Source organism: Papaver somniferum, chromosome 5 (genome assembly GCF_003573695.1).
Source record: "Papaver somniferum cultivar HN1 chromosome 5, ASM357369v1, whole genome shotgun sequence".
NCBI lineage: Eukaryota > Viridiplantae > Streptophyta > Magnoliopsida > Ranunculales > Papaveraceae > Papaver > Papaver somniferum.
The window spans coordinates 78,568,942-78,641,030 of record NC_039362.1 but is presented as its reverse complement, the minus strand read 5'-3'; the positions used below and the strand labels follow the sequence as shown (position 1 = coordinate 78,641,030).

Below are 72,089 nucleotides of genomic sequence, written 5' to 3'. Positions count from 1 at the left end.
ACCTACGGACATGGCATGTGGTTTAGAAAGGTTACAGATCGTTTTGCAAGAACTCCGTCAGAAACGTTTTTACACTGGCCTCCGGAAGAATTGAAACTCGTGCTAATTGGTGAAGAATCTGGGAGTGATACATATACCAAACGATTCGTATAGAAGTCTTCTACAACATACTAAAAGGGCACATCAATCCTGTGAATGAGCTATAAATAGAAGCCGAAACTCTCGACTGCGTGACAACTAAAAACCTACATAATTCTTCCTGGAAAGTTATGAATTCTCGGTGTCAGGTACTTTTCACCCACCAAATGGACTCCGAATGAATACATTCTTTTTGCAAAAGTTATATTTTCCTCTTAGCAAAAGAATGAGGGGTAAATCACCTCATTCTGATATCGGACGAAGATTTTGCGGCCGTTTTGGAAAGAAGACATGAATCCGAAATTTTCATCAAGTCAATACACCAAGGTCGCAGGCAAGCAACAACAGACAAGCTACCGCACGCAGAGAATCATGGAAGAGCTACTTCGCCGAAATAAGAAAAGAGAAGGATAAGAACAAATAACCTCACGGACACGAGTTATATTAAAAGGAGGAATCCTTCTTTTGGGCCATAATGTCCGAGCAAATACTTGCGTGTTACCAGAGTCCGCGGCCACCACGCCACTCCTTCCTGCCAAGGATCATATCGTTCCATAGCCACCACTCCTTTCTGCCAAGGTTCGTTCCCTCCACGCCACTCCTTCCTGCCAAGGTTCGTGCCCGTATCCGCCACTCCTTCCTGCCAAGGATCGTGTCGTAGCCGCCACTCCTTCCTACCAAGGATCGTGCCATAGCCGCCACTCCATCATGCCAAGGATCGTGTCGTAGCCGCCATTCCTTCCTGCCAAGGATCGTGCCATAGCCGCCACTCCTTCCTGCCTAGGTTCGTGCTCATAGCCGCCACTCCTCCCTGTCAAGGATTGTAATCGCAGCCAGCCAAGCTGCTGCCAAGAACCTTTGGTGCTCGTTTGTTGATACCAGCCAGAGCTTTACCACAACAACAACCACTACAAAGGTAATCCGTACTTCTCCATATTTTAGTTTCACATGAAAGAAGTAATAGAGTCACCAGTACGGATGCAAGATGGTGATATCTTTATCATGGTCAACCCACCGACCATAAAATAGAAACATCCAAACCACTCTTGGGGACTGAGGCTCTACATGGAATCCCTTCACTGTCAAAGCTCAGAAGACACAATCAACCAAAAAGTCATAGCCACGACAAGGTCATCTACTCTTCAAAGGTGTAGCATAAGGATATCATCACCTCTCTGTCTATAAGGCGCCTGCAACACTTTACGAGGCTGCGACGGATCCCAAGCCTACTCAGAGAAAACAACTTCAATAACTAAAGAGAAGTGCTACTGGGGGCTGCTCATCGCAGTCCATCCCCGACAACAATCAAAGATTCTTGAGATAACTCCATAGACGCGACATAAAAAATTTTCTTGAAGAAACATGGGGAGCCACGATTAACAACACAATTCTCTCACTTCCACCTCTTCGTTATCCAGAATATTTCGTCCATGTAATGTTCCAAGCATCCCAGCATCACATCCAGGAGAGTACAATAAGCTTGTATCAAATCCCATAGGCGTGGATTCAAGATGATACAATCAAAGTAGGCTACACTTGGGGACTGAAGCCTCCTTCAGGTAAATTTTAAACGCAGTTACCACCTTACTAGTGAATGCAGTAGAAGCACATCTTCCACGAGAAAATAGACTCAAGATAATTACACATGGGAACTACCAGCATGGAGTGCCTTCACTTCCCTCAACCAGGTTATTTCTGATGTCAACCTCGTCACTGTCGAAGCTTTACGATCCGCGGGAATTTCTCAACATGAAGCTGTACACGTGCATCAAAGACTCCAAAAACACGTTGCAGAGATGTTCACATATCCAACCACGCCATCGGATCTATGACTAGACATAAGCGTAACCAGGGACTGCTCATCGCATCCCATTTGATATAATAGTCCAAGATTCATAAGATGGTTCAAAGGATGTCGCTTGGAATGAAGTCCTTGAAGACTTGATAGCAGCACGTCGGCAACGGAATTCCTTTCAGCTCGTCTACTTCACCCAGCGTTTCCGGAAGATTTCGACCATACAAGCATCCACAACATATCATCACCGCAATCAGAAAAGAAAGAATAAGCCTTCCAGACACCGGCTCGGCAGTCCAGACACCAAATAACTTAAAGTCAAGGACGGATCAACAACGCATCTACACTCTCCAAGATTATCCTTGACATAATCATTACGAGCATATATTCCATCCATCCATCCATCCCAGGAGTGCAATTGAGTTTGGTAAATTTTGAAATCCATTGGAGAGGTTAGATGCTCATTCTTCTGGAGTCAGAACCTTATTACACATTTTGGAGAAGATCGATGGTATTGTTGGGTGGCTACATGCACAAAATAGAAAAGAGCACCTACCTTGAGTTCTCCTGGCTCGCCTTGCTGTTGATTATAACTATTGGAGATTGCTTTGTTTCCGTTTACGCCGCTAACAAAGAAAGTCATTCACACCGAGATAAATGTCCAGATAGATCAACTACTCATAGATATTACACTCACAGCTAAAATACGAAGACAAGATGAACTTACCTTGCTGCTAACGATTGGCACGCCTATGATCGAGCTGCTGCAAACGAACACAAGAAGCAGACGAGCGAATAATAAAAGGGGAGGAAGTTAAAACACCCTTTTATATGCAGAGAGCTTTTGGAATTCGAGTAGAGGAGGGTTTTCCTTTTGGACCATGCACGAAAGAAGGCAGCTGGGCCCGCAACGCCAACGCTCCATAGCACCAACCTCCATGACCGAACCAGCAGCGTGTCAGCACGAGGAACACCAACCGCTTAACATGCAATACTTCGTGGCCAGGCCAGCCGCTCAACCTGCAACGCTTCGTAGCCAAGCCATCCGCTCAACCTGCAGTACTTCGTGGATGGGCCAGCCGCTTAACCTGCAACGCTCCATAGCCAAGCCAATCGCTCAACCTGCAACGCTCCGTGGCCAAGCTAGCAGCGCGCCAGTACAAAGATCACCGGCCGCTCGTACTTGCTGCCGAAGGTCAGTCGAACTTTTCCTAGTAACCTCTACATGTCTTACCTTTTCGATTTTTAGCTTTGTCTGTCACCATCTAGTGCTTACCCCGCAACAATGTCACTGTTATGTACTAAGCAGGGGACTTAATGTTGATGGTGGTTTTTAGTTCAGGGCTAAAAATGTAAAACCCTATATTTAATGCGTCGTCTGCAAAAGGACTGAGCCATTTAAAAGTAATGAGTGCCCCGGCCTCTCTACTCACACATGTATTGAGCAACTCAGTATATTTATTCAGAATGGTGCATGTACCAACAATCCTAAACATTCTGTAAACTCTCGCCTGCATTACTCATTAGTGTATGGTTTATTGAGTATTTTACTATGTTATGTTCCCTAGCTGAACCCTTCGTATTGGTACGACATGACAATTAGTGTTTACTCGCAGCTGAGTATCACGAATTTCCCTAAATATCAAAATTAAGGTCTGCATGAAAATGCTCAATCAGAAGACGCGCTAACTGCTCTCTGAGAATAAAATAATTTTGTGTCAACACACAGAATTTGTTAAATTTGTTCAATTTTGTGATAACTCATAATATTCAAGTTTTCAGCCTAATTAATTTGCAAACATTAGATCTTTTAAGCCTTGTGCAAATATCTCGAACCCTATTGGTCGAGGCCAAACCTAGGTAAGCTAGGAAACCGATCTGCCATGGAGCCAGTAGGATCAAAGTCATACCAGAAAACAAGAAACAAAAGAGGAACTGTGGCAAATAGGAACAATGACAAAGGAGGCGCGACCACGCCTCATATCCGGCCAAGTCGCTCCAATGGGCGGCGCCTGTGGCCGTTGGCCACGCTCCAGCTTTCTCTTGTCATCCCCCTCTCCCATTAACCAATTAGATCGCTCAAAACCCGCCACACACACTTTTAATAAAGTTAGAAGTTGGTGGGTCGATGCGCTTAATTCCGTTAGGAATCTAATCTAGACGGCCCAAGCCAGTCTCCGAAAACAATCACGGTCGTACGATTTGGCCACTTGATTTATTAAGTTTAGCCGCTTCCCAACGTGACCAAACATGCATCACCATGCCACCACAAGCAATGTGCCAACACCGCTGCTGCAATTCGCGCCAAAGTGCTGGGATTGCCTACAAGCCATCCCAAAACTGCGCCTGGTAATCATCACAGGCGCCATGCCAATTGGCTAGCCAACCTGCCAAACCGCACCAGTGTGACAATTGGCAGGCCATGCCATTCCGCGGCAGCAACATGCCAATTGGCTAGCCAACCTGTCAAACCGCACAAGTATGACAATTGGCAGGCTATGCCATTCCGCGGCAGCAACATGCCAATTGGCTAGCCAACCTGCCAAACCGCACCAGTATGACAATTGGCAGGCCATGCCATTCCGCGGAAGCAACATGCCAATTGGGTAGCCAACCTTCCAAACCGCGCCAGTATACCAATCGACAGGCCATACCATTCCGCGGCAGCAACATGACAATTGGCTAGCCAACCTGCCAAACCGCGCCAGTATGCCAATTGGCAGGCCATACCATTTCGTGACAGCAATGTGCCAATGGCTTTGGTCAAACCAAAGGGAAACCCTATTTTTCTAGTCGTGGCCCAATTATGCCACTCTGGGACCACAACATGCCACTTAGGGTTTTGATATGCCAAACCATAATTTAGCCAGGGCCATTACACAGCCTCATGCCAAATAGCGTCACCTAAACCTTAAGTTCGATGTGGCAACTAGAGCTAATATCATTAATCCATATTTGGATCTAACATCAATATGCTAAGATGTAGCAGGTGCCACTTTGACCACTACGCCATTGGCAGGCGCCACCTTGCCATTACGCCATTGGCAGGCGCCACTTTGACCACTATGCCATTGGCAGGCGCTACCTTGCCATTACGCCATTGGCAGGCGCCACTTTGACCACTACGCCATTGGAAGGCGCCAACTTGCCATTACGCCATTGGCACGCGCCACCTTGCCATTACGCTATTGGCAGACATCACCTCGCCACTTAGCCACTAACAGGCGCCACATTTCCATTGTGCCACTAACGGGCGCCATATTGCCATTGTGCCACTAACAGGCGCCACACTACCATTGTGCCACTAGAAGGCGCCACTTTTCGTTGTGCCATTATGCAGGCGCCACTATGCCATTATGCCTCCTAGCTTGCGTGTGATTGGTCAGAATAACTATGTCTTTCACATTAGACCCACTCAACAACTTGTTGCACATTTTTCCACGAAACACTCAAAACATCAAACATATCACAAACTGGGGGATACTCATCAGGGTATTGGTCTGGCGGTTTACAGCGTGCGGCGTGCAATGCGCCCATTACAAGAAAGTGTCAGGAAAGAGTGGACGGTTAGATAGCAGTAAGAGAATAGTGGGTGTAAGACTGGCCAGTTTCCCCTCACAATGGGAACGTGATGGTAAACCGCTTCTACACAACCCCACTTCTCCATTACGTAACTGTCTCCACTTCCTACGAGATCAAGGGTGCTCAATGACTTGTATAAATAGGTTTTCAACCTATTTTCGACAACAGAACACAAGTGTTATCAACACAATATCCACAAAAACAAAAGAACTGATAGTTTACATTCCGCAAGCCTGTTCCATATTCTGATACAAGTCATAAAACAACTACACCTTCAAAATTAAATATTTTGATCTCAACACCTTCTTCGCTTCCCTCCCTAAGATCAACCCTTCTCATTCACTTTGTGACCGAAGCAAGTCTGGAACTGCCATTTCTTGGTTTATGCCAGAATTGTATAGATTGATCTCTCGAATCTAAATTACTCATGTGCAGTGCATTTGTTTAGGGTTTAGATTCGTTTCTCGACGGCACACCCAAATTTACCATTTCCAGCAGAATCAGTTTTACCCCAAAATAATAACGTATTAAAACCAAATTACTTGTAGTTTCGGTTTTGATACTGGTTATTTAAAATGGTATGTGGAACCCTCGTGCTTAACTCTTATAGGTTGTACAATTCTTTTAAGATTTGTAAGATCCTTTCGGTTTGACCTTTATTTGCCCGAACCTTTGTCATTTTGTGACAAAAAGGGGGAGAAATATATGGAGTAAACAAGTGATTTGTAATTACTAAGGAAAGGACAATTGTGCTTAAATGTTTTATCTAACGAAAGAGTAAAGCATAGACTAAGGGGGAGTAACATATCATATTGGTACTTGTAGTTATCTTGACTACCAAAGAGGAATAAAAAAGATGTGCGGATTAAAAATCTACCTATCTTACCTTTAGGAGGAGTATTAGCTTTGTTATTCAAATGTCAACAACGGCATTTAAGGATTGAATGTATACAGGTTATTGTGCTGTTGAAACTTGGAATCAAGCGTATGTATAATGAATTCTTGTAATTTGTTTATCCATATGTATCAAGAGTTTTGTCACTAAAATTGACAAAAGGGGAGATTGTTAGAGCATAGCTCGGTTGAACCCACCAAGCGTTGATATGTCAAGTTTGGTTGTCATATTTTAGTGAATCAAAACTCATTTAAAGAGTCGCTTGATTATGTACTAGAGACAACTTCGTATAGGTTAGACTAGAAAGTCTAGGACTATGAGACATACAAGTATTACTCGAATACTTGAAGAATGTGAAGAAGTAAGCAGCTACATCGACAACATCATCCTTCCTCTTGAGGTTAAAATTTTTTTGACTTGAACTGTTTCATTCCTAACGTATCTTTCAAGTCGTGCTATATTGAAAACATAACTGCGAAGCTGTGAATGATTATACTTTAGTAGTAGGACATGATCACATGATTATAGTTTTAGGGAATAGGATACGAAGTATAACACTTATCTTTTGAACTTCGTATATAAGACATCGACATAATCGTATGAATGCTATTGTGATTATGTGTATGGGTAAAGGTGAAGATTTCATCCTAGGAAACAATGTTTACATTTGTTTAAAGGAAGTACATTCATGAATTTATTTTATGAATAGAAAGGGAAATCGCTAGGCTTATTGGTAATGTTATTCATTGCATATCTTTGGATTACCAATATGTGTGATTTAGTAGAACCCATCATAACTTGTTATGTATCTTGGTAAAACTAGTCACAGTGCCTGACTTATGTATTGGTATGACTTTTATTAGTGTAACTGATCCTAAGTAATCACCTAAGATGGTATGATCGATATTTGTAATTGGTGTGACCGATCCTAGTAACTGGTGTGACCGATCACAAAAGAGTTATGTAATTGATCCTTGTAATTGGCGTAACCGGTCCTAGTAATTGGTGTAACCGATCCTAGTGACTTGTGTAACCGAGCACAAGTAATATCGTGAGAATATGGTAACCGGTCCTGGTAATTGACGTAACCGATCCTGGTAACTAATGTAACCGGTCCCAGTAACCATATGGAGGTAAAACCGATCCTTTTGTTTGGTAAAACCGTAAACCCATGATTAGTGAATTGATATTTGATCAATCACATAGTTGTCTTGGAATACAGATGAACCAATTCTAACTTGTTTGGAAGTGTGGTATAATCGGTTCCATGATTGTAAATATGAAAGAGGATTTACATAAGAAAATATGTCGACATACTTTGAACATGCTCAGTAGTTCTTATCTTTTATTGTTCAAAGACATTCCTTAATTACTCAAGGAGATCCCGGACCGAAAACAAACTAAAGAATATTTTAAATAAGGTTATTAGTTTTTGTAAATCTCTGGAGAATAAAAATCGGTATTGTGCATTTACTGGTTGGAGATTTTCTAGTAAGATTTCTGTTATATTGGACAAAGCATTTCCAGGATTTATGAAAACCGATTTGGAAATATATTGCAGATCTTGAGAATATTCGGTTTTGGAAATTCCTTGGTGTCCAAACTTCCTTGGTCTATAAATACCCAAGTTTACATTTCGGCAAACTATCCTAAGAGCCAGAAAAACTACCAAGTTGTGTTGTTACTGGTGGAGCCGTCTATCCGGAGAGGAAAGTACCCTAATTAGGCGAAATCTCTTACGACCGCTCGTTTAAAGACTTCTGTGGGATCAAGAAGCTCTACGAGTACCGTTGGTGGGAAACTAGATAATTGCAGTTTATTATTAGTTTTCGATTGATTCGATTGACTAACGGTTGTTGAACTTTGATTGCACCTAGTTTGTTTATTCTTGAGAATCTTCTCTTCTGATATAAGATTCACTCAAACTAGATCGAAGTATCGACGGGATCTTTAGAACTGTTTGTAGATCTAAAGACGTCTTGTGATAATCCGTTGTTAACAGACTCCGTTATGTATGTGATTGATCACAAGAGATTCAAGTTGTGTTGTGTAGGTGTTTATTGAAGATATAAGAATATTTGAAGATAAAGAAGATTTCTGATTTGGTTTCTATATCTTTGGTGGACAAAATTTGATCGGCTGGGATCCAACTAATATCAGATTTATTCGATTGATTAGTTGCGTGAGATCGGTAGCAATAATAGATCTCTTGAATTCTATTAGATTGTTACAAATCCGGATCTTATTACTTCGGTAATTGAAGATTGGATTGATCTAACCAGGCAAAGGAGTTTATTGGTTAAACGGAAGAGCCTTTGTATATGAATTGAGATACCTTCATTGGAAAGAATCAATAGAGTTGTTACCAAACAGATTTGTTGTTCCTTTACTGTTTGGAATATGATCCAAAGGAATTGTTCCAGTGCGAGCACTTATTGAATGTCATAAGCGCAGGGATACTGAAGAAACTAGGTAAACTATAGGTTTAATTGCTTGGACTCAACTATACGAAGTTAGTGTTGATTTTCTATAGTGGTTTAGTTCTAAGAGTATTCAATTATGGACTAGGTACCGGGGTTTTTCTGCATTTGCGGTTTCCTCGTTAACAAAATCTTTCCGTGTCTTTTACTTTTCTATTTCCGAAATTATAATTGTTTTATTATAATTAGAAGTAAAATACACAAACGTTAATTACGAATATACTTGATAGTAATCCTATAGAGTTTGGTTAAGTCCGAACCTATTATCAAGTATCATACTTCGTTGTTGCATTGTCTCGATCTTGTATCCATAGTCAATCACACAAGTTATCTTATTGTCGTATTGTCTCGATCTCGTATCCATAAACGATCACACGAAGTGTGAACCGATTCGTTGTATTGTCTCGACTCTGTCCATAGACAATCACTTTCGGTAAAGGACTTATAGGTGGATAAATAAAAGATTGTGGTGTATTTGGGTACCCTTATCTTTTCAGATTCTCCTTTAACTTAGGTTTTTCCTAAAACCATTATAGGTTAACGACTTAAAGACTTCATTGGGATTCTGAAGCTAGATCCAACTATTTTCTTTATAGTTGTGTATTCAGATCTTACTTGTTCTATCATATTGAGTATTATCTTCTCTAAGATTTGCTCAAGATTTATCTCCGATAGGTAAGATATAAAAAGTAATCACAAATATCTTCGTTTCATTCTTCGTGATTCCACAACAACTTGTTCTACTACCATATAATTAAGTTAATGTGAGGTGATTGACATTTCTAGGATGTTCTTCAGGAATATAAGAATGGATTATCAATTGGTTCCTGCGCACCTTGATTTATCATAAGACGAAACAAAACTTCATAGGTATTTATATGGTAGACAGATTTATCTATCAGAATAGAAATTTTTGTGGGAGATAGATTTGTTTATAAGTCTTCGACTTTGGGTCGTAGCAACTATTAGTTGTGGGTGAGATCAGCAAAGGGAATCAAGTGCATAGAGTCCTGCTGGGATTCAGAGGCATAAGGAACACGATTCTGCCTTGATCAGCGTGAGATTAGTTAGGGCCAAACTACATTCCAGTCTGAAGTTAATTTGTAGTAGGCTAGTGTCTGTAACGGCTTAAAACAGTGTGGTGTTCAAACTGGACTAGGTCCCGGGGTTTTTCTGCATTTGCGGTTTCCTCGTTAACAAACCTTCTGGTGTCTGTGTTATTTATTTTCCGCATTATATTTTCTATATAATTGAAATATCACAGGTTGTGTATTGTTCAATCAATTGGTGAATCCAACCTTTGGTTGTGTTAGAGCATTGCTCGATCGAACTCGCATGCGTTGCTATTGATCGTGCCTAATAATGCATATTTCTATATCATTTTGTTATCTTTTATCACATCTCAAGTGCTTTAGTGTCACATTTTAAGTGAAATTATGTATTTTCCGTCTTGAAACATCAACTATCTTTTTTGTTGTTGTAAATAGTGATATTTTGTGTTTGTTTTGTATTTGTAGGATTGATAAACATGGGGAGATACCTAAAGTGAGCAGGTGGATGAAGACTAGAGTGGCGGAGGCGTTATGGAAAGTGGAAACATTTGCACTAAATGGTGGGTGGCAGAGAAATGGAAGGATAATCAACGGTCCAAAATGTTCAAGTCATATTTGAAGTCAAGGAAGTCAACGAATCTCACCCTTGAGCATCTAAACAAGCTACACATGCCTAACACACAAGTAACCCCCCTTTACACTTTCCCTTCTCTTTTCCAAAATCAAAAGAAAGAAAAGAAACCCATCTTCTCCACTCTCCCTCACCGACTCTGATGAAATCCATACCTCCATCTCTACCTTGCGGTGTTCTTATTCCCCATTTTTACACTCCAAAACTATCAAAACCCTGTTCTCTACTGTCACACACAATTCCATCACTACACATACCAATTATCATCTTACAGTAACCTATTTATAGGTTGAAGATAGTCTTGGAGCTAGGAATATTGTGGCTTGCATGTATTATTCTCTACAACCCCACTCATGGCATCCCATACCCCATCTACAATAGGCGTCGGTGAAGAAACCTCAACAAAAAATCAACGTCTGAGTGATGATAATTTTAATATTGATTTTTATTGTGGTTTGGTAATGGTAATTGATTGGTTGGATTGGAGAAAGTTTCTATAAATTGGGGGGAGTCTGTATTGTAAAACTCATGCCCGGAGTAGCCGGTGCACCAAGCTCTAGTAGTAATTTAGGTTTTCTATCTTCAACACTTTTAATGTTTTAATTTTCTCTTTGGGTGTAGATGAAACCCCTAAATAAATAGATTATCTTTGTTTGATTTTACTTGTTCTCCATGGATTTTTATTGAAAAGTATGATTAATCTATGATTGCATATCAAATTACTTTCACCTTGTATGTCTTGCATCCTTGGTAGTTTGATCAATTCTTTGTTATATTTTCATGCTCTATGTAAATTGATTTAGTTCAATTTGTGATTACCTATGCCTTAAACAGATAGGTAATTCTAGGAATTGACATCTTTTGCTGAGATTAAATCATCATATTTGTTAGTGATTATATCACATCTTCAAGGTAGTTTGAGGCTAGAACTTCTATAGATCCTTGATTGAAGGGAGAGCTAGTATATCAAATTAGGGATTTCTATGCGTATAGGAGGTGGATTTGAAGCCCTAGTTTACCATTTATTGCTCTGTAATCTTATTTCTTTTGTATAATCATCCATCACTTTGTCGTATCGACGCAAACAAAACCCCTTTTTGTCACTGTTTGGATTGAATCAGTTGTAGTAAGGCCATAGTTTCAACTCTACACCCACCTTGTCCCTGTGGATCGACCTGTATTTGCACTATACACAATAAGGCACTGTGCACTTGCAGTTTATTGTAGGCTTGTTTTAAGTCCTACCAAGTTTTTGGCGCCGCTGCCGGGGACTCGGTAGCGGTATAGCGGAAGTTTTCTATCTTTACTTTGCTGATTGTTATATAATCCTGTATATAAGAGTCTAGAGTTGTTTGTTTTCATTTAATCATATAACTTAGTGTATTTTGTTTAATATCTTTGTTAGGGTCCTGTTGTTCTTTTTTTAGTTGTAGTTTACTATTATCTGTAACCTTACTGTTGTATTGTAGTTTAAGTTAATCCATTTGTTTATATATCTTGCATCCTGGTATTAGCTTTTGATTTTCAGTTTCATACCATCACTGCATCTAGTTAAGTTTCTGTCACTATAGTATAGCCCTGTAAATACTAGTTAGTTGCATTTCATATAAACTGCATTCTGTAGCTTAGTTTGTAAACTTCATCCATTTTTGCATCATCTTTGCAGACTACTTCCATTCTGTTTTGCTGCAATTTCATCACCTGCAATAAGCATTCATATAGGAATTTGTAAATATTTTTTTTGGTTAGTTGTTCATTGTCATCTTGTTAATGCCTGATACTCAGTCTTAGGCTCAGCCACAACAGTTAAATCTCAGTCCTTGGTGTACTTAAACATTGACCCTGCAAGACAGATCTGGTTTGAATCAGTTGATCCCTAGCAAGTATCATGTTGTAGTTATTTTGAACCTCATGATATTCTACATCTACATCTTGCCTGTCCATTTGAATTACTGGAGTATTGAGCATATTGTAACATAATTCAGGTTTCGAATCTCCATTTATGTAAAACTGCATCTGTGGGTCATATCATTCTAAAATTGAAGCATCAGTGAAGTAGTCACATAGCAGTCTGCAAATATTGTTTTTGGCATTGCCTTGTTGAGAACTGTTGCCTTATTCAGTAGTAAGTTTCGTCACCATTAGTAAAATACAGTCACCTGCATTTGAACATTGAATCTGCAACTCTTATTTGTCACATTGCATCTGCATGTGCGTCCTTCCTGAAATTTCTGCACTTGAGATGGCTGAGTCATAAGTAGTCTAAATTTTATTTTTTCTTTGTACTCTGCAATCATATGTTAAATTTAGATTAAAGTCAGTGATTTTCAATTGGTTTACATCACATTTTTGGGTCTGTAACTTTCATCCCACTTGAGTTACTTTGGTTAGTCGAGCATGTGCCAACATAACTTAGACTTTTGCTAAGGATTGATTGTCACCTGTGTTTCAGTGACTCAGCAAGTGTGTAACAGTTTCGTTAGTTCACTGCTACTCAGAATCTTTAATCACCTTGTAAAATTTCAGTCCCAACATACCCATAATCCATACTGCAGGATCTCTTTTCTGAAATTTTCAGTAATAGTGCTTTTGAACCCTTGCTTCATCTGTACCATTCTGGGAACTGAAACTGGTTGTTAAGTTTACAGGTGCCGGCCATACTGCTGTGCAAACCAAGGAAAATAAAAAGGAGCAACATAACCGATTTGTTGGTCCTTTCTCTGTGTCGTGATGGAGGTGTCTGCGAAACTAAAACACAAGCTAAGGAAAAGCAGAAAGAGGAGCAGCAGAACGTGGTTTTCGAGCCTAAACTCGGTTTTGTACCAGCGGTATCGTAATCTCTGAACTTTTAATACTTTATCTTCAATGATTGCCATATTCGCTTGCTAAAATAATTGCTCTACATAATATCATCCAACCCCTGCAACATGGGGTCTATCTGAGCATGATTTGTGAATAACATCTTTGCTTGCTGAAATTGGCATTTCACTGTGCGTATCTCAGTTTCTGAAAATTGTCGTGTCTGCATACATCTCTGAATCTGTTTGACATTTTTTTATGAGCATCATCTCTGGCCTGAGTTTACTGTTGTGAGCCTCTGCAACATGTCAAACGGTGTGTCCTCTAGGCTATGGTAGTGGTTTTGTGACCAAACTAATTATCTAGCTAGCCCTCACCAACACTGCCCATCTGAAATCCCATCTCCAGTTGTTGACACACCTGTCCAAGTTGAGACAATTTGTGAAGAGTTAATTCAACCCCGTAGTATCAAAGATTACATGTATCCCACAAGAACAAGTCAGTTCTCATGTATTGTCTTGCCCCAGACTGATGGTCCATTTGAATTGGATGCAAGCATGATACAAATGATTCCAATATTTCGAGGGGTTGAATCTGAAAACACCTATCATCATGTTAGAGAGTTTGAGCAAATCTGTCAGACTATGCAGTTTGAAAATATGTCCGAAGACTCTCTAAAGTTGCGTTTGTTTACGTTTTCGTTAAAAAAAAGTGCCAAATCATGGTTTTACAGTCTGAGAGCGCAGTCAATCACCACTTGGGACCAACTCACAACAAAAAATTTCAAAAAGTTCTTTCCATATCATAAAATCATCAGCATTCGTCAAAGTATTAATTGTTTTGTCCAGTTAGATGGAGAGACACTTTTTCATTACTTTGAACGGTTTAATGATTTGTGTTTGAATGTCCTCACCATGGCTTTGAGAAGTGGAGACTGGTCGCAATTCTTTATGAGGGATTAGAATTTAATTCTCGAGTCATGGTTGAGTCTATGTGTAATGGCGAATTCATTGATAAAACTGTGGATGATGCATGGTCATTTTTAGCTGAACTTGCAGAGAAAACCCATCAATGGGAATCCTTCAGAGAAACTAGGACAGTGTCACATGATATGGGTGATCTCCATGAGTCAGATGTTTATTTTGACTCTGACACAAATATAGAATTCTTGATTAGGAGAGTTGAAGCTATAGAGAGGTGCACAGATGAAAATTTTGTTGCGCCCAAGTTATGTAACCAGACTGAATTCTCTTTTTGTATCTCGTGTGATAGATCAGATCATTTGATTGAAAATTGCCCTGAATTGCATGGCCTGAGGCAATCTAGAACACATCATGTTGATGCTCTCTATGACACACAAGACACCCACTCACAGACTTGCACTCCAGAATGGAAAAATCCCTGTTACAATGATGATGATGAATTAAATTTTGAAAATAGTGTGTCCAGTCCTACTCGTGCAACTGATAATGAATATGAACCTCATGTAGAGAAAAATGAGTGGACTAAGGACACCAAAGATATTAATAGAAGAGTTTGTGTATTACTCTGATGATGATATGAGGTTAGAGGATCTAGATCTGCATGAAGATTCAATTTTGGAGTCATGTGACTCTGAATTGTTAGACCATAGTGTAGAGACCTCCATTGATAATGTCTCTTCTAATGTTGATATTCATCGCAATCAATATCCTGATGATTTTGGTACTGATTTGGGTCTTGTGCAATTATTTTGTGAAAGTGAGCATGTTACACAACTTGTTTGTCACTTAGGGAATGCTGAATTTTCTGTCGACACCAATGATAATATGCATGAAAATAACTTTGATGTGTCTGATTCCCTGCCTAGGTTACAACATGATGTTTCTTCTGGTTTCCTTATGCATGAGACTGAAATTTTTGATGATGATGATTCTGTGTTGGGATTTGTTGATTTGTTCAATGAACATGAGCATGATATTGCACTTGTTTCTAACTTAGGGAGTGTTGAATCATGTAATGATACAGATGAAAATAACCTAGACAGATCTGATTCCCTGCTTAAGTCACAACATGATTGCCTTATTGTCGTCCGAGAGCTTATTAAACCCACTTTGTGGACAGTTCCAAGCCTTGGGTTAGATTTGTGTGCTTCACAAGTCCTCTTGGACTATTTTTCGGCAAAATATGATACCTTTGAGGAGCCACAGTTGGAATGTGTATCTCTGCCCGTCCTTTACAATGTCCACTATGAATTAGACCTTGTGCATAATGCACCCCTGAAATTGGTAGATTTTGTGTCCAAAAGTATCTCTGTTGAAAAATCCAGGTTTGGGGGTGGCACATTTGGTTTTGCAGTCTTACTTGCACTTTCATGTTACATATGTGTAAGATTGTTGATGTTTATCCATGTCATTGTTTGGGTTGATCCTCAACTTTTTAGGTTGTATATATATGGTGAATTTTCTTTGTATATAATCCAGTAGGTATATGTTCAATTTCTCTATCTCGAGTCAGTCGAGTCTTATTTTTCTTTTCTTGTATATATTGTGCTAATCCAATATGCTATCAGCTGAGCTCTTGTTGGATTCTAGCATTGAATAATGGAGTTCAAAACTTGCTTTCGCCGATACCCGGTAATCTCTTTCCTTTTCCTCTACGCAGCATGGTTCTCTTGGTATGTTGTGGTATAATTCTGATCATCTTTAGAAACATTGAGGACAATGTTTAGTTTAGGTTTGGGGGTGAAGAGTAGATACCATGTGACTGTCACTGTACTATAATTGAAACTGAACTCTGCCATGTTAAAAAAAAAAAGAGAATAAATTGTTGAGCTCATCCTCCTTGATTTGTAGTATCTGCATGTATAATAATTTTAGGATTCTCGATCTAGATGATGAGATACAAGTTTGATATCTTTCTGATTCTAGCACTACAACATGTGAGTTCGATTTACATTTTTTTGAAACTTTTTGAGAATGTGATATGAAACTTGCACTTGCACGGTCTATAAAGCATGTACAACGTCTGATTTGCGTAATCCAGTAGACTGCCAATCATCTAGAATACCGATGAGACTTGACTAGCTTGTTCTTTGGTCGGCTGGGATAGTAGTTGGTGTATACGTTATGAAAAACAACCATTGAATGTTACTTTGTGCATCGAAAAGGGCTGCCTCTTGCTATAATGTTAATTCAATGTATCTGTTTGTTTTATGTAAAGTCGTTGTATCATCTTGTCTTCGTGACTCTTTCATCTAAAAAAAAAAGTTAGAAAAATTCAAAAATTCAAAAAATCAAAAGAATATGATAAGAGAGTTTGTTCTTCATCTTGTGCTCTCTAAAGTCAGTATTTCTTTACTTTTTGTTTCAAAGTAGTCAAAGTAAATAGTCAGTCAATGCATATGTTGTAATTAGTCTTTGTATATCTCATGTAAATAGTCTTGTAATAAGCAAGGGAGGGTGTATGCCATCGATATACAAAACGGGTAAGCTGAAATATCACCAACACTTTAGGTGAACATTCACATCTCCCATAAAGCTAGCTTGTCTTTGAATCGTCCCAACTATCTCTTAGTATTGGCAGTCATGACTTAGGTTGATAAATCAGTTTCTATGCATGCTCATGATAGAATTACACTTTACACTCTTATCACATGTTAACTATTCGAACTCTTGGATTTCAAAATATTTTTTGTGCTGGAATCAGTGTGTGTCACTTTTGCCTTTGAAAGCTAGATTGACAGATCCATTTTGCTATGAGCTTAAACTTAAAAGCAAGTGTCACACATCATACAAGGTGAGCTTTTTTTTACCTAGAACTTTGTGGGTATGTTCTAAGCAAACCCTCACGAGACTTCAACTTGTCCACTAGGGACACTTAGTGGTTTAAAAGGCTTATTACATTCGCTAAATGCAATCGACAGACCAGCGACAGTGGTATATGTAGGATTTTCTTAGTTTTTTGTTTACTCGAGGACGAGAAAAATTCAGGTTTGGGGGTGTGATCGGTGCCTAATAATGCATATTTCTATATCATTTTGTTATCTTTTATCACATCTCAAGTGCTTTAGTGTCACATTTTAAGTGAAATTATGTATTTTCCGTCTTGAAACATCAACTATCTTTTTTGTTGTTGTAAATAGTGATATTTTGTGTTTGTTTTGTATTTCTAGGATTGATAAACATGGGGAGATACCTAAAGTGAGAAGGTGGATGAAGACTAGAGTGGCGGAGGCGTTATGGAAAGTGGAAACATTTGCACTAAATGGTGGGTGACAGAGAAATGGAAGGATAATCAACGGTCCAAAATGTTCAAGTCATATTTGAAGTCAAGGAAGTCAACGAATCTCACCCTTGAGCATCTAAACAAGCTACACATGCCTAACACCCAAGTAACCCCCCTTTACACTTTCCCTTCTCGTTTCGAAAATCAGAAGAAAGAAAAAGAAACCCATCTTCTCCACTCTCCCTCACCGACTCTGATGAAACCCATACCTCCATCTCTACCTTGCGGTGTTCTTATTCCCCATTTTTACACTCCAAAAATATCAAAACCCTGTTCTCTACTGTCACACACAATTCCATCACTACACATACCAATTATCATCTCACAGTAACCTATTTATAGGTTGAAGATAGTCTTGGAGCTAGGAATATTGTGGCTTGCATGTCTTATTCTCTACAACCCCACTCATGGCAGCCCATAACCCGTCTACAATAGGCGTCGGTGAAGATACCTCAACAACAAATCAACGTGTGAGTGATGATAATTTTAATATTGATTTTTATTGTGATTTGGTAATGGTATTGATTGGTTGGATTGGAGAAAGTTTCTATAAATTGGGGGGAGTCTGTATTGTAAAACTCATGCCCGGAGTAGCTGGTGCACCAAGCTCTAGTAGTAATTTAGGTTTTCTATCTTCAACACTTTCAATGTTTTAATTTTCTTTTTTGGTGTAGATGAAACCCCTAAATAAATAGATTATCTTTGTTTGATTTTACTTGTTCTCCATGGATTTTTATTGAAAAGTATGATTAATCTCTGATTGCGTATCAAATTACTTTCACCTTGTATGTCTTGCATCCTTGGTAGTTTGATCAATTCTTTTTTATGTTTTCAAGCTCTATGTAAATTGATTTATTTCAATTTGTGATTACCTATGCCTTAAACAGATAGGTAATTCTAGGAATTGACATCTTTTGCTGAGATTAAATCATCATATTTGTTAGTGATTATATCACATCTTCAATGTAGTTTGAGGCTAGAACTTCTATAGCTCCTTGATTGAAGGGAGAGCTAGTATATCAAATTAGGGATTTCTATGTGTATAGGAGGTGGATTCGAAGCCCTAGTTTACCATTTTTTGCTCTGTAATCTTATTTCTTTTGTATAATCATCCATCACTTTGTCGTATCGACGCAAACAAAACCCCTTTTTGTCACTGTTTGGATTGAATCAGTTGTAGTAAGGCCATAGTTTCAAATCTACACCCACCTTGTCCCTGTAGATCGACCTGTATTTGCACTATACACAATAAGGCATTGTGCACTTGCAGTTTATTGTAGGCTTGTTTTAAGTCCTACCAGTTATCTCAAGCATGTTTGTCAATGTTAGTGATCAAAACTATAAGTCTTGATTTCTATCCTATTTATAGATGTCTCGGACTAGGACATTGATAGTGTAGTTGAGCTTACATCTCTCGACGTTCATCTCTTGAAGACGATGAACTACTAAGGGGAGCTTGTGGAACTTGTTCGACAAAAGGTATGTGGAGACTTGAACTCATCTATCACTTGGAAAGTCTATTTCTACTATCTCCTATATTGATACATAAGTCGTGTTACGATATAGTTTTCTTTATACACATTTGAGATTTCGAGCTGAGTATATCTCACTTACATATTTCTCGAAATATGTGTTGGTAAGCTTTCGCTTCGACCAAGTTCATCTTATATCATGAGAAAATTGCCGAGTAACATCTTACATGGTTTGTGTGATACAATCATTTGACGTAGGCTTGGAATGTTTCGATAATGATTATTTCAATATCTTGAAAATTGCTTTGATGTTAATAGTATATGAAAATGGATATTGTCATTATAGAAGAATGTTTCAATGATTGAAATAAAGAGTTTAGGATGTAACCATCTTTGGATATAAGCATATAGTGTGTTCACATATTAGTGTATAAATCCATAAGCCGGGAACTAAGAGTATGCATATGTGTGTATACGAATTGGTGAAGGAGACAAGATAAGTATGCGCACTCGTACGCATACTGGCAGAATTTTTCGAACCGAAAATATCTGCCGAGTTTGGGAATTACAAACTCCTAAACTTGTCACCTTAAGTATGCGTACCCGTACGCATACTGGCGGAAGTTTTTGAACCTAAAATTTCTGCTGAGTTTGGAAACTTTACAAACTCAAAAACCAGTTGCTTAAGTACGCATGCCCGTACGCATACTTAAGCTGGTTACTTTGTTAAATCGGTCAGTTCATGGACTTCAACATTTAAATTATAAGGAATGCAATCTTTGAAACCGTGGCTATAATGTCCATGATTGATTCAAGTGAATCAAACTGATTTGGTTTCAATTGTGTTTTCTAAACAATTGAAAAACTCTTTAACTAGTTTCATTTGAGTCATTTGAACTAGTTATGGTTAAGAATATTAAGATGAATAAGGTTGATATGAGAGTAATCATATGGCTAACCTCGGTTAACTATTTGTGAACCAACTTGGTGTACACGTTTAGGTACGGTTATATAAACCTAAATGAGGGTACATTTCATTTGTGTGTAACAAGGTAAGTTCGATCTAACGGTTGAAAGATATTAGCTTGGTTGAATCAGGTTTTTCATTTAACGATGAATATTGAATGCTTTGTTACCAAGGTAACTTGGATTGCAAACCCTGATTTGAAAACTATATAAAGGAGAACTCTAGCAACTGGGAAAACTAATCCCCACACCTCCCTGTGTTACTAGTTGCATAACTAGAGTCAATTCTCCTTTAACCTTAGGTTTTTTCTCGAGACCCTGTAGGTTAACGACTTGAAGACTTCATTGGGATTGTGAAGCCAGACCCAACTATTATCTTTGTAGTTGCGTGATCTGATCATGTTGTTTCTATCGTGTTGAGTGCAATTGAAATAATTGGCTCGAGATTTGATATCTCCGATAGGCAAGATAGAAAAGTAATCACAAACAAACTTCGTCTCATCGTTTGTGATTCCACAATAACTTGTTTCACTAGTCGATTAAGTTTACTGTGAGGTGATTGATAATACTAGGTTGTTCTTCGGGACTATAAGTTTGGTTTATCAATTGGTTCATGTTCACCTTGATTTATCAAAAGATGGAACAAAAACTCTTGGGTATTTCTGTGGGAGACAGATTTATTCAACCCTATAGACTTTTCTGTGTGAGAAAGATTTGTCTATCAAGTCTTCGACTTTGGGTCATAGCAACTCTTAGTTGTGGGTGAGATCAGCTAAGGGAATCAAGTGCGTAGTATCCTGCTGGGATCAGAGACGTAAGGAGCGCAACTGTACCTTGAATTAGTGTGAGATTGATTAGGGTTCAACTACAGTCCAGTCCGAAGTTAATTGGTAGTAGGCTAGTGTCTGTAGCGGCTTAATACAGTATGGTGTTCAATCTGGACTAGGTCCCGGGGTTTTTCTGCATTTGCGGTTTCCTCGTTAACAAAATTCTGGTGTCTGTGTTATTTCTTTTCGGCATTATATTTTGTTATATAATTGAAATATCACAGGTTGTGCGTTAAGATCAATCAATTAGAATATCCAACCTTTGGTTGTTTACATTGATTGACACTTGAACATTGGTCTTTGGTACCGTTCAAGTAACTCCTCTTATATTCAATCACGCTCGCATATTTCTATTTGCTGATTTCAAATTGAATTAAGAATTAGAGATATTAAACTCTTTGATATACTTTATTCTAGATTGAGTCTGACTGTCTAGTTGATTCTCTAGAAAGTGTATTGGAGTAAGTCCTCTCAGATTTCCAAACGAATTGTTGGGTGTGGTTGTTAGACCCCCGTATTTTCAGGTTGTTGATAGAAATTGATTGACACTTGAACATTGGTTTTTGATACCGTTCAAGTTATTTCTCATATCAACCGGGCTCATAAATTTATATCTGTTTGATTGCGGATTATATTGAGAAATAGAGATACAACTTTTGGATATATTTCCTTGATTACTGTCTAGTTGATTCTTACGGAATTATATTGGAGTTAGTCCATACAGATTGCCGAAAGAAATATTGGGTGTGGTTGCTAGACCGCCGCTTTTTCAAAATGCTGATTTAATCATTTATTAAAATTTTGCTCGTGTGAGCATTAGGCAATAAAAATTAATTATGGATAGATGAGGGACCGACCAAGGGGTATAAAACCAGCCCTTGGTGGTCGTGGGACCAGCTGGTGGTCGATTGAACAAGTTCCAAGTTGATTGGAAAGAGTTTGAACCCAATATGAATTGTAGAAGAATAATTGGGTCAAAATTGTTAAAGTATGTGGGACCGGCTCCTTGCAAGCCTAAGGGACAACCTTGGTCAGTGAAGGTGACATGTCCGTGTCGCCATATTGTCCGTGTCTCAATTCTAAGAATTTGATATTTTCTGACGCGCATTCGAGTAATATTTTGGATTTTCAGAAGAGTTTAATCTTGACAGAAACTCTCGATTTTTCTTGAATGAGCAAGTAGAACCTTGCTCGTGCGATCAATATTTTAGCAATATTAAAATAATAATATTTTAATATTTTCGTGAGGAGCCTAGTCGGTCATGTGACCATTTGACTTTTTGGCTTTTGACGGTTTGAGTAATATGGAAAAACTAGGAATTTTGCTCAAACGAAGGAGTTTCATGAGATGAAGAAAATAATAATAATAATAATAATATAAGGGATTATAGGGTGTGGGACAGGCCACGTCTAGGGCATGGCCGGCCGACTGGTAGGTCCAGTCCCGTGACACCTTTCCCTATTTTTATTATTTTTTCATCGTGTGAAGGAAATATGGAGAAACTAAAAGTTTTGCTCTCTTTTTTTGGTAAGTCCAAAATTGTATTGATGAATAGAAAATATTTACAAAAATTTTACAAGAAAAGAGGTCCTAAGACCCAAAAAACTTACAAACTATTTAAATCTGAAATAAGAGACATATGGAAACTAAGAGTTTTGCTCGAACGAAGGAGTTTTCATTATATTAGGAAAAATAATAAAATAAAGTAAAATGATGGGGAGAGGCGTGGGCCGGCCACGACAGCATGATAGGTCGGCCAGTGGGACCGATCCCCTAGACGCCCTTTTATTATTTTACTAATATTAATTTTCTTCCCTATTTTGCATAGGATTCCTCGTTCGTGCGTTCGGGTGTTCGTTCGTGCATTATTGCTAAGTACACTCACACCATTTTCTCGGGGCTTACCCGGTGGTGTCCCAGATGCCTGATCGGTGAATATTTATTACTATTCATGAAATTCAGCTGAAAATCAGTCATGGAACAAAGTGACAAAATAAATTGAATATCTATTACTAATCCATGGAATCCAGTTGAGGATCAGCCATGAAACAGAGTAATGAGATAAGATGATTATCTATTACTAATCCATGAAATCCAGCTGAGGATCAGCCATGGAACGAAGTAATGAGATAAGATGATTATCTATTACTAATCCATGGAATCCGACTGAGGATCATCCATGGAACAGAGTAATAGGATAAAATTGATTTTTTTTGTAGGAATTAAGTTTATGAATGTCACGCTATAGTTAATCTATGAATTGCTCTGTCTATACTAGCATGTAATATGTCTAGGAGCGAGTTTATTCGAGAATCAAAGGTAATAGAAGCATCATACTCGTTCTGAATATTGGTCGTGTATAGTCAGGGAACAATATGATATCCTGAAGACGTTGGCGCTCTATACTAGCATGAAATATGTCAAGGAGCCGTCCAATCATTAAGAGATTCTATACACATTCTCTCTACATAGTCAGAACAAACAGTGTGGCGTCCTGAAGACGTTAACGCTCTATACTAGCATGCAATATGTCTAGGAGCCGTCCAATTATTTCGATTCTACGTATAGGTGCTGATGAAATATGCGAAGTGTCGAAAAGCTCGGCTGAGAGGCTTTACGAATAACACATTCATCACAGCTCTGGGGGGTGTTCGCTCAGTCAGAGATCGTGAAATGGTTCACAAACCATAAAATATGATTTTCACATACATTTCTGAAGCTGTATCAGAAACATGCAGTATCATGATTTTATGATTTTAGCCTTTGTCGAAAATCCACCATCAACAACAGGGAAACAAGTACTTTCCATCTTCCGGTTGGCGAAATGACGATAACTCCAAATGATGCAAAGTTGATTAGCGGGCTAAGCATAGAAGGTAAAGCCGTGTGTTAGAGCATAGCTCGGTTAAACTCACTAAGTGTTGGTATGTCAAGTTTGGTTGTCATATTTTAGTATCAAAACTCATCTAGAGTCGCTTGATTAAATGCAGAGTCAACTTCATTTAGGTTAGACTAGAAAGTGTAGGAATGTTGAGACATACAAGTATTACTACGAAGACCTGAAGAATGAGAAGAAGTAACGACTACAACAACGACATCATCCTTCCACTCGAGGTTAGCAATATTGACTTGAACTTGTTTCAATTCCTAACGTATCTTTAAAGTCGTTCTATATTGAAAGCATAACATGCGAAGCTGTATATATTGTATATAATACTCCGGTGAAGATACATGATCACAATGGTATGGTTATAGTATAAAGGAATTAGATTACGAGTATAACGCTTATCTTTTGAACTTCGTAGATATGACATCGACATCATCTTGTATATGGTTTGATGACTATGTGTATTGGGTTATGGTGAAGATTTCATCCTAGGAAACAATATTTTATATTTGTTTAAAGGAAGTAAGTTTGTGAACTTGTCTCATGAATTGAAAGGGAAATAAATAGGTATATTGGTTCGGCTATTCATTGAATATTCTTTGGATGACCAATATGTGTGAGTTGGTAGAACATATCTTAACTCAGGTTATGTATCTTGGTATAACCGATCATAATACCTAGACTTATGATTTGGTATGACCTGTCCTGGTAATTGGTGTAACCGATCCTAAGTAATCACCGTGAGATGGTATGATCGATCCTTGTAATTGGTGTGGCCGATTTTGGTAATTGGGTGACCGATCCTTGTAATTGGTATGACCGATCCTAGTGACTGGTATGACCGATCACAAATAGGTACCATGTATTGGTAGAACCGATCCATGCGATTGGTATAACCGATCCGAAACCATGTATGTGACTTGGTAGGACCGACCACAACTAACCATTGTGAATTGGCATTACTGATCACATAGTAGTCTTGAAATTCTGGTAGAACCAATTCTAAACTTGTTTGGAAGTGTGGTAGAACCGATTCCAAGATGCAAATCCGATTTTCCATGAATTACATATATTCTTCATGAATTTGTGTAGTTTCAGAATTAGGGTTTGTTGTGTAAAGATGTCAACATACTTTGAATATGAGCATTAACTCTTATCATTTATTGTTCAAATATATTCCTTGGTACTCAAGGTGATCCTGTAACCAAAATAAATTAAAAAAAAATTTAATTAAGGTTTTTGGTTTTATATGCTTTAATTACCAGCAATTAATACATAGCTCTAGAAAATAAAAATTTGCAATGTGCATTTACTAATTGGAGATTTTGTACGAGAGATTTCGGAAAAATACTGGACTGCATTTATTGGAATTAGGAAAACCGAATTTGGGCATTCATTGCATATCTTAAGAATATTTTCGGTTTTGGAAATTCCTTAGTGTCCAAACATCCGTGGTCTATAGATACCTAAGTTTGAATTTCTAGCGAACTATCCTAAGAGCCAGGCAAACTTCATTTCTTGTTATTTCTAGTGGAGCCGTCTATTCGGAGAGGAAAGTATCATAATTAGGTGAAATCTCTTATGACCGCTCGTTTAAAGACTTATGTGGGATCAAGAAGCTCTACGAGTACCGTTGGTGGTAAACTAGATAATTGAAGTGTTATTAGTTTTCGATTATTAATTTGATTGACTAACGGTTGTTGAAACTTTGATTGCACCTAGTTTGTTTATTCTTGAGAATCTTTTCTTCTGATATATGATTCACTCGGACTAGATCAAAGTATCGATGAGATCTTTAGAACTATTCTTAGATCTAAATACATGTTGTGATAATCCATTGTTAACAGACTCCTTTCTGCGTGTGATTGATCGCAATAGGATTCAAGTGTTGTTGTGCAGGTATTTGAAGGCAATAGAAGATTTGAAGACGACGAAGAATTCTTATTAATTTTCGTATCTTGTGGATTTACTACAAGAAAACTTGGCTTTAGCGACCATTTTCTTTCCAACTACTGTGGGTATAACCCTCTGACAACCGGTCCTGGCAACTAAAAACTACACCGGTTGACAGAAGTCTCTAATCACTCGTTTTTAGTAACTGTAGTGGGAGGAATTCTTTAAAAACAAGGCTTTAACTACTAAAATATCATACATGTAGCTATTTTCTTTCATCCACAATGACTCGGTAACTAAAAGGTGCACGAGAAGCTATAAATTTCTAGCTACTTTCTTTAGCCACAATAACAATCTGTTGGTTGACACATATACTCACCGTTAAATCGATGGCGTTGATAGTAGCTTCCGACCACTATTGTTTGGCAAGTACAAAATATACTAGAAGTTATACATTTCTAGCTATCACAGTTAGCCTCCAAAACTATCTATCTGTAGACACCTTTGCTAGCTATCAAAATATGTGTGTGGTTATTAGCTTCCAGCCAACGTGTTTTGACAACTAAAATGTGCACTGAAATCTGTATATTATGAGCCCCTATTATTAGCCATAAAACCATCTGCTCGCACAAAACTACATCGACCATCGAATCAACTATCTCTGTGTCCCAAAATCTACCCAGTAATTCAAAATGTGCATTACAATCACTTTAACATATTACACAAAATCAATCAAAGTGATCCATAGTTTGTCAAATTTTGTCTTTTGGAAAGGAAAATTTTGGGGAAAAATAAACCAATACCTGGATTATTTTAACACGATAAAATACATACTTAATTCGTGCGGTATAAAAATTTAAGGTCACTCGTTCAGTATTGGAAACTTGATCTAGCTTTATTGGAAACCATTTGGAGCATCAACTTTTTTATATGTGATTTCGTCAGGTATACTACATCCAACGCCCAAAGTGGATCAAGTTGATTCTTTTTTAACATGATAAAACTTATAATCAAGTACGTTGGTTTTAGTACCTAGCTAACTAGATCACTCGTTTATTGTTGGAAACTTTATCTAATTTTACTTAAAACCATTTGCAACTTGTACCTCTTAGGCCTTGTTTGGTAAAAATAAATTTTTCCAAACACTTTTTTTCAGATAATTGATTATCTTAGAATGATGATCTCAAAAAGGAGAGGAAAGAACAATGATCTAGGATATTTATTAAGTCATATGTTCTTTTTTTGTCTCTTTCTTGATAGTTTAGAGAAAATAAAAAGAAAAAATTTAATTTGAGTTCCTTAGAAAAAATAATTGATTATAATAAATTTTCAAAACAACTTTTTCCTGTTTATGGAAATAATGGATTTTTTCAATTATGATTAAAATAAGCAATTATTATAATGGTTACCAAACGCATGTAGAATCCATTAAAATCTGCATAATAGATTATAAGCTGATAATCAATTAAAATAATGGTTACCAAACAGTCCCTTAATTTTCATTCAATTACATTGGATGCCCTTAGGGACATCATCTTAAAAAATTGGAAATTGGGTGATGAGATTGATGGGTATTGTATTAATTGAAATATCATAACTACGTACAACTAGGTAAGCCCCCACATAGGTTCCCAGCTCCCCGCCTGTTGGAAAAAAAAGGGTTTCACAAAGGATGAATGACACAGAGAAGAAAGTGTTGCACTCCAAAACTTTCAAGGCTTGTATAAATTTCTTTTAGACAAATATTTCTACCCTCCCAATAACAATTGGCGATTACAACAGGTATGCGAAATATTGCCTTCAGGATACAATGAAAGCCCTGCAACGAAAACTGAATTCAAGGTTTGTACCCCTTGATTCAATCAAGAACACACAAAGAGATTTCTGATTTCTGATGATGCTTTTTGAAACAGAGAAAACAGATTGATTTTTCTTATATGTTAAACGAAACTGGGAGAAGCTATTTATAAAGGGTTTTGCACCTGTTGGGAATAGGGTTTTTTTATTCGCCAACAGGTTTCTATTCACGAAACGTCAGGTTCCTATTCACGAAACGTCAGGTTCCTTCATCAACAGACATCAATGGTGTCTTTTGGATTCGAAATTTTCGAACAGGCTTTTATCGGCCAAATAAAACCTTCTGTTCAAAAAATTCTTCCGGGGGCATTGCCCCCTTGAAACCCCCACCAGGGGCGGTCTCCCCTGGACCTCCACGACCTGACCTGTCAGGTCGACCACAGCCTGGGGGGCGATGTCCCCCAGGACCCCCCTTTGGTTAGCGGCGTTGAAAATATTCCAACACCGCCGAGGTCATAAATAATTTTTCAAAAATTGAAAAGCCGGTATAGTGTTGGCAAACTCAAATTCAAGTGGGTTAAATTGTGTTTGGAAGGCACATTTGGGATATATTTATGCCCAATACCACAGCCTGACCACGGCTTGATACAGTTTACATAAACTAGCACAAGCTCAAAAATTGGACCAAGCCGGATAGTGTCTTTTGGTTAATACCTTTCGTATCCCTTAAATAATGTCGCATAACCATCGCAGTGTCGAGCTTCATATAAATCTAAAAAATAGGTCATTGTAGACGAAACGTTCTCTCTCTTCCGTCTCGTTTAAACCCAAGTCCTCAGACATATCAATCGTGATTTAGATCGAGAGAGACAGATTGATGATGCTGTTTTAGTGTTTCACTGTTTTGATTTTTGTCAGAGAAAAGAAGCTTAGTTTTCATCCAAGAACAAGTAAGTAACCTAAACCCTTTGTTTAATTTTGTTAAAATCGTCTAATGCATGATGTTTTTGTTGATTATAAACTTATAAGTTGAAGTTGAGATGATTGATGCTTCTGAAATTAGGGTTTCTGGATATATGAAATTGGGAATTTCAAAATTAGGGTTTTGTTTTATTTCCCAAATCGATTGGAGCTTGATGTTTGATTATAATTGAAATTAAAAATGATTGACTGCAGGTTTCAATTGGTTATTGTTTGATGGGTTTCAGTAACCTTATAATTTAGAGTAGAATTAAGATTATCTGATTTCTTTTAGCAAATTCATCTGATAGCTCTCTCTATTGTGCAATGCGGCATGCTTTCTCTTTTAAAGTTATTGCTTTCCATATTGATTCTTGATTCTTAGCATCTTGTCTATCATTCAAATCACATACTTTGACCAACTTCAGAGCTATCACCTAATCATTCAAAATTTCCACTTGAATTGAGACTGAACAGACAAAAAAGTATGAAGTTGATGTACTGTCCAAATTTTTCCGATGACAAATGCATATTTGCACATGTTGAATTGAATTAGAAGATGATACTTCTCAATTGAAGTTTCAGAATGGAACCATAATATGAGATTGATGCTTTGAACACATTCTAAAGGGTGCTATTAGGTGGAGTCATGTGTTGTCACTTGCATGTTTTGCCTTTTCATGTTCTGTATACGGAGCTAAGTTTATAATTTAGCTGAGTTTTAGGAAATATCCTACTTTGTATGATTGTTTGGCGGTCTAGTTTTAGTGGATAATGGTGTATGTAGTGATTACTTTTTGGCTGTTGTGTCTCATGTCGTATACAGAACTTGGATGGGGCATCAAGTTCTCTTTTGATATTGAAATTTTAGGCAGAGATCCTATTATATTGTATTATTAGCAAGTACCAGCATATAGCAGTACTTAGGAGCAGTGCTAATGTGTAAGTAAGATAAACGAGCAAGAAATCCAGCTAACACTACTACTACTACTACATTCTACTCTCTAGGATGAAGAGAGAAAGATGAGTGGTGCATTGAGATCTCTGCATAGTAAAGTAACAGAGATCATGAGCATTTTCGTTTTATATATATTTATAAGCTAACAGAGAATCCTCTTTGGACTGTTGCACAAAGGCAAGCATGTGCATTATCTGCAATGGAATATAATTTACACTGCACAGGTATATTATAGCCATATGAACTGCAGAAGACAACAAAACCCCAAAGTTCCATATGAAAAATCCTAGCTTATTGAGTTTTTTTATCTAGTTTCAAGGTTGTATCATAATTCCAATGTATTCTTCCTGTTCATTGTTCTTTTCAGTTTATACTAGTAGTAGTTGAAATACAAATGGCAAGAATTTGCAGTTTTGGTTTCTTGAATCACCATTTGTAACTGCATTTTTTTTAATGGCTTCAAAGTTCCATATGAAAAATCCAAGCTTTTCGTTATATATATATTCACCGTGTGTTTTTGGTTCATTGCAACCTGCAAAACTGTTCATTTTACTTGGTACATGGTATATTGAGATAGCATCTTGGTCTAATTGTTATTGCCACCGCTCTGTTTTTCAGGCCTGACACTTTGGACCCATCTCTGTTACGTCCTAGATGGCTAGATCGAAAAGTTGAATTCGGGGTTACCTGATTTGGAAAGCAGGACCCAGATATTCAAAATTCATTTTAGAACTGTGAACTTGACATTATAGCACTGCGAACCTGTAAACTCTTAGCTCACCTTGGCCCAAATTCCACTGGTAAGGGTTGCTGAGATAAGGCGGCAGTCCTTTATTTGAAGGGCCCCAAGACAACACCAAAAGTGATTTCTGCCTTGTTGATTCCGTTACCTTGATCAGGTAACGAGGGTTTTGAGCACATTTGTAGGCTTGTGGTTTTGATTACAGTGCTTTACCTTCTTCATATTCATTGGAAGTTGATACAAAATGTAATCATTTGTAGGTGGAGATCCAGCGGTAGCAAACATGTCCTGAAGACAACCACCAAAAGTTGGAACTTTTCTAGCAGTAGTATCTCGTACTGCAGCTTTATTTTAACCCCACCTTCCTCGAGTGTACACTGAGTTAACCCATGAATATATCGCATCAATTATGCATTTGGTAGTCTATTCTCTCTGTTTGCTATCTAAAAAGAACTTAATAACATGTACAGCTAAAATTTGGTAACTCTGATTCTTTGGTTTTGCTAGCACAACTTAGATGTGGTGAAATGTGATCCAAGACACTTGCACTCTTAGTACTACCCTGTGCGACTCAATTTGAAATGGTATCTGTGTGGTCTAGATTCTTCTCTTCTCTTGTTTATTTCATAATTTTGTGGCAGGTTTTGATTTAAGGGTTTCGGCGATCTGTCATATCTGATGGGATTCTTTTGGCTGTAAATAAAAGTATTTCAGCAATTTTTTGCCTTGCTGAATTCTTTACGGTTTTGAGCACATTTATATATTCGTAGGCTTGTAGTTTTGATTCAGCTTTCGTAGGCTTGTAGTTTTGATTCAGTTCTGATTTCTTCACCAACGTTGCAGTTGAATAAGTTATCAATAAAATCTCTCTTTAGTATAAATGAAAAGCTTCACTGTGTATAGCTATATGGTCGTGTCTGTGCTGTTACCTATATATGAGTTTCGTAGGGTATGCTTCAAACAGGTTTGATTATTAGCTGACTTTGTAGGAGGGGTAACCTATCTCATTTGATTCTTTACTTCCAATTCAGTCTTCGGCCGAATCAGTTATATCTCTCATTTGCAGGTTTCTCTCGAATTTAATATCTAGACTCCGATGCAACCTCCGTGCGACCAAATGGACTTGGTGTCCAGGAATTTGAGTTCACAGATAAGGGATCGTTTGTAACTCAGTTACATTTCAGAAAATATATATAATGGGATTAACACATTTCGGTCACAAAATTTATACCACTGTTAGCCATTTCATTGAACTGTGAACAGGTTCAAATTTCAAAGAGAAAAAAAATGATACATTTGATATATGTGAAATGCTAGTGGGAATTTCAGATTTGGTTTATATTTGAAAAGTCGGAACGAGGTTTCCTAGTGTCATTTACGTTCTGGTCGAGTTTGCTATCAGAATCACTGAAACCAGTTGTGTTTTCTTCTGATCTACAGGTCATTGAGTTGCCAATTAAGCATCCTGAGCTTTTTTGAGAGTCTCGGAATAGCTCAACCAAAGGTAATTCGGTTTTAACGAAGTGTTTATCAGTGCTGTTTTGCAGGTTTGTAATTATTCACGTTTTGCGAACTCCTTATTCCCTTTCTCTCGTTTTTGGTTGATAGGGTAGTGGCTCATCATACCAACTGCACCTTCATTAGAGTTTCTGGTTCTGAGCTGGTTCAGAAATACATGGAGAAGGATCTAGAATGGTCAGAGAGCTTTTCGTTATGGCTAGTTACGTCATCATTTTTGTGGAAAGCTTTCGGTTACCTGTGTTTTGTACACTTCAATTTGTAGCCGATTGTTTGAGATGATTAAATGGAAATGCTAATTTTTGGTTTTGGTATACCTTCTATTTATATGGCTTGTATTTTATTGCTCTTTCATGGGGAACATGCGATTCACGTGTCAACAAAAAGTCACCTTCACTTGAGGAGATGGTTTCGGTGTTTTGTTTTCTGAACTGTATATCAATAAACTGAATTCCCTAATATTTCAGGTACCAATATACCATGTATCAAAAATAAAATAAAATTGTGGCACAGTGATAATACAAAGTGTCTGAGTTCAACATTGGCTAGTATCTGATCAGTGTGGGGACTAAAATAAATGAAAAACACACTGATTAAAAAAGTAAGAGGGGACTAAAATAAATAAAAAACAAACACTGATTAATAAAATAAGAAAAAACATTGGCAGGGTGATGTGGAGAGGGGTCACCAACCAAATGGAGAGTTTTTATAAAGGGATCATGCATAAAGGGCATAGAACTTTTCGAGAAGACCAGCGGTTTAAATGAAAATGAAAAAAAGAATGTTCCAAACACGAGTCATCGGTGCGTCCAGATAAGACGCGCGCCGGACGCGCATATTGGTGTGACGCGTCGTATCAGCGTCTAACGCGCGTCCTGTGAGTGGGACGCGGACACGAACACGATTCCAAAAACGGAGCGTCCGTGCAACCCAGACTCCAGGAGATGACATAAAGGATGCTTTCAAAGACAAAGATTGAACAAATTTTATTATAAGTGGAAATTTTATTAATTTAAAACATCCTACCTTATGCCATTTGTTGCAACATCTGGAGAGAATGTAATCAACCGATGTTCGTCGCAGAGGTAAAAGACAAGTACGCTCAAAAGATCATATTAGATATTGAGGCGAATATTTCGTACCAGGGTCGTCTCTGATATTCGGCTGACCTTGTGCGGAAGTGCTCGCAAAGCCCTTTCATTAGTACAAAACAATATGATAAAATTGGTCATATAAATTTCTAAAAACTATATTAATTCTAACGGTGGCGGGTGTTTGTGAATGGTGGAGGCGGTAACATTACTATTGGTGGAAGAAATAGTGGCGGCGGATGGTTTTTATGGTGGTGGGTGTTGGTAATAGTAGTGGATAATAATAGCTTTTGCTTTTTAGTGAGTTTTATTGACCAAGTAAAAAAAAAAATCTTCACAAAACATGCAATATTGTACTGTGAAAGATGTAATTGGTTGTTTTTAGCACGATTGATAAGGACAAAAACCAAATATTTCGAGGATGATACCGGAACGTATAAGACAATATGATCATGACTGTTGGATCACCGAAACGGTATCCGTATTATATAAAGGCAATTGGTGTACCCGCGTAAGAGAACATTATCGCTCTCTCAAGTACTATTACATTCTTTTTCCTGAAAGACCATAATGTCGAGTTGTTTCGCGACAACTACCTACAAAGACAACAACGTACTTTCACTCAATTCCCGATATAAAACCTTGTTGACCGGGAAAATGTATTTACATTCTAAAATATTTGTTTGAAAATTATGTTTGTTCATCAAAATCATCATAAAAAACTCTAAATCATAAATCTAAATTTTGCCTCCGATGTTTATAGAATATTTTTTATATTTTACATTCTCAAATCATGCGACCTCTTGATTACAAATCAACCATATCAAATTACGGATCAATATGTATAGGTTTCATTCACTGGGTTAGAAGGTATAGTAGATACATATGGGTAGATCACATAAAGCAGAACATGACTGAGAATAGTTCAATAATTTGGTCAAGAAATAAGGTCAAAAATTTAAGATTAACTTTCTATAGGACTAATTAGATCGGTTTCGATAGGAGACGATTAAAATATGGATTAATAATAATTTCCACGTAAGACAATTGCAAAACATAGTTTGGCTAACTCTGCCTATGTAAAGAGTGGTCAAGATTTGTCCTTCCTCAATTGTTGTGTTATGTGAGAAGAAGGTGACATCTAAGATTGAGGTACAATTCAAATCAATTAGATTCATACCATTTACAATTGGACGCCTTGAAAAAAACTGATGCGTTGTTATTATTATTACAGTTAAGGGATACATTGACCACACTTGCGCAAATAGATCACTTCGCAAATGATTGGTGTTGCATGTACTGTCGAAATAAATATAGTTTCCTTATTTACAACACATTTCCCATATTCTATTACAATTTTAAAACCCTTATCATCTAAAACACCACAAGAAACAAGATTTTTGCAGATGTCCGGAACATGAAGAGCTTCATTCAAAGTGAGAGTCTTGACAGAAGTGAGCTTGAGCCCAACTTTTGTCTTTTCATACCCGAAGCTGCAGATGAGTTACCCATATAGAGTTTCTCGCCTTCCCCTACCTTATTATGAGAGGTGAACATATCTATGTTTCCACAGACATGTTTGGTAGCACCAGAGTCTACCCACCAGTCTCTCACATTTGTTACCAAATTTACTTCAGACACCGTGCCAGAAAATTCATATTTGTTGTTTTCAACCAAATTAACATTATTTTTCTTTTTAAGGTCCTTACGGTTTCTACAATGAACCGCCATATGTCCAGGATTTCTGCAAGCATAGAAATCACCCTTTAAGGCCAGAAGCAGTATCCAGAGTATTTTGGATATAGTAACTTAGACGCGATGTAAGACTTATGTTCTTTTTTTTTTATAGTTTTTCCACAATCTATTTATTTAAGAAAAATGAACATTGCAAATACATAACATCAACAAAAATTGGACAGATTGTGTTTGAAAATAATGGCTACTGATGGTACGGAAACGACAAAAGAAATGAATTGTTATAGAAGAATTGTTGGGATATATAAACGGATTACTTGATACGAATGAAAGAGGTATAACTACTTCGATTATGAAATCACATAAAGTTCACAATAGAAGATGACATCAAGTTTAAAGTTAGTAACAAACATAATATGGCTAACTAAAATGTTAAAAACAAACAAGATATATAAACTTAGAAAGCCATGGGACTTGAAGAGGCCAATTTTGAAAGCTACAATCTTAGAAATCAACGATTCACAATACCATAATTTTTTTTATAAACATTCAACGTAGAAGATGTCAACTTTTGGTAAAGGATCTATTGACAACCTATTAATTTGAAATAGGATCAGGGAGTACAATATGTGTTCAAGGTTCTTTATGAGGTAATGTGTCGCCAGATTGTATTCCAAGTGAAGGTAGGAACATATAGAAGTGACAAAATGTCTAAGACTTTTGAAGTTACCAAATCCTTTGTTAAGAGGAACTGCTGGGCACAATACTTTGTTGAAGATTTAATGACAGATGTTCGCATATATACAATCCCTTCGAAAAGGTGATGGGTACACATTTTAAACATTGTCATCTAATGGATGTTGAAAAATTACAGGAAAATCATGTCACATTGGAGAGTTTGTATCATCTGTTCGATGCAAAAAAAATACTATTCTTTGCCTATTTGGAGGATCGACAACATAACCATGATAGATGAGTCAGCTGGAGCGAAATAGGAGCATGGGGAGACTTTTATGGACGATATTAATTTGTTGATTTCACTGAGATGAGCACTGCTGACAACATAGTTCCAAAAAATATTTAAACTTCCATGTTCATGTAGAGCATTATCTCATTATAAGCAATGAACCTAAATAAAAAAGTGTCTGGAAGTTAAGATTATATTTCTTTCGTTTGAGCAAATCTCCGGCGGTAAAATATTAAAGGAAAAAAATAAGAAAAAAAGAGAGGAAAACCCAACTTTTTTTTTATGACAAGCCCATATTAAATCGTAAGGAGAGTATTCGGGACACAAATTATACAATATATTAGAAATGAACCAACATCATGGCCCGTACCGTTACGGCACGGGTTAAGGGCTAGGTTAAGTTTGCCTGTGTTAGTGGTGGTCAAGATTTGTCCTCAGAAAGATAAATCTACGGATGAGGCTATCCAAACCAAACCCTTCTTTTGCACGTGTACCTTAGCTTTTATGGCGAGGAGAAATGACTTGAATGTGTAACCAAATTCCTCTACCCTCAAATGCTTCGTCTTCCTGCCTCAAATTAGTTCTCGGATCAATCGGGATTGCAAAACTTAAATTACGGGTATGATTTTGCCAGTCTTGGTTCTCTGATTCCCCGACTGCGTGTTTTCTGTTAGAAAAAATGGGTTTTGAAAAAGCATGGACCTTGACTTGATCCCTAAACCAATTGCCCACTAGTTGTTTTTTCATTTGAATAGATAAAACAATAGTCCCACATAGACTAAAATCTTAAGAATTTTAGACTTAAATACCATGGGTTTTGCCTAAAGGGCATGGCCCTTTGGGTCTACACACTTTTGTGTGAGGGGGAAGAGTTAGACTATGGCAAGGTTGCCTCTCTACGCGTGGTGCTTCGCACCGAAGCACGCACGCCGCCGTCTGGTCGGTCGATCGGGTCGTGTCGTGTCGGGTGTGGGTGTGGGTTCACAGACCTATCTTTTTACTGAAATTTTCATTCGTGCTTTCCACACATGTACAAGAATCTATTAGCCTTTGTTTGTACGTGTTTTGTCACACGCATGAAGAATCTCACTCTTCATGCGTGTAGACAAACCCCCAAAGTACTGTAGACAAACCCCCAAAGTTTAATGGAAAAGACTTTAAACGATGGCAGTCCAAAATGATATTTTTCCTAAAAGACCAAAGGTTAGATGAAGTTGCTTTGGAAAAACCCTCACGAAGGCTTCATGACCGTGGTTATGAAGATAGACTGGATAGGTGGACTAGGAAGAATTACATGTGCAAAAACCATGTTCTTATCTGCCTGGATGATTCCTTGTACGACTTTTATAATGCAAAAGAAAATTTTACTGCTTTTGATTTATGGGAAGCCCTGGAAGAAAAATATCTTGTTGAGGCTGCTGGAAGCAAGAAGTTCTTGGTGGCTAGGTTCCTTGAATATAAGATGAATGATGAAAAGCCTGTAGTTGAACAATTCATGAACTCCAGCTACTCATCAACGAAATTCTTGCTGAAGGCATGTATTGATGAAGCTCTACAAGTATCTGCGTGATTGAAAAACTACCCCTCATGGAACGAGTACAGAGGAGGCTGCGACACAAGACTCGTGAAATCACCATGGTGAGCTGGGGAAAAAGATCCAGGTGAGGAACTTTGTGCTGCAAGGACAAGAGCCTGATGCTGAGCAAAGACATGTCCAACAAAGCTCATGTCCTGGAATAATGCTACATCAAAGAAAATGAAGGAGAATCCAGCAAAAATGGTAAACGTAAAAACGTCGTAACTCCAAAGGTAACCATCTTAAGCCAAAGGGTGGTGTCTCCAAAAACACCATCAAAGGCGACTGCTATAACTGTGGTAAAACTGGTCCATATGGCAAAGACTGTAGGGCACCTAAAAAGACCAAAAATGATCCAAACAGAAAAATAAGGCAAATATAGTAGATGATTCTGGATATTTTACTGGCATGGTGTCTGAAGTCAACCTTGTCTCTAATGTGACCAATGTGAGAGACTGGTGGTTGATTCTGGAGCCACCAGGCATGTCTGTAAGTTCAGAAATGCTTTCTCCTCCTATAACAAAGTAGGAGACGATGAGAAATTGTTTATGGGAAACTCTTCCCCTAAAGTGGTGGGAAAAGGCAAGGTTGAATTGAAGCTCACTTCAGGAAAAACTCTCGCATTGAATGACGTGTATCACGTCCCGGACATGCAAGAATCTTATCTCAGAAACCATCTTACTTGGGAAAGGTTTTAAATTTGTAGCTGAGTCTAACAAGTTGTAATCTCTAAAGGTGGTGACTTCGTAGGAAAAGGTATGTCACTGAAACATGATTAAGCTTAGTGTACTTTCTTTGAACTAATGTAATGCATCTTCTTCTGCTTATGTTTGTGACTCCTCACATGTTTGGCATGATAGACTAGGACATGTTAATTTCAAATCCATTGAAAGACTTGCTAAATTAGGTGCATTCCTAAAATAAACTTTGACCGAGGTCATAAATGTGAAATTTGTGTTGAATCTAAATATGCAAGAAAACCCTTTAACAAAAAGGTTGAACGTAGTACAACTCCCTAGAATAATCCACTCGATTTGGAGATTTGAAATCAACACCAACTAGAGGTGGTAAAAAATGGTACATCACTTTTATGATACTCACGATACTGTCAGGTTTATCTTCTTAGAAGTAAAGATGAAGCCTTAGACGCTTTCAAATTATATAAACTTGAAGTAGAAAACCAAAAGGTGTTACATTAAAACTCTTAGATCACCGGCGGTGAATGTGATACCTATAGGAGAATTCTGTAAACTTAATGGCATCATTCATGAAACTACTGCACCTTATTCACCTGAGTCGAATGAGTAGCTGAAAGGAAAAACGAACACTCATGATATGGTGAACGCTATGTTAGCTAGTTCAGGGTACCTTCGAACTGTGGGGGGAAGCAATTCTCTCTGCTTGCTATATCTTGAACCGAGTTCCATTTAAGAAATCTGAAAAACCCATATGAGTTATGGAAAGGAGACAACCTCTATGCATACTTTAAAGTGTGGGGGTGTTTGGCCAAGTGGCCATCCTCGTTCCAAGAAAACCAAAATAGGACCTAAACTGTGGATTGTGTTTTCCTAGGCTATCCTGAGCACACTATGCTTATAGGTTCATGGTTGGTAGAACACCATAATGGAATCTAGAGATGCAGTGTTTTTGAACACATTTTCCTTTAGGGTCTGGACCTCAAAAGGGTCCATGATGATCTCACAGATGTTCCTTCACTAGTCAACCCCCTCTCTAGATGTGACCGAACCTAGAAGAAGTAAGAGGGTCAGAACCGAGAAAGTTTCAGTCCAGATTTTGTGACTCTTACGGTAGAGTCTGAACCCCAAACCTTAAAGGAAGCTATGACTTCTCCGGAAGCTCCCTTCTGGGAAGAAGCTTCATAATGAGTGGATTCCATTCAACAAAACGAAACTTGGGAGCTTGTAGACTTACCTCCTGGTAGTAAAACCATAGGTTGCAAGTGGGTCTTCAAAAGGAAACTTAGAACAGATGGAACTATAGAAAAACAAAGCTAGGTTGGTAGCTAAGGTATAGACAACAGGAAGGATTAGATTTCTTTGATACTATTCACGGTCACAGAATCACTTCTATTAGGATGCTGATGCTATTGCTTCTATTTATGATTTGCATATACATCAGATGGATGTTAAAACTGCTTTTTATATGGTGAATTGAATGAAGAAATTTATATGGACCAACCTGAAGGTTTTGTTGTGAAGACAAAGTATGCAAATGAAAAATCTCTGTATGGTTTAAAACAAGCACCTAAACAGTGGCATGAAAAATTTATCATGTAATGATATCTAATGGCTTCAAGGTTAATGAATCTGATAAATGTGTTTACATTAAATCGTGGATGATTCTCATGTTATTGTGTGCCTGTATGTTGATGATATGCTCATATTAGGCAGTAACCTTGATATTATTAATACCACTAAAAGCATGCTTAACGAAAACTTTGACATGAAAGACTTAGGCCCTGCTGATGTAATCTTAGGGATGAAAATCAGAAAGACGTGATGGATATAGTCTTAGTCAATCTCATTATGTGAAACTGTACTTAGAGATTTAATCATGAAAATGCTAAACCTGTATCTACTCCTTATGATCCCAATTGTAACTTGAAAAAGAACAAGGGTGAGGATTTCTCAACTTGAGTATTCTCGCATTGGCAGTCTTATGTATTTATGAACTGTACAAGACCTGACATTGCCTACTGTGAGTAGATTAAGCAGGTACACTTGCAACCCTGGGCGGATCACTGGAATGCTCTCTACAGAGTTCTACGGTACCTGAGAGAACTTCAAACTATTGCTTAAGTTTTGGGAAGTATCCTGCTGTGCTAGAAGGGTATTGTGATGCTAACTGGATATCAGACTCAGATGAGTGCAAATCCACTAGTGGGTACATCTTCACACTTGGGTGCGTCTGTGTCATGGAAGTCTTCCAAACAACATTATAGCTCGATCCACTATGGAGTCTGAGTTTATAGCCTTAGAGAAAGCTGGAGAGGAAGCTGAATGGATACGAGGTTTCCTGGGAGGAATTCCACTCTGGCCCAAGCATGTGTCTTCGATCGCAATCCACTGTGACAGTCAAGCTGCTATTGGTTGAGCAAGGAATAGTGTATACAACGGAAAGTCTATACATCTACAAAGAAGACACAAGATAGTGAAACAACTACTCTCTACTGGTATCATCTCTATAGACTTTGTGAGGTCTAAAGAGAATATTGCAGATCCTTTGACGAAAGGTTTATCTAGAGAGGTAGTTAGATCCACATCGAGGGGGATGGGACTTAAGCTCATAGAATAAGTCACCATGAAGAATACTCAACCTTGTGAATGGAGCTCCAAGATCAAGGTTCAATGAGACAACTAATTTTTGGTGATGTCGAGAGAGCACTATCTTTGTCCCTCCCCATGGTGCAACCGTGTGATAGTGCTACCTGCATGAGTTAGGATGATCTGTTGAGATCTTAATGAGTACCATGGCTTTGCTTAAATCGGGGTGTGGCAGGACACTCTTTATGGACTCACCTATGTGGATGTTGGAAGTGGGGTCGTTTCCTATGAGAATTTGAGCTGATTCTCTAGAGACATTCATTAAGTCCGGGATTTATCCCACGACCAAAATGGGCATAACGGCAAGAGCTTGGCAGCTTTTCTTTGAGACATAAAAGTGTGGTTGTTATTTCTGAATTGCATTCACTGTTGGTGGTTCAAGACATTGTGTTAACCGTTTCAACAAGCAGTTCTGGTAACCTCTCACTAAGTTAAGGTTCAATCTCTGTGACACCTTAGCCTAATTTTGATGTATTCTGTTTTCTCGAGTTTTATCGATATGTTTTATCATTCATGTGGGGGATTGTTAGAAAAAACGGGTTATGAAAAAGCATGGACCTTGACTTGGTCTCTAGACCTATTGCCCATTAGTTGTTTTTTCATTTGAATAGATAAAATAATAGTCCCACATAGATTAAAATCTTAAAAGTTTTAGACTTAAATACCATGGGTTTTGCCTAAAGGGCATGGCCCTTTGGGTCTACACACTTTTGTGTGAGGGGGAAGACTTAGACTATGGCAAGGTTTCCCTTCCCGTACGCGCGGTGCTTCGCACCGAAGCACGCACGCCGTCGTCCGGTCGGTCGGTCGGGTTCGGGTGTGGACGCAGACCTATCTTTTTACTGAAATTTTCATTCGTGCTTTCCACACATGTACAAGAATCTCTTAGCCTTTGTTTGTACGTGTTTTGTCACACACATGAAGAATCTCACTCTGTTTTTGTTTGACACGCGTGCTTTGACTAACTAAAGAAAAAGTCTTATCTCTGCTTTTCTTTTCAGCTTTAGTCAGAAGTCAGAAAATATTTTGACTGCTGCTTTTCAGCTTTTGTCAGAAGTCAGAAAATGTTTTTGGCTGTTGTTTTTCTTTTCAGAAGTCAGAAAATGTTTTTTATACGCGTGGGAATCTTTCTTTGTTAGTAACGGGTCATTTCTTGGTTGACTATAAAAGGAGTTGTTCAGCTCAGTTTTAAATATAGAAAATACAACAAAAAAGAAATAGCTTCTTCCTCTTTGCTACTGTTTTAGTTTCTCTGTAACTATTGCATTTTCTTCATAAATCTCTGCCAAGCTCTTAGAGTGCTCTCTTTATATGTTACATTGAGGGGTACTATCAGTAGTTGTATCTTGGAGGTGACTTGACAACTGTTATAGCATCTCTCTTTCCAGAGGAGTAGCAGGCAATAGTACCTTTAGGTCAGGATATCTCATAGTGCCTCTACTAGTTCCTGCTACCATTTTCGGTGCATCTCCAGGAACTTATTAGGATTGTTGTTACTGTCTCCAACAATTTCTTCATGAAGATCGTAATTCTTCCTTATCCACCGAAGCTAAAACTTCATATTCAATTTCTTCGTCTTCTTGCTTTTGATCGTTAAACATGGAACACGCGGGATCCATTTTTGAGGATTATTTTGTGAATCATGGGGATGTTCTCCATGATTGTGAATTTCGGTTTAGTTTAGTTCCGAAGGAAGATCAATCAGAAAATTTGATGAACATTAATCAAATTACGGGTATGATTTTATGAATCTTAGTTCTCTGATTCCCTGAAGATTCAAATTTTGGATAGTGAAATTTTGATTGATGATTGATTTTAAATTTTATGTTTGTGCATCCAGATGTAGGTATTTCCAAATTACAAAAAGGTTTGTTTCTTTGATTCCCTAAAGATCCAAATTTTGATTTATTATTTGTATGAAATTTCGATTAATTTTCTATGTCCAAATTTAAAGTAGGTACGGTTTTTTACTGGGTTTTTGAGATTATGCCATGGTGCTCCAAATTTTGACCTAATTGCTAGGGCCATATCATTTTCAACCTAATTGTTTCCTCCCCCATCAATGTTGCATCATGAAACATTGCAGATTTGTTTCGGATTATTTTATTTGATCCTCCATTCCGTTCAGCTCCTCCATATCCCGCATCACAAGATATGATCTAGAATTTGTGGGGTTTTCGTTTTGATTATTAAAGGATTCTGTGGTTCATGTTTGGGTCTAAAGATTTGTGATTGAGATTGATAAGAACATAATAATCTCTCTATGTTCCCGATAAATTGCAGGTTTGAGAATTTTTCTGGAATATAAGAGAGGAATACAAAACCTTTTTTTTTTACCATTTTTCCGTTTATTCCCCCATGAATTTGTTCTCAGGTGTACTAAAATTAGCGAACTACCCAAACCTTTGTAGTGAAAATCACAAAACCAGTGGGGACAACTGTCCCCATTAGACCCTTAATTGATCCGTGCTGTCTGGATGGATAAAGTCGCCAAGAACACTTTGTAACGGCCGACTGGAAACCAAGATCAGGTTTGTTAAATGTAATGGTTGTTCTTTAGGTAACCTAGGTTTAGCTGGTTCTGGTGTGGTCCTTAAAAATGCACATGATTGCTTTGTATTTTTTCTCATGCAACTGAAGAAGATAGTGACGGAATTGAGACTACTGGTGGAGATGAGGGGTTTGTAGAGGTGGAAAGTAGTAAAGAGACTTATACTGAACCTTCTGAATATGCTAAACACTTTGTTGGGAATTCAGCTTATGATATTGATATTGATAAATTAGCTATTATGATTGCCAAGTTGGAGTTATTGAGGTTGCTGAGATATACAATTTCTTCTTTATAATTCTTCTTTATATGTTTCATTTCTTTGGTATTTGTTGAATCTTGACTGTATATATGGATTTTAGATTGAATTTTGAGAAGATAAAGTGTGGGTTCTTTATAAGGTTGAAGCTAATAAGCTGAAGGAACGGGTTGAGAAAAAATCATAAATTTGGTCTTTCAATTTGATTGTTGTTATGCATGTTGTGTATCATTTGTTTCATTCACACAAGTAGTATGCTGTAGATAGGGCTTAGTTATGATATTGTGCCTCTAATTTATTGTATGGAACCAACTTTTCAGACAATAACGAACATCGAATGGTTGACATCATGTACTCACGGAGATTGAACATTGTTAGGCTAAATGAACTCAAAACTTACTCTGATTTATACAGCCATCTGCCAATGCCACTCAGCTTCACACACGTATTTATGTAAAGAATCACCAAAAAAGTATGATACAGAAACTAATATCTTTATATATTTTGTTCAGATTAATATGTTTTCCAGCCGTATGACAACCTTCATCTAACCTAGGCATGGGTGTGCAAATACATTAAGTGTTTTAATGTACTGATGTTGTCATGCGATATTCTTTAGTGATTTTTTCTTCTTCTTTGTCTAAGTGACCAGCTGCAGTATGGAGGGGTATAAGTAGTGAAGTACATTTTGTATTCAGCGATGTGGAATAACCCATAAGGAGAAGAATACAGGGACACGACGTTTTGTGATTCATTGTAAGCCGGGCTTCTTCGTTTCAAAGAAGTAAATGGGAGGATAAAATCGTGCCCGCAAGGCAACAAGCAAGGGCAAACGGCAAGTCAACAGAAGGGTTTGAGGTCGCTTGGACGTATGGAGAGTGAAATCGGGATATGACTCCAACAGTCCATGTGGACATCGTAAGTATGAGGCGGTATGTATACTTCTCTTCTGTTTCAGAAATTGCTTACAATTTTTACTCCCACATATGATTGAGTCACAAAATGTTATACCGTGTACGTTTCAAAATAAGGAGAACAATACAGGGACACGGCGTTTTGTGATTCATTGTAAGCTGAGCTTCTTCGTTTCAAAGAAGTAAATGGGAGGATAAAATCGTGCCCGCAAGGCAATCAAGCAAGGGCAAAAGGAAAGTCAACAGAAGGGTTTGAGGTCGCTTGGACGTATAGAGAGTGAAATCATGGATATGACTCCAACAGTCCGTGTGGACATTGTAAGTATGAGCCGGTATGTATTCTTCTCTTCCATTTCAGAAATTGCTTACAATTTTTACTCTCAGATATGATTCAGTCACAAAAGGTTATACCGTGTACGTTTTCAAAATACAGTGTTATGGGCATATTTTCAATTTTAATGCTTAGGATTAATTTAAACTTCGGAAACTAATTGAAGTCATAACATGTTTCTGTAATGATAAAATGTAATTTGTCGTATACTATTCATTGTAACTTAATTTGACAAATTTGGATCTGACAAAAATAGTAATTTAATTGATGCAAACCATGTTTATCGTAGTGCTAATGAAATTTTACATTGGCATAAACTCCAGGAGACTATTTATTGTCATAATCTTTTTTTTTTTGTTCCACGATCCATTTTGCAAAAATCTTACGTTTATTAATTCCAAAGTATTGTTTATTTATTACTCCATCCGGTTTTAAAAAGAGATACCACCACCTTTTCAATTTGACCTATTTTTAGGCTAAAATGAAAAAAAAAATGATAGTATCTCTTTTTTAAAAACGGATGTAGTATTTTTTTTTTCTATTATTTCAAATACTCTTTGATTATATCAAATTTCTGAATCAGTTTGTCTAATAATGGAGTCGTTTTGGGGTTTTTAAATAATTGGTTTTTCAAGGCCTTTTCTTTTGTTTCTTAGGTGGTCATTTGGAACTTGGCATAAGGATTTATACTTTTTTATGTGGTCATTTATAGGATGCTGATCTTCTGAATTATATTTATTTTCCTTGTGTATCGTCAGCTGCGAAGGTTCACACCAAACTCATATATTTCTCTCAAAGAACTATTTTAAGCAAGATCAGTGACAGCACAGGAAACTCAATTATGACCGCAGGATTGAGGCTTTGGCTCTCTTACATCCGTTCCTGTTAGTTCATCACCAGCCATAATATTTATCCAACTGAGTGTAGTTCAAAACTATACTCATCTTCAAGGATATGGCTTCGGCTGATGATGAAGCATTTGAGGACGTGGGTTCTTTGCAAAGATGAGTTTCTTCGATTATGAATGTATTATGTTCTTGCGACTGATAATTTCGGCTCTGATTTTTTTCTTTTAATTGTTTTTTTCTCTTGAGATTTACAGTCCATTTAAGTTTGTTTCTTTGGAATGCAACTCAAAGTAGTTTGGGTATAATGGTGTTGATTATTTGCAAGATTGTGTACTTCGTTGGTTACCTGAGCTATAACACAAGAAATACACATATACCAAGGATTCAGGTAAAATTGGTGCCCGTGCCGTTACGGCACGGGTTAAGCCCTAGTAATATAACAAAACAAAATAAAAGTAGCATATATGTTTAATTTGTCAAAAGTATCTACTGTATAACATTAAAATGCTTGATTGGTATATGGTAAAGAACATTAAAATGCTGGGACAAGAGCTCAGACAACAAAACTTGAGCAAAGACGATGCTCCGATCAATAACTGAGACATCCCTTGTTTTGCCATGTATTTGAACAGACCATCCCTTGATTTTGCCATGTATTTGAACAGACCATCACTTGATTGGTATATCGTATTAATTTAGTTGTTGATTATCTTTGATCACTAGGTAAAATCATCCTGGCTAAATTGGGGCCTATGCCACTTAATTGGGGTTTATGGATTTTTTCATCCACCCATAAAGAATGATAGGGCGTGTCTAAGTTTGATGAAACTACCATTTTACCCTTTATCAAATATTAATACTACTAATTTGTCCCCATCAAATCGTAATCATAAAATTAAAAACTAAAATCAAAATCATAAAATCAAAATCAAAATCATAAAACTAAAATCATAAAATTAAAACTAAAATCAAAATCAAATTCATTTCCATCTCCACTTCAACTGATTCTTCTTCTTTTCTTCTGAACCCAATCCTATGAACTAGGTTTTAGTAACATAAAATTGCTCAAAAATTGAAAATTTTGAAATCATTTTTTTCCTGGTTTATCAGAATCGGTTAACGTTAATGTATATGTGATCCGATTGCAAATAGAAACGGTTTATGTTCATGCCCAGAAAGACCGATTGTCCTTGATATGTTTTCTGGTTCGAGAAATTTGAACAAGAATCGAATTACATTAGCACTTATAAAAACCGATTGTTGATGTATAATGTTAGAATCGGATTTATTATGTTTGTCGAGTAAATGGATTATTGTTCTCAATTTTTCTGTATCTTTTTTTTGTTAGAATCGGATTACAAGAGCATTCTTATAAACCGATTCCTGTTGTGCAATGTCAGGAATCGGTTTTTACATACGTATCGCGTAAACCGATTCTGGTTATCCCATTTTTTTCCAGTTAATACTCGATCATAAAATGAGTATGAAATCATACTCGATTTCATTTCATTAATTCGGGTATAGAATGAATTTTAATTTTATTTGATGTTTAACAACACATAATTCACAGATAAAAAAGAGAAAATTTACCCACAATCGGTTTACGTTCATGCCAATATAAACCGATTATGGATAATCGGTTGATTTTCATGTCCATATAAACCGATTCTGGGTAGAAGCTAGTTTCAAAAAATCTTTGTATGTTTTTGAGGTTACAATCGGTATATGTTTTTGACAACATATACCGATTCTGAGTTGGTGTTCTTCAAAAAATTTCAAAATTTCAAATTTTTTCATGTTCAGATGATTAATTAACACAAGTTAATTTCACATCTAACATTATATTTTACCACTAATCACCCGAATTAACACTAATTAATCAGGAGTAAATTAGCCATTAAGAAAATAATTGGTTAAGGGGTTTTTATGAATTACTTCTTAATGACCCTATTTTGCCATGTAGCTATAGGCCCCAATTAAGTGGCATAGGCCCCAATTTAGCCAGGAAAATCATAGACATCAAACTAATAGCTCTGACCCTTCATTCACTGAGAAGATAAATGCATTACTCATAAAAACAGTGCGCAATCCATTTTAAGTATATATAGGATCATCCATAAGAGGAAAGAAACACAAGTACTTCACATTCTGAATTTCCAATAAGAAATTGATTCATTAATTAATTTAGAAAAATCATGGAGAAAGCAAAACTTGTGAAGCTAGGTAATGGTATGGCAATACCAAGTGTTCAGAATTGGCTAAACTCACGCTTGCCGAAATTCCATCTCGATACGTATGCACCGATGAAAACCTTATGTTGCCTATGGGCGCATCTGTAATAATGATCATGAAACCGTTCCTGTCATCAATTAAAAAATTTAGGGCTATTTTGCGTTTCCTCCCCTTCCAAGATCGCTAATTAACGTTTCCTCCACAAATAGATTAAAATTAATGTTTCCTCCCATCGTTAGTTTTTCCATCCAATTTTCAGTTAGTTGAGTCAGCGAAAAAATACGCGTGGGAAATTTACACATGTGTCAGATAACGTTACCAAATTACCCTCATATGTTTCATTAAATTAAACCAAAGCCACCATTCCCTTCACAATCAGAATTGTTTCATGGCAAATCAACACGGTACCTTTTTAGGCTTTCACAATCATAGCCAGCTGCTCTAAACAAGAACTAGATCGTATTAGTTGTTGATTATCTTTGACCACTAGGTAAAATCATAGACATCAAACTAGTAGCTCTGACCCTTCATTCAGTGAAAAGATAAATGCATTACTCATAAAAACAGTGCGCAATACATTTTAAGTATATATATAAGATCATCTATAAGAGAGAAAGAAACACAAGTACTTCACATTCTGAATTTCCGATAAGAAATTGATTCATTAATTAATTTAGAAAAATTATGGAGAAAGCAAAACTTGTGAAGCTAGGTAATGGTATGGCAATACCAAGTGTTCAGAATTGGCTAAACTCACGCTTGCCGAAACTCTATCTCGATACGTATGCACCGATGAAAACCTTATGTTGCCTATGGGGGCATCTGTAATAATGATCATGAAATCGTTCCTGTCATCAATATAAAAAGAGGGATTTACTGTTTAGCCCAGAAAACCCGACCCGGGTTACTGGCTAGTCCAGTGCCAAAAAATATTTACTCCCTAGTCCAAAAAAGTTTTGAAAAGAGTAAAATTACTCTACTAACCCTAGTATATAACATTACGTATAATAATACATATGTTACTACATATTACATATGTAATATACTTGTATACTAGTAGTATACTAGTAGTAATTAGTAGTAACTAGTATGTAGTAATAACATATGTAGTATGTAATATACTAGTAGTAACTAGTATGTAGTATGTAGTAATAACATATGTAGTATGTAGTATACTAGTAGTAACTAGTATACTAGTAGTAATATGTTATGTATTGATACTACATATTGATATGTAGTATGTTATGTATTGATACTACATATTGACATGTAGTATGTTATGTATTGATACTACATATTGACATGTAATATGTTATATATTGATATGTAGTATGTTTGATATGTAGTATGTTATATATTGATACTACATATTGATATGTAGTATGTTATATATTGATATGTAGTATAGTATACTAATAGTAATTAGTAGTAACTAGTATGTAGTAATAACATATGTAGTATGTAATATACTAGTAGTAACTAGTATGTAGTTTGTAGTAATAACATATGTAGTATACTAGTAGTAACTAGTATACTAATAGTAATATGTTATGTATTGATACTACATATTGATATGTAGTATGTTATGTATTGATACAATATATTGACATGTAGTATGTTATATATTGATATGTAGTATGTTTGATATGTAGTATGTTATATATTGATACTAAATATTGATATGTAGTATGTTATGTATTGATACTACATATCAAAAAATATTTGTTATGTATTGATACTACATATTTTACTACTAGTACTAGTTACTACTAGTTTACTAGTCACTACTAGTTTACTAGTCACTACTAGTTTACTAGTTTACTATACTATAGTAGTATACTAGTATACTAGTTTAGTATAGTAAAGTAGTTACATAATTTACTAGTAACAATAAGATATTTTTGTTACTACTAGTACAGTATATATTAATATGTAGTATCACCGTATTGATACTACTAGTATGTAGTAACATACTACTAGTAACATTTACATGCGTTGATACTAATTAGACCTGGAAGGGTGTTTTAGGAATTTATAAAATACACTTTATAGTCTCCACGAAGTTTTTGGACTAGAGAGTAGACTAGAGAGTAAATCTTTTCCACGGGTGGACTAGCCATTAACTGGGTCTGCTAGAACTGGACTAGCCAGTAATTCCTACATATAAAAAATTTAGAGCTATTTTGCGTTTCCTCCCCTTCCAAGATCGCTAATTAGCGTTTCCTCCCCAAATAGATTAAAATTAGTGTTTCCTCCCATCGTTAGTTTTTCCATCCAATTTTCAGTTAGTTGAGTCAGCAAAAAATTCGCGTGGAAATTTTACACGTGTGTCAGATAACGTTAACAAAATACCCTCATCTGTTTCATTAAATTAAACCAAAGCCACCATTCCCTTCACAATCAGAATTGTTTCATGGCAAATCAACACGGTACCTTTTTAGGCTTTCACAATCATAGCCAGTTGCTCTAAACAAGAACTTGATCGTATTAATTTAGTTGTTGATTATCTTTGACCACTAGGTAAAATCATAGACATCAAACTAGTAGCTCCGACCCTTCGTTCAGTGAAAAGATAAATGCATTACTCATAAAAACAGTGCACAATACATTTTAAGTATATATATAGGATCATCCATAAGAGAAAAAGAAACATAAGTACTTCACATTATGAATTTCCGATAAGAAATTGATTTATTAATTAATTTAGAAAAATCATGGAGAAAGCAAAACTTGTGAAGCTAGGTAATGGTATGACAATACCGAGTGTTCAAGAATTGGCTAAACTCACGCTTGCCGAAATTCCATCTCGATACGTATGCACCGATGAAAACCTTCTGTTGCCTATGGGCGCATTTTATTATCTCCAGAACCCGTAATCGGAAAGTTAGAATTGGATAGGCTTCATTCTGCTTGCAAAGAATCGGGTTTCTTTCAGGTATATATGTCGTAAATTCAAGCATTGTGATTGCATCCAGTAGTTGTACTTCGTTACACTAATTATTACCTAGTGATAATCTTCCTTTACATATATATGTTGCAGGTAGTAAACCATGGAGTCGACGCTTCATTGGTGGATAGTGTAAAATGAGAAATACAAGATTTTTTTAACCTTTCTATAGATGAGAAAACTAAATATGAACAGGAAGATGGAGATGTAGAAGGATTTGGACAAGGATTTATTGCATCAGAGGACCAAGCACTTGATTGGGAAGATATATTTATGATGCTCACTCTTCCTCTCCGTTTAAGGAAGCCTCATTTATTTCCAAAAATCCCACTGCCTTTCAGGTTATTATTAATTCATAATCGGTTTCTATGCATCTGACTTTTTAATCTCAGATAATGGTGACCTCCAACAGTGATTATTCCTCTAGCTCTTCTGATGAGGATTCCAGGATTCCTTTGGCCAAAACACGTGCCAATATAATCTTGTTTAAACATTTGAATGTTTTTTTTTCTTAGTGTTCGTAGTAGACATCTCTTTGATCATTTGAACAGCTTTACTTCAGAATTAGGAATTTTTTTTTGAATGAGAAACCCTTTTATTAATATTGATTCTTTCTGATTGAATTAAATGAAATGGACCAATGTTCATGTGCCAAAATCCATCATGATTCTTTTCGGCTCGCCCTGGTGATTTCCATCTGCGAAAAATACTAGGATACGTCGCATAGGCTGAGAAAACATGTAACATACACAAATCCGTGCAACTTTCTGACCATGTCCATCTTTGGTCATTTTCAGTCCCCAGTACGTTATTTTCCTCCACGTCTCCAGTATTGATCTTGTTTGAAACTTAGGGTTTCAGTAAAACTCGCAACTGAATTGACTATTCAAAAAAGATAAGTACCCACTGTATCTTGTATATATCTCTAAGACTTAGGGTTTATCATTTACGGAAATTTTTCTTCCATTCTTGAGTTAGTTTCATCGTACAGAGAAAATATTGATTATCATACCTTCACCAACATGTCATACAACGGTTCATCTCCTCCTGTGTCTCCATTAAAGTGGGGAGGCAATAAATCCGATTTGGTATGTGGTATTCCTGTTTCTGTTTCATTCTTTTGCATAGTCAATGACTGATTAAAGAAAGTGTTTGTTGCAGATGAACCAAGGCGACCAATGTTCTTCTTCTTCCCCGCATAGCGCAAGACCCAAGCGTACAATAAAGATTCCTGCCTGTTTCAAACCTGCTCGTGCAGGCGCTGAAACATCTGTAAGTCTTGACAGAGAACTTCTTGAATAATATTTATCCAAATGTCTATTGAACTTGAATGTTGTATTTGCAGGTTGATATTCATGTTGTAGAGGACGGGAAGAAGAAGAAAAGACAACTGGCAGTAGCAGCAATTAATGATGATCATGTTGACGACGACTCGATCAACATTGTAGACGCTGATGTTGGAGTTCTTCGCGAGTACCCGACTGCTGGGATTCCATTTGACATTCCCATGGAAAATACTTGCCCAGATAATCAACTTGTTGGCAGTTTCATCGTGCCCAAGTGTCATGCGCTTCTGTACACCAAAATCTGGAGAAAATATGGACACATTGCCGCCACCAAAGCATGGAGGGGTTTCCTTCCAACTCTCTTGACCACAATTGCTGGTTGTTTCCTATTATTGATGAAATGGACAGGAAGAACTTGCGGGATGTCAAGAATAAAGAGCTTTACATGTGGAATGATATGATCTCGAATTGTGAGCTCTTGAAATTCAATGTAGGCTGGCTTCGTCGTCGCGTCGAAATTATCAAGATTGATAAGGATGCCGTTGTTGCTCACATTATCTCCTCGTCGACTGCTACTATGGAGGAAGAGAGATCTCTCGCTTTGGAACCAACCAGAGTTGATAAAGCAATTGAGGATCTGAGGATAAGGAGTGAAAACTTGCGAACAAAGCTGAAGATGATGTCCAGTAAGAATTATCTGTTATTGGACGGTGTGCTCTAGATGAGCATTTATGATTGTTGTTTCTCGAATAAGTTTAGGATTTTCTTTAGGTAGAATAATTGATCATGGCATGAAGGAAATTTTGTTCATTTATGAGACATTTAATGAACAAAGGAGCATTTTTCATGCTCTTTGGAGGAATATAAATTACATTTCGAAAATGCTTGAAATGATGAAAAGGTAATTGTTTTTTCTACGGATCAGGCATAATATGCTTTGAGCCATTTAACGTTGATTATATTTCCTTCCACTCCTCCGTCAATAGCTAAGATCTTATAATATCCACTGGATACTGCCTTGATGACTGCATATGGTCCTTCCCATTTCAGAGAGAACTTGGGAGCAGACAAATCTTGTTGAATGTGTTTTGTTATCTTTAGTACCAAATCTCCTACTTGGAATGTTCGAGGTCTTACCATTTTGTTGTAAGATCTGGAAATCCTTTGTTTGTATGCTTCTACATATTTTTCTACCTTAGCCCTCCTCGACTCAAGCATGTCCAGTTTAGCAATTCTTGAGTTGAACACTTCGGCTTCATCCCATTGTACTCCACTGGCTGTTGCAATCCTTGCTGAAGGAATTTTGATTTCTGCTGGGAGTATGGCGTCGACTCCATAGACAAGAGATTATGGTGAAGTTCCGATCGAGCTTCTTGGTGCGGTTCGGTAGGCCTATAAATAAATAGGCAATTGTTCATGCCACATTCGCGGATTATCGTGAATTGTTCGACTGAGAATTCAAATCAAAGTTTTGTTGGTGCTTTCTGCTTGTCTGTTTCCCTGGGGATAATATGGTGTAGAGAAAACTTGTTTGATGTTGTATTCCTCGAGCAGTTCTGTCACGTGCTTGTTGGAAAAAGGAGTTCCGTTATCGGTTACAATGTGTTTAGGAACATCGAATCTACATATTATGTATTCTTTGATGAAGGCTGCAATGGTGACTCCAGTGGTGCTTCAGAGAGGAATAGCTTCAACCCATTTGGTAAAATACTCAGTTGCAGTGATGATGTATTCATGTTGCTTCGAAGATGCTGGATTGATCTTCCCGATGATATCCAGTCCCCAGCTATAGAAAGGCTATGGACTATTCACAGAATTCAATGGGAGACAAGGAGTGTGGATGAGATTACCATGGATTTGGCGTTGATGACACCTCTGAAGTGTGCAGCTGCATCGTCTTCCATGGTCGTCCAATAATATTTCTCATGAATCTGGAGAAATAATTTCTTTTTTCCCCGATGTTCTCCATCGTGCATTTCTTTTAAAATTATTGGGATTTCATGCTCAGCTAAGCATCTCAGTAAATTCCCTCCAAAAATTTTACGGTATAAGATTCCATCAAGAAAGACAAATCTTTTAGCTCTCTGAATGAGTTTTATTGTTTCTTTATTTTCCAACGGCAATTCATTGTTTCGAAGGTACTTGATGTAAGGCTCCCTCCAGTCCCCAGTGTGATGGACTGTCAAAGCTTCTAAGTGATGAGGAGGCGTCTGACAATTGTGACAAGATATTTGCAGGATTCGTGATTGAGTCTCCATGGAAGGCCAATAGTATCCCATCCTTTGAAGCTTTCTGTAAAGTGTTACCACCAACGTCTGTCCGCAGATTTCTTCATGTATGCGTCTGAGTTGTTCGTCCGCTTCGTCGTTTCCGAGACATCGTTATAAGGACCCATCAGGATTTCGATAGTATAACGCTCCGTGAAGCAAGAAATAATTCTTTAATTCCTTGAGGCTGACTTTCCCTTCTGAAAGAGAACTGATCAATTCATGAATAATAGGTGCTCGCCAATCGTTTGCTTGAACGTCCTCGACTTGAGCAAGTCAAGTAGATGACACAACACGCCTCTGTACTGTGATTATTTTTTCTGCTCATTCGAATTGCAGCTTAGAAGCTAGAGTTGCTATGCAGTCGGCATGCCTATTATTAGTTCGTCCAGTATGGACGATCGTTGCATCAGCAAAATGAGTTAATATCCTCTGAGCTTCAGCTCTGAATGGGGCGAGCATCATTTCTTTGTGAGAGTATGCTCCGTTCATTTGATTGACCAGTAGTTTTGAATATCCCCTTATCTCAAGGTGTGTTGCTCCTGCTTGCTTGGCCAAAGACAATCCTAGTAAGAAAGCTTCATATTCTGCCGAATTGTTGGTACAATGAATATCCAGCTTGAATGAATGTGAGAAGACTTCGCCAGATGAAGATACTAGCACTACGCCCGCTCCTCCGGTATCATTGCTAGGGGTGGAGGATCCGTCAAAGTATAAAAGCCACGTCTCTTCTTTGATGACTAAGACTTCTGGAAACTCGAAGGGCACATCTTCATGTAACATTGTTGTATCTTCCCATGGAAAAGCAGCGATCAAGTCTGCAACTGCTTGGACTTTGATTGCTTTAGGTGGTACACAAGATATGTCGAACTATGAAATTTGAAGTAACCACTTTCTTGGTCTCCCTATCAAGGCTGACTTTGATTGTATAAACTTTATAAGGTTAGCCTTGGAGACGAGCACGACTCTGTTGGATAACAAATAATGCCTGAATTTCTGAATTGCATGCACTAATGCTAGACATTCTCTTTCGGATTTGGGTACCATAGTTGAGCGTCCCTCATCGTACGGCTGAAGTAGTAAATCGGACGTTCGATACCTTCTTCATCTTCTTGAGCAAGAAGTGATCCAATAGCGACATCGCTGGAAGCTGTGTAGAGTATTAGTGGCCGTCCTTGCACTAGAGATTTCATGACAGCAGGTGATAGCAATATCTGCTGTATTTTCTGGAATGCTTCTTGTTGGACGGTTTTCCATGTAAAACTCGCTCATTTCTTCAGTAGAGGGGTGAACGAAGTAATGAGTTGATCCAATCCAGGAATGAAACGTCGAATATAATTTACCTTGCCCATAAAACTCTAGTGTTCTTTCACAGTGCGTGGAGGAGGCATGGTAGTAATGGCTTTCATCTTGTTTAGATCAACTTTGATTCCTTCTGCGGTGACCAACAATCCTAGAAACTTTCCGGAGGAAACACCAAAAGCACACTTCAGAGGATTCATCTTTAATTTATATTCTCTGCATCTTTCAAAAACTTGTCTCACAACTTCGAGGTGGGATGCTTGAGTCTTCGACTTTACCACCACATCATCAACATAGTCTTCTACTTGCTTGTGCATCATGTCGTGGAATATGGCAGTCATGGCTCGTTGATAAGTGGCACCTGCATTCTTCAATCCGAAGGGCATCACAGTGTAGTGAAAGTTCCCAATAGGATTACGGAATGCGGTCTTGTTGGCATCATGCTCGTACATCTTGATCTGGTTGTATCCAATGTAACCATCCATGAATGAGAACATACCGTGACCACTGGTTGCATCAACGAGCATATCAATGTTGGGTAAGGGAAAATCATCCTTTGGACAACATTTGTTCAGATTCCTGAAATCAACGCAACATCTGATTTGACCATTTTTCTTCTTGACGGGAACGACGTTTTCCATCCATGTTGGATGTTGAATAGGTTTGATGAATCCTGCTGTTAGTAGTTTCTGAATCTCGACTTTGATTTGTTCCTCGACTTCGTGTCTGAACTGCCTAGGCGGTTGACAGCTTTGGAGCTAGGAGTGATATGCAGATGATGCGTAACTAATTTGTTGTCTAGACCAGGCATTTCTTCATACGTCCAAGCGAAGACATCCTGATATTCTTTCAGCAGATTTATCAACTCCGTTCGTTCCTCTGGTGACAGCGCGCAACTAATTAAAATTTGCCTTGGATCATCTTCTGTCCCGATATTGATTGTTTCGAGATCATCAGTGGTGGAATCAGTGTCGTCCTGCAATTGTCGTGGAGCGTCTTGAACCTCTTCTTCGAGTGATGGATCGCTCTGACATGATTCTTCGGGGAGGGGAGACTTTTCATCGTTCTCCCCAGTTAATTGCTAATCTTTGCGTCGGCGATAAATGATCCTCCCCTCCGCGTCATGACTGGCTATGAAATTGGACCTCGGGGTGGAAACCTGATCCTTGCGGCGTTTAATCGGTGTAGCGGATAACTTGATCGACTTAGCATCTGAGGATGATGGTTTGTCAGCAACTTATTCAATGGACTTCCAGTTTGGGAGTGGAGTACTGTTGTAGATGGGGGAAAACGATTTTCTGGTTTTTAAGGAATTGAGGAGACGACCGTACGGAGGAGACTCCTCGAACCGAGCGAAATGTTAAATCTCACACAGATGCACCACTGCAAAGGGGGTGCTTTAGATTCGAGAGATCAATCTGTAGTACTCCGGCCTAATTCAAGACAATGACCGTTCCAGAGTAAATTCGGTCACAAGAGAGGATGGGTTGATCTGTAGGAGGGAAGCTGAGAAATGTGTGGAATCAATGGTAATCAAAGATTGTGGGTGTCTGAGTTTTGAATACGATAAGCTCTGAGTGATTGAAATTTCTCAATTGAGAGTAGTTGCTCAATTGATGAGTTGATGATCTCGTGTTGTCGATGAGACGTGAGATTGATGATACTGTTGATGTCGATGATTCAATCATGATTCAGATACTTATTTATATTACTGGAATTTTAGACACCATGATCCCATGAAGTGTGACAGTTGATGGAATCAAGGAGTGGGGAAGTGGAGATCGTGTTTGAAACCAGTTGCTCAATCGTGTGGAGACTTGGTCGATTTTCCACCCACTACCTCGTGAATTCCTTCAACTGATTGCACGATCTGCTCACATTCCATCGTGTGTTTGAACACACGTGCCGTAGACTGCCAGACCAAAACCCTAAGTGATATCCCCCCAAAGTGACACGATTGACGTCTCGTGGTTTGTTAGTCAATTGATGACTTCGTGGTTTGATGGGACGATGAGTCCATGTAGTTGCTGAGTTGAACATGATGTTCTGAAACTCATGAGTTGAACATGTCATGAGACAGAGGTATAGTTCTTACGATGAAGTGAGCAAGTATTGCTTATTCGATAGATCGTTGAATATTGATTGTTGAACCAATATTCCTTGGTTTGAGCAAATATTTATCATCTGAGCAAGTGTTGCTCATGTGATGAATTTTTGAATATTTGATTGTCTGAGCAAGTGTTGCTCATCTGATGGATTATTGGCAGCGTGACCAAAATATTAATTAAAGTACTGGTTGTTGAACCAAGCATAATTAATAAGATTAATGACCATGAGGTCGTCGTAAAATTATTAAGGTTGGAATCTGTAATAATGATCCTTGAATTCAGAAACCCTAATTTGATCAATTGATGATCAATTCATGGTTCGTCAGAATTTTAACCATGAGATGAAGGAGGGAGCGACTACATGGGACCGTGGATCAACCATGTAGTGTCCATATGCTCACGTGAGCAAATACAAAGAACTCCTGAAGAGTTGACGATTTGTTGGTGAAAGAATGATTAAATGCTGGTTTAATCATTTATTCGAAAATGCTCGTCTGAGCCTTAGGTGAGAAAACCTAATTAATTATGACGGAGCGAGGGACCGACCATGGAGTCATGCAACCGGCCCTGGGTTGTCACGTGACCGCCTGACGATCACTTCATGAAAATCCAAAGTGTTTGGAAGAGTTTTGGACCTAATACGAGCAATTGTGCAAATTAGGTCAAAACTGTGAAAATCGATGGGACCGGCTTCCGTGAGCCAAAGATCCAATCTTGGTCGGTCAAGATAGCTGCTCGTGTCCCCAAGGAATCCGCGTCTCAGTCATGAGAATTTTAATATTTTCTGACATGCAATTGAGCATCCATTCGAGAAAATATGCCAAAATTAGGGTTTCGACTAAACTGAGGAAAACACCATGAGATGATGAAAAATAATTATAAAATAAGGAATGAGGAGGCGTGGTACCGCCGTGGTCAAGGCATGGTCGGCCAGTCGTGACCACGGTCCAGTGGTGCCTTTTCCTTAATTTTATAATATTTTGATGATTTTATGAAAAATTCATGAACTTTGAGAAATTTGATGAATTTAGGGAGTTTCCATGAATTGAAGGAGTTTTCATGAGTTCAGGGAAGCAAAAAATATTAAAATAATAAAAACAAGGGTGTGTGGGACCGTGGGAGGCATGGCCGGCCGGCTTGGGCCCGGTCCCACGAGTTTCCCTAATTTTTGTGTATTTTTCATGTATTTTTGATGAATTGAGGGAATTTTTCCTAATTTGAGAGAAATACCATGAAATCAAGGAGCTTTTCATAATTTATTTTATTTTTTTATTATTATTTGATGATTTGTGCAAAATACCATGAAATCAAGGAGTTTTTTAATGAAATTAGAGAAATAATAATAAAATAATAAGGAACCGTGGGGTGTGGGGCCGGTTGGGACTAAGACATGGCCGGTTGGCCAATGGTCACGCCCCATACTCCTTTCCTTAATTTTATATTATTTTTTATGGATTTATGGAAGTACCATGAAACCGAGGAGTTTCCTCGAGACGAAGGAGATTTGATAATATGAGAGAATTTCATCAAATCATGGAAAATAATAAAAATGCATTAAAACTGGCGTGGGATTGACCACGACACGGTCGGTCGGTCGTGTGTCCGTGCTCCCAGCACCCTGGTCAATATTTTTAATTATTTATTATTTTCTTTCCTATTTTTCATAGGTTCATCGTTTCGTTGTATTTTTGAAATACTCGTTCGTGTGGTGAATGTTAGTGTATCGTCGTTAAATACACCTTCACCATTTGAATCGGGGCTTACTTAGAGGTAGCTCAGACGCCCAGTTGTTGATTATTTATTACTAATTGTGGAATTCAGTGGAGTTTAATTCACAAAACTGAGTAATAAGATGTTTATTATTAATTCATAGGATCAGCTGAGGATTCGACTACGAATTCAGAATAATAAAGTGAGCATTACCATTCCATGGGATCGTAGATTCGACCATAGAATCGGAGTAATTAAGATTTATCTATTACCATTTATGCGACCAGTTTTGGATTCGATCATGAAATCGGAGTAATGAGATAATATAGTTATTGCTATTCTATGAGATCAAGCCGTGGATTCGATCATAGAATCAGAACAATTGTTTATTGCCATTCCGTGGGACCAGTCGCAGATTCGACCATGGAATAGGAGCAATTGTTATTGCCATTCCATGGGACCAGTCGTGGATTCGACCATGTAATAGGATAAATTGTTATTGCCATTCCATGGGACCAGACGTGTATTCGACCATGGAATAGGAGCAATTGTTATTGCCATTCCATGGGACCAGTCGTAGATTCGACCATGGAATATGAGCAATTGTAATTAGGAATAATTAACTTTGTGGCTCTATACTAGCAGAGCAAGCTGTCTAGGAGCATTAATTATCCCAATATGAGCTTGTCGGTAAGTCATATCCTTTATATAGTCAGGGTAAACTTGTTGTTTGTTCCTGAAGACGTTATCGCTCTATACTAGCAGAGCAAGCTGTCTAGGAGCCGTCCATCTCGTGATACTATATAGAAATAATCACTGAAGGTGTTCAATATTCATGAGATATGCCGTTGTCCAGTCGTGAGACTACATATCTAAATGTACTCTGAGAGAAAGTACTCTCCGTTGAGAATTCGATGAGAGACCCGTGTCTCAATACTCACGTATGATTGCTGGATCAGAGCTTCGTATAATTATGAGTTTACGATTTTAGCCCTTGTCGAAAATCCACCATATACAACTGTAAATCCTTCCCGGAGGTTCAAGGATATCCTTTTGAGACTCAAGGAATTCAGTATCATAATGTTTATGGGTGAAAACTGTTTCTGCCGGTTTTGGTAAATTTGGGTGTGTGTGGATGAGAAAAGAATCTAAACCCTAAACAAATGCACTACATGGGAGTGCTTTTGATTCGAGAGATCAATCTATACAATCCTGGCATAAACCAAGAAATAGTCGTTCCAGATTTGCTTCGGTCACAAAGTGAAGGAGATGGGGTTGATCTTAGGGAGGGAAGCGAAGAAGGTGTTGAGATTGTGAAGGTGTTTGCTATTTATGACTTGTATCAGAATGTTGAACTGGCAATGTAAGCTGTCATCTCTGGTGTTTTCTGGATACTGTGACAACACTTGGTTTTTTTGTGCTTGTCTCTTGTGTTTTGGAAATACGTAAAGGACCTATTTATACAAGTCATTGAGCGAAAAACCCTCATCTCGTAGGAAGTGGAGGAAGTTGAGTGATGGAGTAGTGGGGTCGTGTGAGTGATTGCACAATCGCGTCTTGGCCCACTTCCCTCATCCTCTTAACCGTCCATGCCTCCTGACACGTTCTTGTAAATGGGCGTGTTCCACGCCACACGCTGTAAACTGCCAGACCAATACCCCAGTAAGTATCCCCCAGTTTGTGACATGCTTAATGTCTCGAAAGAGTGGATCTTGGGACCCACAGGAAGTAACATACAATGCTAGGTTAAATAACTGAGTTATTTAGGAAATCGATATTCATGAAATATCGCGTATACTCTATGCATGTAATGCATCGAATAAAGTCAATATGTATGAAGCATTATTGTTTTAAAGCTTGACCAAATGAGTCGCGGATAAGCGCCTTAAAATAGCATCACGTCCAACCATCTTCGAGTTTGGAGTCTGCTTGGGCGAGCCATGCTTTGGTCGGTCACTCCCTGCGGAAGAGTGGCGGACGGTGATCATCGGGATGCTTTATTGGTCGTCTAGCTTTTAATCTAGGATGTCCGACCAAGTTGGAAAAGTTGGACGGACGAGATGATCTGCGACACGCGTTTTCGACCGTTGATGGATTTTAGGGTTTTAAAGAGGTGCGCAAGCATCACTTTTTGGCTTGACCGAAATCAAGCATGGACACCTCTTTTGGTGGGACCGACCGGGCATGCCTGTAGACGGCTTTCCGGTGTACAAGTCCATGCCACCTCGTCTTGTGGAGGTGCGATCTAGGCCACTCAATTTATCTGGGAAAGATGATGTCGTGATCGATTTGCGACATAAATCCATTGTCGCGAAGGATTTGGAAGCCGTGTCGACATGGCTCCTATGAGCGCGCGTTTCGAGGCGTTCAACCATGGTTGGCCTAGGCCGATCTTGCATGCGCATAGGTGGGGCCACGGTGATATCGTTGATACTCTCGGGACCTCTTAAATCTATATCTACACCCTCCATCCAGGCTTGTGAAGATGGATGGTCGTGATCAAACTACTGCAGTTATGCAATGCCGCAAACCCTAATTAGGGTTTTGGAACAGTCACGCGTGCGCAACTTTGGCCAAACGGTTTGGCAGGCCATGCTCCTCCTTTGGGGAGACCGACCATGCCCAGATAGGGCTGGCGGTGAACATATGTGCACCTCCTTGACGGTCCTAGGCGCGATCTAAGCCGTACAAGTATGCTTGCGAAGTTGGATGGTTGTGATCGATTTAAGACGCTAGTGGAGTTTCCACGACCCTTTAAGCATTACGCCAGCCTCACTTCGAGCAAGCGTTCATTTCTCTAGGGCTAGGTCGTGAGAAAACCGATCAAGTGGGTGAGGAGTGGGCCCGCTAATGTATGCATTAGCGCTTCACTGATCAATCGCGGGATGATCTAATCCGTCCATCCATGCTTGCGAAGTTGGACAGTCGTGATCGTTTTAAGACTGCCCTGAACAATCTATGCTCGATCAGATCTCTATAAAGCAGCACGACCACCCTACTTAGGGTTGGTGTTTGACGTTACTAATAGAAGTTCATGTGACGTCCGACCGACTAGGGCATAAGTGGGCCCGTCGATGGTCATCATGACAATCGCCTATTCTTGACAGGGTTTGGCTAGGCTTGTTAAATTGCGCGGCCAACTTGTGTGGCCGAGATCGTTTCTGAGACTGATGTGAACAGTTTAGATTCCCTTTAGGGAATTGAACATGCTCGATCGGGCTAATACAAGCACGCCGATGTGAGATTCTCTTTGTTAGAGAGTGACGTAGCATGTACGGGTATTTCATGCATGTCTCGAATTTGGCACTTGGAGATTCGTGCTACTCTACTGAGAGTGAACACTCAGTCGTCATGTCATTCTAATAATGAGAGTTCGGCGTGGAACAACACATGAAATACTAGGGTAATCATGCATTAAATAATGCTAAAAAATTCACAGAATATTTGGGATCGTTGCTATATGCACTATTCTGGGTGAATTTTATGTATTCATTGAATTGCTTCGAATAAAGCGAAGAGGTGCTCATCACTTGTCAACCATCTTTACCCTTTGCAAGATGTCAGTGCATTGAATTAGGTTTTTCAATTTTAGCCCTGAACTAAAATCGACCATCAACATTAAGTCCCCTGCCTAGCACATAATGGTTGCATTATTATGGGGTAGGCATGAGATGGTGACAATTCAAATACTAGAATGATTAAGCTAAAGTAAATACATATTTACCGCATAGATGAACATCGCCCTATGCTTCAAATGTCAGGAGCTGGTCGGTTCCTTTTTGAATATCCAACGACCTTTCCGATCTTGATTAGGGTTCGGAAGAAAGCACGACTCGGTAGGTGTTGAATCCTTATCTATCGGGCATACCTCGCTGCAGTCGCTTTTAGCCTTTCTTTAGGGTTTTCTCGATATATATGTATATGTAGGGATTTTGAATCACTTTTACCATTTTGCGATAGGATTTTCTTGCAGAAACTCCATCATGTCAAGTAATAGTGGATCATCTTCTTCATACCATCCAGGGTCTTCTGCTAAATGTGCACGACCTGCATCTCAGTGTGAACCTGAGCTTTATGATGAATCCTCTGCTTGTGTTCTCTGAGTTAAGAAGATCATACCGGTTCGTTCCCCTTTTCCTTTTCTTTTCCGAACAGTTGCTTGTTCTTCATGATCAGGCGAATAATCTCCCCTTTTTTTGCAGACATACCCTACTGGAACAGGCGTGACGGTTATCGACGATGATGACTTAACTAGTCCTCTTCCTTCAAACTCAAACACGCCTATCCCCGCGGACCTTGAAGATGTTGATCCGGGTATCTCATCTTATGAATACCCCAACGCGGGTCTTTTATTTGATATCCACATGAGATGCCTGTCTTCCAGCTATCGAGCTGTCGGTGGATTCTTAGTGCGGAAGGAGTTTTTGCCTTTATACACAAAGGTATGGAGAAAGTATGGCCACATCGCAACCAGGAATGTAGTTCGGCACTGTTCATCTGCTTTGGTCACCACGGTAAACTGCCTTGTTCCCATGATTGCTGAGATGGAGAACATCTCTATTCGCAACGTTGCAGAATCAAATCTTGAAAAGTGGGAGAACATGGTATCTACCTGTGAATCCATGGAGTTCAACGTGGGCTGGTTGCGGCAGCGTCTTGACATCATCAAGGTTGATCGATCTGGTATCCTTGTGAATGTAGTTCCTGCTGTGAAAGCTATCTTGGAGGAGGAGAAGGCCCTGGCTGTGGAATCAGAGAAGGTGGAGCAGGCAGTTCAAAACTTGAAGGATAGGACGGAGAGGTACCAAACTAGGCTGAAGATGATGCTCTCAAGGAACTACAATCTGCTGGATGGACTCTTCTAAGCCACGCTTCCTTATTGTCAATTTTTTTTTGAACAAATTGATAATTCAAATGCGTAATGAAAAATGCTTGTATCGTCATGTCATGGGACAGTAGCGGGACATTGATCAGCATGGTACGCCTTGAGCCATTTTCCGTTAATGACTGCTTCTAACTTGCATCCCTCCACCTTAATGATTTTGTAGTAGCCGGTACTGTAAGCTTTGGTGATCACGTAGGGACCTTCCCATTTCGTAGAGAATTTTGGTGCAGACATGTCTTGCTGAATGTGCTTGGCCGTATTCAAGACTAAATCTCCTACTTTAAAAACACGTGGCATCACAGTCTTGTCATACGCCCTGGAGATCCTACTTCTGTACACCTGAGTACGTTCCTCCGCCTTGCTTCTTCTGAAATCCAGAGTGTCCAACTCAGCGATTCTTGAGTTAGATGCTTCAGCCTCGCTCCAGTGGACTCCACTTGCTGCTGCAATCCTGGATGATGGGATCTTGATTTCTGCTGGGAGGATCGCATCCGCACCGTAAACAAGTGAATATGGAGAAACCCCAATGGAGCTTCTAGGTGCCGTCCGGTATGCCCATAGCGCCATTGGTAACTGTTAGTGCTACTCTCTGGGGTTGTCATGTACTGTTCGACTGAGAATCCGAATTAATGTTTTTTTGGTGCTCTCAGCCTGTCCGTTTCCTTGAGAATAGTAAATGGTGGAGAAGACATGTTCCTAATTAAAGGTCTTATTATACCACCTCTTGTCATCGCGACAAAATCGCAGGACGTCCTTGCACTTTCATGCAATAACCCATTGATCTTTCCTTAACTTTTTCTTCTGTATTATGGCCTCTTCAGGAATGTTGTGACAATATGACAGGCCTAAATATTCTTGCGAAAATGAAGCCCCATGACATTTCCGTCTTGCGATGAAATCGCAGGACGTCTTCGCACTTTCATGCGAAAACCCATTGATCTCATCTTATCTTTTTCTTTTGTATTATTGCATCTTCAGGATTGTTGCAAAAATATGACAAGCCTTAATTATCCTTGAGAATAATAAGCCTCATGACATTTGCGTCTTAAGACACTTATCAGCTCCCTAATGGATGGTGCCGCCCTTATCTTCCCCCTGGTTGCCCCTTCAAGGAGGCGTACTTCTACCATACAAGGTTAGCTCCTCCCATCCAGTCTTAACAACAACCAGTTGTTTTCGCAGCCTCTTATCCCTTTTACATATAGGGCTTATGGTTACGAGACTGCACCCTAAGTGGGGTTTTCTTCGGGCTGAGTGCAGTATAAGCCAAGACTGTCAAGAATGGCAAGGACGCTTCAAACGCCCTCGGCACTCTTGACTCAACCGTGTACTTCGACGCCTTGATCAGATCTGCACTCCTTGGGAGAGTCCTTATTACCTTAGTCGCCCAACCTAAGTCATATGCTTAAGTTGAGAATCCAAGGTGCCTCTCCCAGAGGGCTTTATTGACCCCAAATCTCCATGACTCAGGTTCCGGTGGCGGTGTAGCCTTTCCCTGAGACATGTAACAGGTACCTCCTAATATGACGTACTTTAGGTCTTACATTTTCCTCTTGCGAAATTTTATTCGCGAACTAGGGTGTACGCCATAAAGGTTCGCCTTTTTCTCTTTTGTCATTCTTTTCTGATTATTTTCAGTAAAATTCATTATCTCTACGAGAGTCTCGCAATTCATAATATTGTATCTGAATTTCGCAATCTCAATTTTGTTGTTCAATCAAATGTATTTTTGAGAATTTTACTTATTGCGAGATTATCGCAACAACTTCAAGTATCTCTCGTACCCGTTTGTTGGCGAAGGGGGTGCCGTTAACAGTGATAATGTGCTTAGGCACACCAAAACGGCAAAAGATGTATTCTTTAATGAAAGCTGCAATCATTGCTCCCGTAGTCCCTCGTAGAGGAATAACTTCAACCCATTTGGTGAAGTACTCTGTCGCGGTTATGACATACTCGTGCTGCTTCGATGACGGTGGATTGATCTTCCCAATAATGTCAAGTCCCCAGCTATAAAATGGCCATGGACTGCTTATCGAGTGTAAAGGTGTGGAAGGTGCGTGAACAAGGTTCCCATGAATTTGACATTTGTGGCAGCTTTGAACAAATGCAGCTGCATCATCCTCCATGGTCGGCCAATAATGTTTCTCGTGTATCTGGAGAAACAGTTTCCTCTTCCCTTGATGTTCCCCCTCATGCATTTTCTTCAACATAATTAGGACGTCGGCCTCATCCAGGCATCATAATAGATCGCCTCCAAAGCTTTTGCGATACAAGATCCCTTCGTGAAATACGCACCGTTTCACCTTTTGTTTCATCTTGAAAACCTCATTTTGATTAGCGGGAATTACTCCGTCGCAGAGATAGCTAATATAAGGCTCTCTCCAGTCCCCAGCATGACTTATGCTGAAAACCTCCAGTTGGTGTGGAGGCGCTTGACAATTCGAACAAGACTTTTGGAGTAGCCGGGATTGAGTCTCCATTTCTGGCCAATAATAGCCCAGGCGTTGAAGACGTCGATAGAGCGTTACCACCAGCGTTTGTCCACAAATTTCATCGTGAACGCGGTTAAGCTGTAGCTGTGCTTCATCATCTCCGAGACATCTTGATAGGGAACCATCCGGGTTTCGATGATATAACATACCATGAAGCATGAAAAAGCTTTGCAAGGTTTTGAGACTGACTTTTCCTTGAGAAAGCGAGCTTCTAAGCTCCTGAATGATCGGAGTCCTCCAATAGTAGGTTCCAGTGTCTTTGCATTGTGAAAGCCATGTTGATTCTACCGTTCACCTCTTCACCGTCAAGGTTTCTTCTAAACCTTTGAACTGTAATTTAGAGGCTAGCGTTGCTAAAAAATCGGCGTGTCTGTTGTTGCTCTTATTTCCAGACGTGTGGCCCCTGCTTGCTTGGATAACGACGGTCATATAAGGAAGGATTCATACTCTGCTGAATTGTTAGTGCATTGAAAGTCTAACTTGAAGGAGTGTGAGAAGACTTCACCGGTTGGAGATACTAGGACTACGCATGCCCCTCCAGTATTATTGCTAGGAGTGGCAGGGCCGTCAAAATATAACAACCACGCTTCTTCTTCGACAACGGAGATGTCTGGAAATTCTTCAGGGAGGTCCTCACGTAGCGCAGTAGTGCTTTCCCTAGGGAATGCTGCTAGCAAATCTGCAACTGCTTTCCCCTTGATAGCTCTAGGCGATGCACACGTTATGTCTAACTCCGACATTTGGAGAAGCCACTTAGCTGACCTTCCCATCAGGACCGGTTTTGAAAGCAAAAACTTCGCAGGATCAGATTTATATATGAGTATCACCTTGTTGGATAGTAGGTAATGTCTGAACTTCTGAATGGAATGAATTAGGGCTAAGCATTCCTTTTCCTCCTTTGGGTATCTGAGCTCAACATCTCTCAATATTCGGCTGAAATCGTATATAGGATGTTCGATTCCCTCATCATCTTCTTGAGCGAGTAAAGCCTCGACGGCGGTATCACTGAAAGCAGTGTAGAGACATAGCGGTCTTCCTTGGACGGGATACTTCATGATGGCTGGAGATGACAATATTCGCTGAATCTTTTGAAACCTGTTGTACTGCGGTCCAAACGAAACTCGCTCCTTTCTTCAGCAAGGGGGCGAATGAAGCAACAAGCTGGGCTAAACCAGGTATAAAACGTCGAATGTAGTTCACCTTGCCCATGAAGCTTTGGAGTTTCTTCACAGTTCGTAGTGGCGGAATCGTGAGGATAGCTTGAGTCTTGGATGGGTCCACCTTGATCCCCTCAGCAGTTACCTGGAATCCCAGAAATTTGCCCGAAGAAACGCCAAAAGCGCATTTCAAAGGATTCATATTTAATTTGTATTCACGACACCTTTCAAACACTTGTCATAGGACTCCTGTATGGTCTGCCCGAGCTTTCGATTTGACTACTATGTCATCCACGTAGTCTTCAACTTGCTTATGCATCATGTCATGGAAGATTTCCGTCATAGCGCGTTGAACGTTGCGCCGACATTCTTTAAACCAAAAGGCATAATAGTATAGTAAAAATTTCCGAGAGGAGTTCGAAAAGCTGTCTTACTTGCGTCATGCTCATACATCCTTATCTGATTGTAACCGCTATACCCATCCATGAAGGAAAACATGCCGTGCCCGCTGGTGGCATTTACTAACATGTCGATGTTAGGTAGAGGAAAATCATCCTTGGGGCAACACTTGTTTAGGTCTCTGAAATCCATGCAGCACCAGATCTGTCCTTTTTTTCCTTTTCACTTGAACCACATTAGCCAGTCAGGTCGGATGATGAATGGGTTTGATGAAGCCAGTAGCTAACAACTTCTGAATCTCAGTCTTGATTTGCTCTTCCACCTCATGCCTGAATTGCCTCAGAAACTGTTTGATCGGCTTGGATCCGGGTATGACATGCAGATGATGGGTGACCAATTTTTCATCTAAACCGGGCATTTCTTCATATGTCCAAGTAAATATGTCCTGATATTCTCTCAGAAGTTGGACGAGCTCTGTGCGTTCATCCGTGGACAAAGCTGAGCTGATGGAGATAGGCCTAGGAGATTCTTCATTCCCGATATTAACGATTTCGAGCTCATCAGTCATGGAGTTGGTGTCGTCTTGCAGCTGTCGTGGAGCATCCAACACCTCTTCTTGTGGCTCATCGTTTTTGTAGCATTCAACTGGGCGGAGAGACTGGGTATCAGTCTCCCCTCCTAATTGTTAACATCGGCGTCAGTACACAGTTTTCCCCTTGTGTTCACGGCTCGCCACAAAATCACGCTCCCTCTTAGTGTGAACGTGGGTTGCTACTTCACCGGATGAAGAAGAACGCCTTGTCAGCAAAGATGCGTAGTGGGGCCTAGCCCTCAATGATGCAAGTCGGTCTTCCTCCTGGATTGACGCCCACGTGGGGAGTGGGATGCAATGAACTTTGTCTGGTTCTTCCCGCAGAGCTTCTCTTGGTTCAAATAACTCCACTCCACAAATCGGCGCGTAAGGAGACAACGATGCAGGAATACAAACGACTTCTTTATTCAACATAGTCTTCAGGCATTGGTGATACGTCGAAGGGACAATCATATTGTCATGAAGCCTCGGTCTCCCTAGTATCATATGGTAGTCCGGATTCTTTTTTATGACTTCGAATTTCACTTTTGACTGAACGTGCCCTACAGACAAATTCAGATTGACATACCCGTATGTGTTGGTTTAGTTTCCTTCAAAGTATTTCATCGTGGTAGGTTGTCGTACGATCTTTCTTAGGAGGACCTTAGCTGTCTTGAGTGTCTTGAGAATAATCACATTCGAAGACGCTCCTGTGTCGATGAGGGCCCTCTTGAACTCTGAATCCTTGATGTGCGCAGTAACGTGTATGGCCCGGTTGTGACCCTCATCCGCCATCATGTCTTCCTCTGTAAATGTAACATTATTCACAGATATCTCTGATGTTTTTGAGGCTTCTGGACGTGAAAGAGTTAAATGCACGTCCAGGGATATCTGGTTAATTGCAGCAAACGTCTCCGCCCGCTGATTCTTCGAGAGGTGTAAAAGTTCACACAATCTTTCCACTAGAGAAGCCGCTTCCTGATCCACTGGCCTTCGGTTCATAGTGAAACTGTTGATTTTAGGAGGATCAATCCCCGTCTTGACGAGGAGATCGAGTATGCCGTTTATCGCTTCTTTGATCAGTTCCATGTTCTTCGTGTGAATCTCTTGTACCCGTGCTAACTCGGTAAATATTGGGATCCTTCTGGCTACACCATCAGATACACCGTTGGGAAGGGGAGTATCTCCATTGGAGGAACTTCGACCAGGATTTGAAACTGTTGGGGCAGTCCTAAGACCAACCATTTTGGAAACAACCAAATGGGATTGGGTATTGAAGAAATTGACTTCACAACCGAGAGATTAATCTCCCACTGTGGTCGCCAATTATTTATGGGCGAAAACTGTTTCTGCTTGTTTTGGTAAATTTGGGTGTGTGTGGATGAGAAACGAATCTAAACCCTAAACAAATGCACTGCACGGGAGTGCTTTTGATTCGAGAGATCAATCTATACAATTCTGGCATAAACCAAGAAATGGTCGTTCCATACTTGCTTCGGTCACAAAGTGAAGGAGATGGGGTTGATCTTAGGGAGGGAAGCGAAGAAGGTGTTGAGATTGTGAAGGTGTTAGCTATTTATGACTTGTATCAGAATGTTGAACTGTCTTGCACAATGTAAGCTGTCATCTCTGGTGTTTTCTGGATACTGTGACAACACTTGGTTTTTTTGTGCTTGTCTCTTGTGTTTTGGAAATAGGTAAAGGACCTATTTATACAAGTCATTGAGCGCAAAACCATCATCTCATAGGAAGTGGAGGAAGTTGAGTGATGGAGTAGTGGGGTCGTGTGAGTGATTGCACGATCACGTCTTGGCCCATTTCCCTCCTCCTCTTAAGCGTCCATGCCTCCTGACACGTTCTTGCAAATGGGTGTGTTGCACGCCGCACGCTGTAAACCGCCAGACCAATACCCCAGTAAGTATCCCCCAGTTTGTGACATGCTTGATGTCTCGAATGAGTTGATCGTGGGACCCACAGGAAGTATCATACGATGCTAGGTTAAATAACTGAGTTATTTAGGAAATCGATATTCATGAAATATCGTGTATACTCTATGCATGTATTGCATCGAATACAATCAATATGTATGAAGCATAATTGTTTTAAAGCTTGAACGAATAAGTCGCGGATCAAGCGCCTTAAAATAGCATCACGTCCAACCATCTTCGAGCGATTGTTTGGAGGATGCTTGGGCGAGCCATGATTTGATCGGTCACTCCCTGTGGAAGAGAGGCGGAAGGTGATCATCGGGATGCTTTATTGGTCGTCTAGCTTTTAATCTAGGCTGTCCGACCAAGCTGGCAAAGCTGGACGGACGAGATGATCTGCGACACGCGTTTGCGACTGTTGATGGATTTTAGGGTTTTAAAGAGGTATGCAAGCATCACTTTTTGGCTTGACCGAAATCAAGAATGGACACCTCTTTTGGTGGGACCGACCGGGCATGCGTGTAGACGGCCTGCCGGTGTACAAGTCCATGCCACTTCGTCTTGTGGAGGTGCGATCTAGGCCACTCAATTTGTCTGGAAAAGATGAGTGTTCGTGATCGATTTGCGACATAAATCCATTGCCGCGAAGGATTCGGAAGCCCTGTCGACATGGCTCCTATGGGCGCGCGTTTCGAGGCGTTCAGCCATGGTTGGCCTAGGCCGATCTTGCATGCGCATCGGTGGGCCCACAGTGATCTCTTTGATACTCTCGGGACCTCTTAAATCTATATCTACACCCTCCATACAAGCTTGTGAAGATGGATGATCGTGATCAAACTACGACAGTTATGCAATGCCGCAAACCCTAATTAGGGTTTTGGAACAGTCACGCGTGCGCAACTTTGGCCAAACGGTTTGGCAGGCCATGCTCCTCCTTTGGGGAGACCGACCATGTGGGACCCACATTGGGATGGCGGTGAACATATGTGCACCTCCCTGACGGTCTTAGGCGCGATCTAAGCCATCCAAGTATGCTTGAGAAATTGGATGGTTGTGATCGACTTAAGACGTTAGTGGAGTTTCCACGACCCTTTAAGCATTACGCCAACCTCAATTCGAGCAACCGTTCATTGCTCTAAGGCTAGGTCGTGAGAAAACCGATCAAGTGGGTGAGGAGTGGGCCCGCTAATGTGTGCATTAGCGCTTCACTGATCAATCGCGGGATGATTTAATCCGTCCATCCATGCTTGCGAAGTTGGACAGTCGTGATCATTTTAAGACTGCCCTGAACAGTCTATGCTCGATCGAATCTCTATAAAGCAGCACGACCACCCTACTTAGGGTTGGTGTTTGACGTTGCTAAGAGACGTTCATGTGACGTCCGACCGGCTAGGGCATAAGTGGGCCCGTCGGTGGCCATCATGACAATCGCCTATTCTTGCCAGGGTTTGGCTAGGCTTGTTAAATTGCGCGGCCAACTTGTGTGGCCGCGATCGTTTCTGAGACTGATATGGAAAGTATAGATTCCCTTTAGGGAATTGAACATGCTCGATTGGGCTAATACAAGCACGCT

At 38.9% G+C, this 72,089-nt stretch overlaps 2 long non-coding RNA genes across 12 annotated transcripts; both read left to right on the top strand.

Moving 5' to 3' along the window:
* The first annotated feature begins 28,261 nt into the window (after positions 1–28,261).
* Positions 28,262–31,982, top strand: LOC113281990. Of its 2 annotated transcripts, XR_003326478.1 has the most exons (5): positions 28,262–28,431; positions 30,018–30,298; positions 30,402–30,559; positions 31,208–31,645; positions 31,750–31,982. It is a non-coding gene; the product is annotated as an uncharacterized LOC113281990 (long non-coding RNA). The 2 variants fall into 2 exon arrangements; XR_003326477.1 differs by having other exon boundaries at positions 30,402–31,645.
* Positions 31,983–41,545: 9,563 nt separating this feature from the next.
* LOC113281989 lies at positions 41,546–45,556 on the top strand. Of its 10 annotated transcripts, none has more exons than XR_003326471.1 (5): positions 41,546–42,067; positions 42,173–42,199; positions 43,460–43,611; positions 43,792–44,385; positions 45,143–45,556. It is a non-coding gene; the product is annotated as an uncharacterized LOC113281989 (long non-coding RNA). The 10 variants fall into 10 exon arrangements; XR_003326469.1 differs by having other exon boundaries at positions 43,785–44,385; XR_003326474.1 differs by lacking the exon at positions 43,460–43,611 and adding an exon at positions 42,616–42,863.
* The last annotated feature ends 26,533 nt before the right edge of the window (positions 45,557–72,089 follow it).